A 72,089-nucleotide genomic window follows, 5' to 3' on the forward strand; every position below is an offset into this window, starting at 1 on the left:
CTAAAACATACTAAAAACTACATGAAATTACCCCCAAAAAGCGTATAAAATATCCGCTCATCACAACACCAAACTTAAACTGTTGCTTGTCCCAAAGCAACTAGATAAATAAAATAGGATAAAAAGAAATCAAAAAATAATAATATCTCAGAGTTTTAAGTGAAGCTCAGATTCTAATTAGATGAGCGGGGACTAGTAGCTTTTTGCTTCCGAACAGTTTTGGCATCTCACTTTATCCTTTGAAATTCAGAATGATTGGCATCCATAGGAACTCAGAATTCAGATAATGTTATTGGTTCTTTTATTTCAGTATGTTGATTCTTGAACACAGTTACTTATGAGTCTTGGTTGTGATCCTAAGCATTTTGTTTTCCAGTATTACCACCAGATACATAAATGCCACAGACACATAACTGGGTGAACCTTTTTCAGATTGTGACTTAGTTTTGCTAAAGTCCCCTAGTTAGAGGTGTTCATAGTTCTTAGGCACACTCTTTTGCTTTGGATCACGACTTTAACCACTCAGTCTCAAGTTCTTCACCTGGACCTTCATGACACAAGCACATGGTTAGGGACAGCTTGATTTAGCCTCTTAGGCCAGGATTTTAATCCTTTAGGCCCTCCTTTCCATTGATGCTCAAAGCCTTGGATCCTTTTTGCCCTTGCCTTTTGGTTTAAGGGGCTATTGGCTTTTTCTACTTGCTTTTTCTTTTTCTTTTGTTTTTTTCGCAAGCTTTGTTTTTCACTGCTTTTTCTTGCTTCAAGAATCAATTTCATGATTTTTCAGATCATCAATAACATTTCTCTTGTTCATCATTCCTTCAAGAGCCAACAGATTTAACATTCATAAACTCCACTATCAAAATTATGCACTGTTCAGGCATTCATTCAGAAGACAAAAAGTATTGCCACCACATATAAATAATTTGAATTTTTCTTATTAAAAACTCGAAAAAATATTGCCTCCTTATTCTAAAAATCTGCTATTTTATTCATGTTTGATGATGATGAGAAAAATAAATTATAGCTTAATTGGAGATAAAATCAAAATAAAGATACTAATTACTACTACTCATATATAACTTCTAAGGTAAATTCCTAATAAGAACAATTATCATAAAGTTAAGGCTAAGATTAGGACTCAACAACCTTTATTTGGGAGGTGGATGCTCCTTTAGTCTGTGGGGTGCTTGGCCCTTCAAGAGATAGCTTCTGACGCTTCAGTTCCTTCAGTTCACGCCCTTGCTCTTCTTGTTCCCCAAGCAGTTTGCAAAGCATGCTATTTTGATTTTTCTGTTCTTCCTTTAGTTGGTCCATAGCTTCTTGCAATTTGGTAACAGATGCTTCAAGACGCTCCCAGTATTCAATTTGAAGGATTTCCGGGAGGAACTCCTGTACTTTCCTCTTGATGGCGTCGTCCTGCACTTGTTGTCCTTCCATTGATTTTTTGGTGATTGGTTGCTCAACTGAGATATACTCATTTACTCCCATCTTTACCCCAGCATCTTTACATTGCATAGAGATTAAGCTTGGATAAGCCAATTTGGCATCTTTGGAGTTCTTGTTTGCAATTGTGTAAAGTTCACAAGAAATCAGCTGATGAACTTCCACTTCTTCTCCCAACATAATGCAATGGATCATTACTGCTCTTTTGATGGTGACTTCAGAGCGGTTGCTAGTGGGCAGTATAGAACGCCCAATGAAGTCCAGCCAGCCTCTGGCGACTGGTTTGAGATCTCATCTCTTAAGTTGGTTTGGGACACCCTTTGTGTTGGTTGTCCACTTGGTTCCAGGGAGGCATATGTCCTCTAGAATTTCGTCCAAGCTCTTATTTGTTCTCATCATTCTCCTATTAAAGGAGTCTGGGTCATCTTGCAGTTAAGGCAGCTAGAAGATCTCTCTTATTTTGTCAGGGTGGAGGTGAACAATCTTCCCTCTTACCAGAGTTTGATAGTCATAGAAGGCGGTTTCAGCTATTCTCTGCCTGTCTGTTTGCCACAAATTAGAGTAAAATTCTTGAACCATGTTTTTTCCCACCTTTGTTTCAGGATTAGCTAGGATTTTCCAGCTCCTGTTTCGAATTTGCTCTTGGATCTCCGGATATTCGTCTTCTTTCAGATCGAATTTAACTTTCAGGATCACTGACCTTAGACCCATTATTTTGTAGTAATGGTCTGAATGTTCTTTGATTAAAAACTTCCCTTGATTCTAAAGTGGTTTTGGAATATTTTCTTTCTTGCCTCTTGGGGTGGTTTATTTTCCCTTAGGGTCCATGATCTTAGTGGGTGTTAGCTTAGTGATCACGGATAAACACACCAAACTTAGAGGTTTGCTTGTCCTCAAGCAAAAGAAAGGAAAGGAGAGGGATAGAGGGAGAGCCAAGTTCGAATTGTGGAGGAGAGGAGGGAGGCCGAACACGGATGTAAAGGGAAGGGGGTGGGTTTTCAAAAATTTTTGAAGAAGATAGGATAGAAGATATGATTTGTAAAAGATAAGTATGATAGGAAAAAATGTAATTTAAAATTGAAAAGATATGAAACATATTTGAAAAAGATAAATCTGAATTTTGAAAGGAAGATATGATGAGTCTAAAAAGATTTGAGAAGAATTTAAAAAGATTTGAAAAGAATTCAAAAAGATAAATGAGTTTTGAAAAAGGTTTGAAAAGATATTGAAGAAAAATTAAGAAATATGTTTAGGATTAAAAATTTTTCAAAATTGAAGTTGAAAGATGAGAGTTTGTAACATGTTTATGCAAGAAATCATGAATTGAAACATGAAAAATGGAAAAAATTTGAAGTGAAAACGAAGTTACCTTCTCCCCACAATCCTGGCGTTAAACGCCCAATTGCTGCATGTTTTGGGCGTTTAATGCCCATCTGTAGCTTCTCTTGGGCGTTTAACGCCCAGCTGTAGCTTTTGGCTGGTGTTAAACACCAGAAAATCCTTTATCACTGGGCATTTTTCTGAACGCCCAGGATGCTGCAAATCTGGCGTTAAATGCCCAGAATGGTATCCATTCTGGCATTTAACGCCCAAATGGCTATCCCTACTGGCGTTAAACGCCCAGTAGATGCTTCTTTTGGGCGTTTAATGCCCAAAACAACTTTTACTAGTATTTTCGCACCAGTGAGCTTCATTTTGCTATTTTATCCTCTGAATCCTTCTGTAACTCTGTGAACTCATGCAATTGATACTTTACCTTGAAATTAATTAATATGAACACGTAAATTTATCATTTAATTAACAAATAAGCTTTGTTAATGGCTGGGTTGCCTCCCAGTAAGCATTTCTTTATTGTCTTTAGCTGGACTATTACTGAGCTTTAATCAAGTCTCAATTTTGAACATTCTTGCTCAAAATTGCTTTCAAGATAATGTTTGACTCTCTGTCCATTAACAATGAATTTTTTGTTAGAGTCATTATCCTGAAGCTCTATATATCCATATGGTGACACACCTGTAATCACATATGGTCCTCTCCACCGGGATTTCAACTTTCTGGAAAATAATCTGAGCCTAGAGTTAAACAGTAGAACTTTCTGCCCTGCCTCAAAATCTCTGGATGACAGCTTCTTATCATGCCATCTTTTTGCTTTCTCTTTGTAAATTTTTGCATTTTCAAAAGCATTGAGTCTGAATTCCTCTAGCTCATTTAACTGGAGCAATCGTTTTTCTCCAGCTAACTTGTCATCAAGGTTTAGGAATCTGGTTGCCCAGTAGGCCTTGTGTTCCAGTTCCACTGGCAAGTGACAGGCTTTTCCATACACAAGCTGGTATGGAGAGGTCCCTATAGGAGTCTTGAAAGTTGTTCTGTATGCCCACAGAGCATCATCCAAGCTTCTTGCCCAATCCCTTCTACGGTTAATTACAGTCCGTTCCAAGATTTTTTTAAGTTCTCTATTAGAGACTTCAGCTTGCCCATTTATCTGTGGATGATATGGAGTTGCCACCCTGTGGCTAACTCCATATCGAACCATAGCATAAAGCTGTTTATTGCAGAAATGATCGCCCCCATCACTGATTAGTACTCTAGAGACACCAAATCTGCTGAAGATATTTTTCTGGAGGAATTTCAGCACTGTCTTAGTATCATTAGTGGGTGTTGCAATAGCCTCCACCCATTTGGATACATAATCCACTGCCACCAGAATATAAGTGTTTGAGTATGATGGTAGGAAAGGCCCCATGAAGTCAATACCCCATACATCAAACAACTCAATCTCTAATATCTCTTGTTGAGGCATGGCATAACTGTGAGGCAGAATGCCAGATCTTTGGCAACTGTCACAATTACGTACAAACTCTCGAGAGTCTTTATAGAGAATAGGCCAGTAGAAGTCACATTGGAGGACTCTTGTGGCTGTTCGCTCACTTCCAAAATGTCCTTCATACTGTGATCTATGGCAATGCCAGAGGATCTTCTGTGCTTTTTCTTTAGGCACACATCTATGGATTATTCCGTCTGCACATCTCTTGAAGAGATATGGTTCATCCCACAGATAGTACTTTGCATCCGAGATCAGTTTCCTTGATTGCTGCCTACTATACTCTTTGGGTATGAATCTCACAGCCTTGTAGTTTACAATGTCTGCGACCATGGTACTTCTTGGATGGCAAAGAGTTTCTCATTCAGAAAGGTTTTAGAGATTTCAGTAAGAGGGAGGGACGCCCCTTCTACTGGTTCTATTCGGGACAGGTGATCTCCTACTTGGTTCTCTGTCCCTTTTCTGTATCTTATTTCTATATCAAACTTTTGTAGAAGCAACACCCATCTTATGAGTCTGGGTTTTGAATCCTGCTTTGTGAGTAGTTATTTTAAGAGCAGCATGGTCAGTGTACACAATCACTTTTGATCCTACTAAATAAGATATGAACTTGTCAATGGCGTAAACCACTGCAAGTAACTCTTTTTCTGTGGTCATGTAGTTCTTCTGTGCGTCATTTAAAACATGACTAGCATAATAAATGATGTGCAGAATCTTGTCATGCCTTTGTCCCAACACTGCACTAATGGCATGGTCACTGGCATCACACATTAGTTCAAATGGTAATGTCCAGTCTGGTGCAGATATGACTGGTGCTGTGACCAGCTTAGCTTTTAGAGTCTCAAACGCCTGCAGACACTCCTTGTCAAAGATAAATGGCGTGTCAGCAGCTAGCAGATTACTCAAAGGTTTTACAATTTTTGAAAAATCTTTTATAAACCTCCTATAGAATCCTGCATGCCCCAGAAAGCTTCTGATTGCTTTAATATTGGTAGGTGGTGGTAATTTTTCAATTAACTCCACCTTAGCTTGATCTACTTCTATTCCTTTGTTCAAAATTTTATGCCCAAGGACGATTCCTTCAGTCACCATAAAGTGACATTTTTCCCAGTTTAAAACCAGGTTAGTCTCTTGGCACCTTTTCAGAACAAGTGCTAGATGGTCAAGACAAGAGCTGAATGAGTCTCCAAATATTGAGAAGTCATCCACGAAGACTTCTAGAAACTTTTCCACCATATCAGAGAAAATAAAGAGCATGCACCTCTGAAAGGTTGCAGGTGCATTACACAGACCAAATGGCATCCTTCTGTAAGCAAACACTCCATATGGACATGTGAATGCTATTTTCTCTTGATCTTGGGGATCTACTGCAATCTGGTTATAACCTGAATAGCCATCCAGAAAGCAGTAGTAATTATGACCTGCTAGTCTTTCTAGCATATGGTCTATGAATGGTAAAGGAAAATGATCATTTCTGGTCACTATGTTGAGTCTTCTGTAGTCAATACACATGCGCCAACCTGTAACTGTTCTTGTAGGAACCAGTTCATTCTTTTCATTATGAACCACTGTCATGCCTCCCTTCTTGGGGACAACTTGGACAGGGCTCACCCAGGGGCTATCAGAAATAGGATAAATAATCCCAGCCTCTAGTAATTTAGTGACCTCCTTTTGCACCACCTCCTTCATAGCCGGATTCAGTTGCCTCTGTGGTTGAACCACTGGCTTAGCATCATCCTCCAATAGGATCTTGTGCATGCATCTGGCTGGGCTAATGCCCTTAAGATCACTGATGGACCACCCAAGAGCTGTCTTGTATGTCCTTAGCACTGAATTAGTGCTTCCTCTTCCTGTGGGTCTAAGACAGAGCTTATGATTACAGAAAAAGTGTCACCTTCTCCCAGAAATACATATTTCAGGGATAGTGGCAATGGTTTGAGCTCAGGTTTAGGAGGTTTCTCCTCTTTCTGAGAGGTTTTCAGATGTTCTATTATTCTCTCTGATTCCTCCAAATCAGGCTGAACATCTTTAAAGATATTCTCTAGCTCTGACTCAAGACTCTTAGCCATATTGATCTCCTCTACCAGGGAGTCAATAACATCAATGCTCATGCAGTCATTTGATGTGTCTGGATGCTTCATTGCTTCAACAGCATTCAACCTGAACTCATCCTCATTGACTCTCAGGGTCACTTTCCCTTTTTCGACATCAATGAGGGTTCGTCCAGTTGCTAGGAAAGGTCTTCCTAGGATGAGAGTTGCACTCTTGTGCTCCTCCATCTCCAGCACTACGAAATCAGTGAGGAATGCAAATGGCCCAACTGTGACAATCACATCCTCAATCATGCCTGATGGGTATTTAATGGAGCCATAAGCAAGTTGAAGACAGATCCTGGTTGGTTTGATTTCTTCTGCCAAGCCAAGCTTTCTGATAGTGGATGCAGGTACTAGGTTGATACTTGCCCCAAGATCACTTAGAGCTGTCTTGGTACAAGTCCCCTCTAATGTGCATGGTATCATAAAGCTATCAAGATCCTTAAGCTTCTCTGGTAAGCTTTTCAGAATGACTGCACTGCATTCTTCAGTGAGGTAAACTTTTTCAGTTTCTCTCCAATCCTTCTTATGACTTAAGATATCTTTCATGAACTTAGCGTAAGAGGGTATTTGCTCAAGCGCCTCTGCAAGCGGAATCTTTATTTCAAGAGTCCTGAGATAGTCTGCAAAGCGGGCAAATTGCTTATCCTGTTCCGCTTGGCGGAGTTTCTGAGAATAAGGCATTTTGGCTTTGTATTTCTCAACCTTAGTTGCTGCATTGTTTATTTCCTACAGATGTGGTTGGAGAAGCCTTTTTAGAGGAATTGCTATCAGCACTTGTATGTGTCTGATCCCTCACTGGCGTTTGAATGCCAGGGTTGGAAGCTGGATTGGCGTTGGATGCGAACTTCTTACCTATTTCTGGCATTTGAACACCAGAAATGAGCTTCCCTTGGGCGTTTAACGTCAACTCTTTTTCCTGTTTGTGACGTTTGAACGCCAGAACTGAGCATAGGTTGGGTGTTTAACGCCAGCTCTCCACCCTTTTCTAGCGTTTGAGCGCCAGAATTATTCCTCTCTGGGCTCTTACTATCCTCAGAGGGATTTTGGGTAGAAGTTTGTTCATTTCTTGGCTTCCTGCTACTTTGAAGTGAGGTATTTAATGTTTTTCCACTTCTTAATTGAACTGCTTGGCACTCTTTTGTTATTTGTTTTGATAACTGCTGTTTTGTTTGCTTTAACTGTACTTCCATATTCATATTATCCATTCTTGTGTCTTGTAGTATCTCCTTGAATTCGGCTAGCTGTTTTGTTAGAAAATCTAATTGCTGATTGAATCCAGAAACTTGTTCTGCAGGACTGAGTTCAGCAGTTACTGTTTTAGCCTCTTCTTTCATGGAAGACTCACTACTTAGGTACAGATGCTGATTTCTGGCAACTGTATCAATGAGCTCTTGAGCTTCTTCAATTGTCTTTCTCATGTGTATAGATCCACCAGCTGAGTGGTCCAAAGACATCTGAGCTTTCTCTGTAAGCCCATAATAGAAGATGTCTAACTGCACCCATTCTGGAAACATTTCAGAGGGGTATTTTCTTAGCATCTCTCTGTATCTCTCCCAGGCGTCATAAAGAGATTCATTATCTCCTTGTTTAAAGCCTTGGATGTTCAACCTTAGCTGTGTCATCCGTTTTGGAGGGAAATATTGATTCAGGAATTTTTCTGATAGCTGTTTCTATGTCTTTATGCTAGCCTTAGGTTGGTTATTTAACCACCTCTTAGCTTGGTCTTTTACAGCAAATGGAAACAGTAATAATCTGTAGACATCCTGATCTACTTCCTTATCATGTACTGTGTCAGCAATTTGTAAGAACTGTGCTAGAAACTCAGTAGGTTCTTCCTGTGGAAGACTGGAATACTAGTAATTTTGCTGTACCATGATAATGAGCTGAGGATTCAACTCAAAACTACTGACTCCGATGGAGGGTATACAGATACTACTCCTGTATGAAGCAGTAGTGGGGTTAGCATATGACCCCAAAGTCCTTCTGGACTGTTCATTTCCACTTAGGCCCATGATGGAGTAAGGGAGATGATGTAGATAAAAGTTTTATTTATTTTATTATATTTATAAAAAAATTTTGAAATAATAAAATAAAATAAAAACTAAAATAAAAATAAAAAAACATTTGAAAATATTTTATGAGGATTTTCGAAAAAGTGAGGAGAGAGAAAGTGGTTAGGATATTTTTGAAAAAGATACGATTTTAAAAAACTTAAAAGGATATGGTTTGAAAAATTTTGACCAAGTCAACCCAAGGGATTCGAAAATTATGAGCAATTAAAGGAAAAGATATTTTTTATTTTTGAATTTTATTATGAAAAAGAAAAACACACAAAAGACACAAGACTTAAAATTTTTAGATTCAATGCTCCTTGTTTTCGAAAATTTTGGAGGAAAAACACCAAGGCACACCAAACTTAAAAATTTTAAGATCAAAACACAAAGAAGACTCAAAAATACCTTGAAGACTCACAGGAACAACAAGAACAAAAGAAAGAACACCAAACTTAAAATTTTTAGAAATCCAAAATAAAATTTTCGAAAACTAAAGAAAAATTAACAAGAGAACACCAAACTTAAAATTTGGCACAAGATTTAATCAAAGAAAAATTATTTTTGAAAAAGTTTTAAAAAGAAGATACCCAATTACCAAGAACACAAGCACAGTGCTCTAGCCAACTGAGCTATAAATTTAACGTGTTTTAAAAAGGTATTTTTAAAGGAAAATAAAAACATGCAATTGACACCAAACTTAAGATATGAAACTAAACTCAAACAAAAGACTTCAAGAAAAAAATTAAAAACTAATAAAGAAAAATAATATTTTTGAAAGATTTTTAAAAGAAATAATAAAAGATGCAATCCTAGTGACTCTAAACCAAAAAGACAAATTTTTCCTAATCTAAGTAACAAGATAAACCGTCAGTTGTTCAAACTCGAACAATCCCCGGCAACGGCGCCAAAAACTTGGTGCACAAAATTGTAAATCACACTTTTCACAACTCGTACCACTAACCAGCAAGTGCACTGGGTCGTCCAAGTAATACCTTACGTTGGTAAGGCTCGAATCCCACGGAGATTGTTGGTTTGAAGCAAGCTATGATTATCTTGTAACTCTTAGTCAGGATAATAATAATTCTCAGTTTTGATTGATAGTAAATAAAAAGCATGGATTAAATAATACTTGTTATGTAGTAATGGAGAATATGTTGGAGTTTTGGAGATGCTTTGTCTTCTGAATCTCTGCTTTCCCCCTGTCTTCTTCTTCACGCACACAAGGTTCATCCTATGGCAAGCTATGTGTTGGTGGATCACCGTTGTCAATGGCTACCATCCGTCCTCTCAGTGAAAATGGTCCAGGTGCGCTGTCACCGCACGGCTAATCATCTGTCGGTTCTCACTCATGCTGGAATAGGATCCATTGATCCTTTTGTGTCTGTCACTATGCCCAACTCTTGTGAGTTTGAAGCTCGTCACAGTCATTCAATCCCTGAATCCTACTCGGAATACCACAGACAAGGTTTAGACTTTCTGGATTCTCAAGAATGCTGCCAATGGATTCTAGCTTATACCACGAAGATTCTGATTAAGGAATCCAAGAGATACTCATTCAATCTAATGTAGAACGGAGGTGGTTGTCAGACACGTGTTCCTAGGTTGAGAATAGTGATGAGTGTCACGGATCATCACATTCATCATATTGAAGTGCGAATGAGTATCTTAGATAGAAACAAGCATGTTTGAATGAAAAATAGAAATAATTGCATTAATTCATCGAGACACAGCAGAGCTCCTCACCCCCAACAATAGAGTTTAGAGACTCATGCCGTCAAAGAGTACAAAGTTCATATCTAAAAATGTCATGAGGTACAAAATAAATCTCTAAAAGTTGTTTAAATACTAAATTAGTAACCTAGGTTTACAGAAAATGAGTAAACTGAGATAGATAGTGCAGAAATCCACTTCTAGGGCCCACTTGGTGTGTGTTGGGGCTGAGCTTTGAGCTTTACACGTGCATAGGCTGTTTCTGGAGTTAAACGCCAGGTTGTAACCTGTTTCTGGCGTTTAACGCCAGAATGGAACATGGAATTGGCGTCAAACGCCAGTTTATGTCATTTATCTTTGAGAAAAGTATGAACTATTATATATTGTTGGAAAGCCCTGGATGTCTACTTTCCAATGCAATTAAGAACTCGCCAATTGGACTTCTGTAACTCTAAAAAATCTATTCCAAGTGCAGAGAGGTCAGAATCCAACAACATCAGCAGTCCTTTTTCATCCTGAATCAGATTTTTGCTCAGATCCTTCAATTTCAGCCAGAAAATACCTGAAATCACAGAAAAATACACAAACTCATAGTAAAGTCCAGAAATATGAATTTTGCCTAAAAACTAATAAAAATATACTAAAAACTAACTAAAACATAATAAAAACTACATGAAATTACCCAAAAAAGCGTATAAAATATCTGCTCATCACACTTCTGATTATTATATTTTCGAACTGAGTTTATGTGTCACAATTGTTATATAATTTTGGTTCATTTCTGAGTGAATTAAGGTGCATTTAGACTCGTTGTTCTGCACAATTCAAAACTCTTCCTCCTCACATTTATTGCTTCTTTTTCTTCTTTTTTTCATTTTTTCTTTTTCATCTTCTTATTTTATTTTGTTATAATTCTTCTTGTTTCGCTCTTTTGAGAAGAATAAAACCAAGAAAAAGAGAAGAAAAATAAAATAAAGAAGAAGAAAAAACACATAATACTGCAAAATTATCAAGGGATGAGAAAAAAAATACAATAACAACAACAGTAACAAAAAATGAAGATGAGGAGAAAACACACAAAGAAGGAGGAGGAGAAGGAACGCAAAGATGACAACGGCAATAACATGAAGTCCCGTGCGTGAACGTAAATGATTTGGTTGGAAGAATGACGTGTGCGCGTATAATCACTTTCTTTTTAATGAGAGTGATTTTGATTGGTGTTGGGTCTACTTGGTTGGACTTGGATAATAATAATGCTTTGGATGTATAGCATATCTATTTTTTTTTTTAATGAGAAATATTAGGAGACTATCAAAATTTAGATCCAAGTCTTTTTATGAATCAAGTTCAACTAAGTTAAACAATAAGACTTAGAATAATGACAGCCATAACTAATTTTTATTATATTAGACCAAAATAGTTAGATTTAATTAACAAAAAAAACTTAGATATATAATATTATTTCACAATTTATTATTTTTTGTCATTATTTAATCATCAACTTATTTATTTTACTCTAATTCATTAGTCTATAATTTAATAATATATTTTATTCTATATTTTTAAAAATTAACGATTAATCGATAAACAAAAATAATAAAAATTGAAGTTTGAACGCTTCTAATATTTCTCATTTGTTAATTTTATTAATCTCTTGCCGAATTTGATACATAAAAGTGATAAAACAAAAAGTAGTGTCTTTTAAGTTTTAACTTTTAACTTGGTAGAATGCAAAGAAAAGAAAAGAATTGTTATTTGGTTCCTTCTTAGCAAAGGAAAGTAAAGCCTTTTTCAGTGACAAATCAATTCGGACGCTTCAGCTTAAGTAGCAGCAGCAGCAAGCAGACTCCAAAATGCGATCGTCTCCTTCCTTCATTGCCTTTTCTCTGTTATTCATCGCACTCCTACCCTCTATTCAGGTCACTAACAATTTCCATTTATTATCTTTTTTCTCTTCTCTGTCATCGATCACCAATTTACCATAACCAAATGCTCATCTTTTCCTAAGTAGGCACACGCACCGATTAACGCTCACTTCAGATCTCTTTCGCCGTTTTCCTCCGCTCTCGAAACCCTCCAGAAACAGCTAGGGTTTGTGCTTCTTCTTAATTACTCAGTTAGTTAGTTAGTTACTAGGGAATGCTATTGTGTACTCACATGTATAGCTTCTTTTTTACACCTACTGTCATATGTTTATGAATTTGTGATCTTGGAATTTGTTTGCTATGTTTATGCTATCAGTTACACTTTCAAGAAAATTGGGCTTCTTCGCCGTGCCATGACCCATGCTTCGTTCTCTGAGGAGAACAACAAAGCCTTGGCAGTTTTGGGCGGCAGTGTCATCGAAACCGCCGTGTCCTTCAAGCTTCTGTCCAAGGACATTGATGTTTCGGCTTCTGAGCTGAACAAAATGGTATCACGAGTCTCAAATGTGGAATCTTCTTGTGCCGTCGATGGAACGCGGCTGAGCTTGCACAAGGTGGTCAGAGTTGCTCCCAACACCAACGCTTCTGCGCCTTCTGTGGTTTGCGGCGCGTTTCGAGCTATCTTTGGTGCCATTGCTATTGATACCGGAAATTCAGATGACGCAGGCAGTGTTTTCTGGAACCTTCATGGTGATCTTCTTGGCCATGCACTATCAATGTGAGTTCAAGTTTATGTACAGTTGTTTGTTTCATGCTTGATGCTCGAAGTACTTCTTAAGTTGTTAGTGAGTGATCTGTGCTTTCCGTGTTGTAGTTTTTAATCGACCTGATTACTTTTGCTTTGCATATTCGTGCTGTTTCTTTTCTTTAATTCTGTCAAGTTATGAAGTCATTTAGCAACTGCATTTGCTTTTCTGTGCATGTCAACTATTTAATTGAATGTCTAAAAGATGATCTGGTAAGCATGTTTAAGCAAAAGTCCTGAATCCTAATTGAGATACATTGAGATGAGTTGGGGATGACGCAATGCAATGTGTATGTGTCTATGTGATGAGTCTAATTTCATGTTACCTTAGAATTGGTCACTGGAGCTGAAATATAATTGTTGATAGAGCAGAACCTTAGATTTTGTTGGACTTTGATGTTAGATGATAGTATTTAAGATGTTTTGATGGGGAAAAAGGGTCCTTGTGGCTGAAAGTGGAAGAATAATATGAGTTATTAGATGCCAGTGTATGTTGAGGGCACCGTGAAATTCAAAATTTCAAGGGTGGCTGAATTAGTACTGCTGTTAATGTTTATGGTGGAGTTGAGAATTTGGCATGGATTATTTGGTAAAAATGTGGAAGCTAGGCGGAGGGTCAGATTGTCATAAACTATGAAATGGATAATGATTGTCTCAGCAAATTAGAGGAGTGGGACTATAATCATGTGAACAATATTTAATTATTTATGAATGTGATTCAACCGTAAAGTTTGTGTTTTGTTGTGATTGTGATGTAAAAGAAAATTGGTTATCCAAATGAACGTTGAGCCCCATAATGTTTTAGTTTACAAACATAATTATGGGAGAGCAATCAACTTGGGTTGGTCGAGTAGTTAGCTCACTCGTCTGTTTAAGTAAATGTCGGGGTTCGAATGTGGGAGAGCATTTGCAGTGTGATGATGAATGTAATCAGCTGTGTTTTCTGTTTCATGAGGGAAAAAACTGGGGCATTCAAGCAACGCTGCTTTGGGCAGTATTTTCCACCAAGAGGCTTTTGTTTTTGCCTTCAAGGATAGAGTGGAGAGTTCTGATTAGTGACGATGAGGATGCTAGGTAAACAATGGGAGATGTGAACAATGAATCGCATTTCAGGCCCGATAACCATAAAAAAATCCTAACCCCCATCAAACCGTAACCCCTTTTTTTACAGCAGCCTCCCAAACGCACACTCATCTTCTCCGTCGTGCCGTCGCATCTCCACCGCATCGCTGACTCTTCTCCATTGTGCCGTCATCATTGCCGTTAGAGACGCACGTCAGCGTTGCCTCGTGTCGTCCCCATCGTGCCAACACTGTTGCTGTGCTGGACCTCAGTGCTGCCGCCCTTCATCCAGTCCACACCACCATTTTGCTACGCTGCCACCCTTCCTTCTGAAGCCCTTACCATCCACAGCGCCACCTCCTACATCCCTACCGTCGACGGCGTCGTCACTGGCTCCGCAGAACCGGATTCGTCGCATCGTCGGCACTAAGTTGTTCTAATACCCCTGGTAACGGTAAGCAACCCATCTCACATGAAAAATAAACATCTCATCTGTATGAAAAATAACCATCCGCATCTGCATCAAAAATAAACATCCGGGACTGTCATGGGGTCGTGAACTGCAGCGAAGGCGGGAGCACAGGATTGTGAAACTATGACTGCGGCTGCACGGGTGCAGAAGACAATGGAGCTCTTGGAAGGAAAGGCACCTCGCCACAAAGTTACCTCCGGTGATGACGGCGAATTGTGGATGTGGACAAGAGGGGCACTATATAAGCTGCGCGGCGGACGTCGAAAGCTCTGTTACAATGGAATTAGAAGTAATTGTTTGTAGTGTAAATGTGTTTAAGAGTGCTAATATTAAATTTTTAAATTTTAAATTTTAAATTTTGATAATAATTAATTAAAAATCTGCTAAAATATATAATTAATTTAACCCTTTTTTTGAATTCGTTGTTTGCGTTATTTACTATATAGGATGTACTTTTTCTTTAGCTTAGTAGCCGAGTTTTCTTTAGCTTAGTAGCCGAGTGCGTGTGATGTGTACCACAAGCACGGTAGTTTTTCATCATCTTGTGTGTTTGGTAAATTAAAAAGCCTAAGTGTTTATGTTTACGGTTTTTAAAAGTTAGGTGTTTATGCTTGCGGTTTTTAAAAGTTAGGAGTGCTTTTGAGAGCACTTAAGAAGAAGTTTTTTAAAGTTAGCTTGTACTTATTAAAATTTTTAAAAAAATCTAATATAAATATTCAAAATTACCATTATTAATTATTAATACCAGATTTTATTTATTTCCCACACATATTTTCCGCCATTATATTGTCATTGAAATACTTGTATATTTCTAATTTTTCAATTTAACATTCACAAATTCTAACACAACCTTCATATATTTTTTATTTTTCAACCTAATCTTCACAATTTTAACACAAATACATCTCTATCACATATTAGGTAGAAACTTCTATCTATTTATATTATTTTTTTGTGTGATTCTTTTGTATTTTTTAGTAGATGTTTGTTTTTCTCTGTTCTTTTAAACGTAAAGGAGACCTGATTTATGGAAACCAATCAAAAAATTTTCGTACACCAACTTCATGAACATTAGTCAAAATTATAATAACAATATGTATATATATATATACATATGTTAATATAGATATATAATTTTACTTGAGATATGTGTCCCATTTTTTGTTATTTGTAAAAGTGAGTCAATATATATAGATAGGTAATGAAAGTATCAGTACTAACATTGGATTACATACAAGTTTTATTATTGACTAATGATAACTCTATTTATATTAATATAGAGAGTAAATTAAATAAATATTTAAATTATTGATTTCTAAAATTTGAAAAAAAAAATATTCTTCGTTATAAATATGTTTATTATAATTTTTTTAATTTTTAAAAATTATTTTACCAAACATAATTATAGTATTTGTGTTTATTAAAAATTATTTTTAACGTGATTTTATAAAACGCAAGTGTTGTAGCTTTTAAAAAGTTGTCTTTTAAAAGATAGATTTTATAAACTATTTTCGAAAAGTAAAAACTTGGCCAAATCAAGGCTAAATATACAGAATACGACCCGAGCTTTTTTCCTTAGTAGCTATTTATTTTCTTCTAATTTTCCTGCGGGCACACACACTCCACACACGGTTTACACACAGCCGAATACTACTGAGAAAAACAAAAAATAAAATTTACTAAAGTCTAAAACCTTAAATAAATTATCAATAATCTTTCCCCTGGTTCAAAAAATATCTAGTGTTGTTTTCGCTAAATATTTTAATTTTTCTTTAAAATTCTCAATGTTTCTGTACTACTACCGTAATAGTAAGAGGAAATCATTTAAATATTTCTATGGTAAAAAATCGTAAACTAGCAAGAATAAAAAAAGTTTACTAAAATAAATAAAAATAACAAACAATAATAAAATTTTGTCCTACTAGATAGAGTCAGCTACATGAATCAAACGATGTTATTGTACTCTGTCATGTATCATGTCTACAGAAAGACTGTTTACATGTAGATCTCGTTTGACCACCTTATAGATGGTCTTCTTAGGTCTTCCTCTACTTTTTGTCCCTTGTCCATCTTTCATCTCATCCACCCTCCTGATTGGGTGTTTTATCGGCATTCTTTTCACATGTCCAAAACCACCTGAGACATAATTCAACCATCTTTTTCACAATGGGTGCTACTCCAACTCTCTCTCTTATACCTTTGTTCCTTATTTTATCCAATTGGTATGACCACTCATCCATATCAAAACTTTAATCCCTGCCACACCTAACTTATATTTGTGCTCTTTTTTGACCACCCAACATTCTGTACCATAAAGCATAACCGGTCTTATAGCCGTGTGATAGAATTTACCTTTAAGTTTTCAATGCACTTTTTTGTCGCATATAAAACTATATGCACTCCGCCATTTTAGCCAACCTGCTTGGATCCTATGATTTACATCATGTTCAATCTCTCTGTTATCCTGAATGATGCACCCAAAATAATTAAAACTTTTAACTTTTTGTAAGATATTTTCTCCAATCTTCACCTCTATATTAGGATTTTTCCTTCTCAAACGGAACTTATATTCTATATGTTTCGTCTTGCTACGGCTTATGCGCAGACTATACACTTCTAGAGCTTCTCTCCATAAGTCCAACTTCTTATTTAGGTCTTCCCTTGACTCTCCCATAAGGATGATATCATTGACAAAAAGCATGCATCATGGCACAAGCTCTTGGATGTGCTCTGTGAGTACTTCCAAGACTAATGTGAAAAGGTATGGACTTAAGGATGATCCTTGGTGTAATCCTATACTAATAGGAAATTCCTCTTTCACACCATCTTGAGTCTTCACACTAGTTGTCGTCCTATCATACATGTATTTAATTCCACGAATATATGCGATCCTTACTCTCTTCTTTTCTAAAACCTTTCATAAGACCTCCCTTGGCACCCTATCATACGCTTTTTCCAAATCAATAAACACCATATGTAGATCCATTTTATTACTACGATACATCTCCACCATCCTTCTTAATAGGTATATCGCTTTAGTGGTGGATCTGTCTGGCATAAATCCAAATTGGTTCTCTATTACTTGGGTCTCTTTTCTCAACCTCCGTTCTATCACTCTTTCCCATAACTTCATGGTATGACTCATGAGTTTGATCCTTCTATAATTTCAACTTTATATATCCTCTTATTCTTGTAGATAGGTACCAAGGTGCTCTTTTTCCACTTATCAGGCATCTTCTTTAACCTTAAAATCTCATTAAAAAGCTTGGTTAACTAATTGATGCCTTTTCCTCTAAGACCCTTCCAAACCTCAATCGGGATATTATCAGGTCCTACTACCCTGCCATTTTTCATCTGCTTTAGAGCCTCTTTTATCTCGAATCCTTCGATAGTAGTTAAAGTTTTGATCTTATTTCCTTGTGCATAATCGACCAAGGCTCGAAAGAGTCTTCTGTCCCTCATTAAATAACTCACCTTTCATTAATATTCTCCTCTTAAGCCAGCACCTCTCCATCCTTATCCTTTATGCACTTAACCTGATCCAAATCTCTCGTTCTTCTTTCACGGTTCTTTGCGATTTTATATATACATTTTTCTCCTTTCGTGCCCAAAGACTGGTAGAGACCCTCATATGCTCTTGTTCTTGCTTCACTTACAGCCACTTTTGTCTTTCTTAGCCACTTTATATTTTTTTCAGTTATCTGCATTGCAGCATAAAAACCACTCTTTAAAGAACTCCCTTTTTATTTTTGTCTTTTCTTGTACATTCGCATTTCACCACCAAGACTCCTTGTCTCTTGATCTTATTCCTTTAGATTCATCAAAGTCTTTTTTTTTGCTGTTTTTCTAATAACTTCTGTCATCTCCCTCCACATCTCTTTCGCGCTTCTATTCTTATCCCACTTTGTCTCTTCTCCTACCCGTCTTAGGAAGCTTTTTTTTCCTCACCTTTCATCCGCCACCACATCGTCCTTGGGTTCTTCGTATGATATCTTTTTCTCAATTTTTGCTTAACGCGAAAGTCCATGACGAGCACCCTATGTTGTGTTGTCAAACTCTCTCTCGAGATAATTTTACAATTAATGCAAATTTTCTGGTTGACTCTCTTCAACAAAAAAAAGTCGATTTGAGAGCTTGTCATGCCACTCTTATAGGTTATAAGATGTTCGTCTCTCTTTTTAAAACAAGTATTTGCAATGAGAAGATCAAAGGTTGAGGAAAAGTCTAAAATAGTTTTACCCTCGGCATTGATCACTCTGAAACCATGGCATCTGTGAATACTCCCATACCCAGTCACTTCTCTCTCAACATGGTCATTTAAATCTCCTCCTAAGAAAATCTTATCTCCCAAAGGTATGTCTTGAACCAAACTCTCTAGATCCTCCCAAAACCTTATCTTGTGTTGTTCGTCTGAACTCACTTGCGGTACTTATGCGTTAATCACATGGAAAGCACCTCTCTCCACCACAAAGCACACGGTGAAGGAGCATTTGAAACATTTGGTGGAGGAGCACCGGTTGCTGGTGATGGGATTGAGGCTGGTCTAGATGGTGGAGGTTGTCTTCTTTTTTGTGGGAGCTTTGGTGGTCTTGCCTGGACTTGCAGGTCAGGTGTTGCAACCTGTAAGAATATATTTAGTGATATCAAAATGAATATATAAAGCAACAATAACAGAGAGCAATAGTTGAAGTACCTGGTGGGAGTCTTCCTTTTCGTTTTCTGGCACAATTGGTTGACTCATTCCTACCTCAATCTCAGTAGCATTGTCCTCATCTTGGACTTCAGTTGCAGCAGGGAGAGGTTATTACTGATTTCCTGTATCAGCTTCACCACCACCACCAGCTGCAACAGTTGCAGCCTCGTCGTCATCCTTCTTCTTGGCACAGTTTCTCTTGTCGTGACCCTTGCCACCACAATGACGGCAAGAACGCTTTTTATATACCCTCTTCATCTTGGTGATCTTTTGCTTCTTACCTCCAACCGGGCCTTCATCAGCCTCCTTTCTTCGTTTCTTCTTGGGTGCTCCTGGCATCTTCTTAAACTTGGGTGCTTGTGGTCTGTTGTAGAGTGACTTCTCCCATAGTTTCTGGCCATGAATAGGATTGATATGGAATGCATATGTATCATTGCAGGCTGCTTGCCTGCCCTAGTCATTGTAGCATAAGCATGGACACAGGGCATACCTGTTTCAAATCAATAAAATGCACCCACAATTACAATATCAGAATAAGTATTGGAACAAAGACTAAAGTGTAACAGTAATGACATTTACTATAAGAACAGTAATCACAATTAAATTAATACCACTCAGTTGCCAAAATCTACATGTACATATTCTCTTATGGTCCAAAAAATAACTTATCATCTTCACCCGAATCATCTTCAGGTACTAATCCATCATCAGTTTGTAGTATCTCCTTCCTCAATTTACTGAGTTTAACTTTTGTATCATGCTTCCTATTTACCTCTTTCCTTTTAGCTTTCAGTATTGTACTGGTGACCTCTTCATCACTAGAACTCTCCTCAGCTCCGGGCTTGTAAGCATTATCCTCTACACTTTCATAACTATGCGAAAATTCTGATTTTGATAACACAACCGTATCAACTTCCTTTCCCTTGCCTTTAGTTGTTTACCTTGTCACATGACCTTTGGCTAGACCCCTAGCTATATGTCTCCTATTCAGTGTTGTTCTTGGTTTGCCTTTTTTTGCAGTTTTTTTTTTTGCAGCAGCACTTTTTTTTTCTGTCCCATTCTGGCAATTTGGGTTGGAAAATCTTACCCAGTTTTGGAAATTAGGGTTGATTTGATGGTTGCAGTTGGTACTTGAGTATGATCCTTGTCTTGGTTGGGTGGGGCAGGAATAGCAGTCATAGAAATTAGGTTCGAAATGGTAGATTTGGGAATTGGGGTTGATTTGGTGGTTGCAGCTGGTACTTGAGTATGATCCATGTCTTGGTTGGGTGGGGAGGAGTAGCAGTCATAGAAATTGGGTTCGGAATGGTAGAGGTTGCCTCTTGGGTGGGTTCGGTAGTTTTACGATGGTTGATACATGGGCTTGGAACTGGGTGTGGAGGAATGGCCCTGGAGCTTGGTCCTGTTCTCAGCAAAACTGGTTGGGTAGGGACTTCAACCACTACCTTCTTGCCCTTTTTGAGTGGTGGTTCTTCCAAGTACGTTGGAATAGATACCCCATGTTCATAGTACACATGCACCTCTTTGTGGTTGCTTTTAGCAAGGAAGCACGTCTCTAGGAGCTCAGCATCATAATTAAGTTCTCTTAGGCCAATCTCTAAGGGTCTGTTTAGAAGCAACCCCCAACAGTGTTCCGCCTTATCATACCCAAGCTCTTTGTAGTAATTCCTTATGAAAAAGACATCTAGCCGATTAGGGTCAAGTTTCAGAATCTCTGAAATATGGTCCCTAGTGTATGAGACGACACCATCTTCACTCGTCACAAAGGATCCCCAATGGTGACACACAATAGTTATGAGACCCATCTACAAATAACAAATGATCATCAAAATTTTCATCAACCAAGAAAGCACAATAATCCCAGTCCCTAACCCACCATGAAAACACATAAACTGCATACATAAACAACACAGATACTTCTATTTTCAGCACATTACAACTATAGCTACCATCATTACAACCAAAAACAAACAATAAAATCGCAACAAGAAGATACGAAGAAAGCTCTAACAAAAATTTCTAGAAAAACCACATAAGAAAACGATGAACGAATGAATATATATCGACTTAACAATGTAGAGAAAGCGATGATCAAGAAAAACAGAGGAGTGGATGGTAGCTATTTTGTTTCTCTTTTCTATTTTGGTTACCTCTAACAATCAAGATGCTTTCCGTCAGACCACTACGTGTGCAATAGAGACGAGATAATTAGAATATGCTTGCTTTTCTTGAGAGAGAAGGCCAGCGAAAATCTCTCTCAAAGTGGCGCCATTGAAGAAAATAAGGAGAAGAGGAAGAGACTGTGTTGGATTGAGAGAGTAGTTACTGCATGTTAAATCCCCTCTGTATACACTAATCGACGACGTTTCAATGCAATTTGAGCGCCAAATTAAAAATGACGTCATTTTGGAAGTCCAGCCTAGCTTCCAGCGTGGCATCCGTCAATCCAAGTCATCTTTTTGTCACCGAAAAATGTTTCAGGGACGACCGTGAGTCATCTTTGTTAAATTCGAGGACAGTATTGGGGCCAATGCAAGTTTAGGGACGACTTTGAGGCTCGAGTGCAAGTTCAAGGACCACTCTGAGATTTAACTCTTCTAATCTACTAAAATTCTGCTTAAAGTCCTTGCTAACTTAAGTATCTTGTAGGTACTACCCCCAACCTCCTCACGAGAAACTCGGACAGACGACACCTTAGCACCAAAGATGTCAACGTTTCAGGTAACTCTCGAAACAAATTATATATCATATCTATTCAATTTTACCAAATTTATTTCAAATCAAATTCATATATTTAACATAAAAATGATAAAATATTTAAGTTCAGTTTCATTTGTATGTTAATTATGTTAAGTGTAACAAAAATTGGACATCATATTATAAAATATAAATTAAATAATATATATATTTAATTATTTATACTGATTAATTCAATTATTAATTTTAATATATAATTAATAATTTTTAATCTAATTAAACTCGTGTATAAGCGGGGCCCATGTACCGTGCAAGTGAGTAGCACTTAATAGTAGGTATTTCCGTTACTTAATAGTAGGTATTTCCGTTACTTAATAGTAGGTATTTCCGTTACAAAATTACAATTGGATTGGGGATTAAATTAAGCAAAAACAGGGAGGCACCAGCGAAGCCAACTCAACTGAGCCCACCTCACCATCCATCGACGAATCACTCTCCCATTTATAAATTATAAGTTTATAACCCTCCAAACTCACACTCCACCCTCTCCCTTTCTCCAAATCCCGTTGCAACCACTTTCTACACACAAAAACAAAACCAACAACACACTCATCATATATATTGAATTATTGATTCATAGCCACTGTGATATATATAATACAAGATAAGAAGATTTCGTCCATGGAACTGGAACTTGAATCCTCCTCCACACCCACAGCCCAAGCCACTTCCCGCTCATCCTGCTTCCCCTGCTTCGCGCCGCGCCGACGCTCCGCCTCATGGTGGCAGCGCGTCCGTACAGCCTCCTGGTCCGACAACTCCTCCCCCCGCGCTCCTCCTCCCACCGCCGCCGACCACTGGTGGTCCCGCGGACTCCGGGCATTCAAGAAGCTCCGCGAGTGGTCTGAGCTCCTCGCCGGTCCTAGATGGAAGACCTTCATTCGCAGGACCTTCAATCGCAACAACAACCGCGCATCCAAGCGCGTCGCCGCAAACTACCAGTACGACCCACTCAGCTACGCCCTCAACTTCGACGAGGGGCAAAACGGTGATTTTCACGACGACCCTGACGTACGCAACTTCTCCACGCGCTACGCCTCTGCCAACGTAAAAAGCGTTTCGGGCGCGGAGGAGGAGGTTGGTTGCGGTTCGGGTAAAGATGACGTCGTTTTGGTATGAGGTGAGCTGGCAAGATTCATGTGGTGGATAGTGGAAAGACAATGCCAGCAAAGGGTGAGAGTGAGAGTGACTGCGCGTGGGATTCGGTTGGTGTCTTCTCCACTCTGTGACTCTTGAATGTGACATTGGTGGGTGGTGCCAATGCCATTGTAGCAACCTTTCCCTCTCACTAGTTTTTTTCTTATTTTGGCCCTTTCGTATTTTGCTTTTCTGCATTTTTATTGTTATTCTCCTAAAGTAATTACTAGGTTGGTTTACTTCTTCCTTTCTTTTCGATCCAATGTAATTGTCTATATACCTGTATATTGATTTTGCTTAACAATTAGCGTACTTCATCACAATCAATTCTTTTCCCCTTCTTCTTTAATCTGAATAATAAATTAATAATGGTTGGTACCTGCTTGGGGATTGTGAGAAGGTAGAAGGCGTCGCTTCTAATTCACAATCTTCTCCTTTTCTGCTTTTGTTATTTTTGGGAAATTAATTTATTTTTGGAATTATGCTTTTAAATAGTTAATGATTAATAATTATACAATTATATTAATTATACACTAAAATTAATTACTAATATAAAATATATATTAAAATATAAATATTTATTAAAAATAAATTAAATAATATATATTTTTATACAAATATATTGATAATTAATTTTAATGATTAATTTTAATATATAAATAGCATTTTTGATAATAATAATTATTGTGACTGGGATATGGATGTGATGAATGGTGGTGGCCTGGTGGGGTTTGCTTTCGGATTTGGCAAATTGAAACTTATAATGCTGTCTCCGTGTAGGCTTTTTTTTTTTTTTTTTTTTTGATGACTTGTCTCCGTGTAGTTTAGTAAGGTTTAAGAGAAACCTTCTTTTAAGGAGAAGCAACTTAAAAAAAATTCTGATCCGTATGAATTAGAAAAATGTTATTTAGCCAATAGTTTTTAAGCATTAATCAGTTCTTATAATTTAAAAGTAAATTATAACTGCTTTGTAATTGTATTAATTTTATATATCTATTTTACTAATTTTTAGCTTACCAACATTCAAATTTGTTCCTTTCTCAATGAGTTCTCCGGCTGTCCCCTATTCCTGGTGAAGTCATATCTTCTCATTTTCTCGGTAATAGTCTTCTTCAAATTCCGAGAATTTTTTTCCCTTCTAGTTTATTTTATTAACCAAAGTGATTTTTTTTTTCATTTTTTCTTATCTTTCATTAGTATCACTGCTTTGTTCTCCCATATTCTTTGCATACGCTATTTCTTCTTATTTTGTTAGTATTATTCTTCATTTGTTGTCTCAGTCAGATGTGTTTGAATTCTTTTAATTTATTTTATTAATCAAATTAATTTTCATTTGTGTTCTTTTTATATCATACTGGTGCGAACCCTCCTATGTCATTTTTTTTGAGCGAAGTACCAACTCGACTCTGTCCATTTTTAAGAATGACAACGTGATTCCTTAAAATAAAATCGATCCACTTCGGTCTATGTGGGTATTTTTCCGTCAACTCTAAACGAAAAATGCTGACGTGTCAGGTTCAGAAATAGACAGGGGTCTAATTGTCTCTAAATTTAAATTGGTTAGGGATTTATTTGTCCTTATAATTTTTTAAACAATATTTTTTTAGATTATTTTTTATTTATTATATTAATATTCTTTTTCCAATAAATTATTAAATATATGGTATAATAAGTACAAATTAATTAATAAATTATTCAAATTTAAAAATATCATTTATTATGAAACTAAATAAATCATTCTCAAATATAATTTTTAAATACATAAATAATAAACATTAAAATTCAGTTAAAACATTAATAATAATAATCCTATGATATACTATTAGTATTATGATCTAGATAATTTTTCACAATAAAGTGAAAACTAATAAACACATTACTTGATATGTAGTAAAATATTTTTAGTAATAATAAATTTAATTTTTTAATTCTTTAAACTAAATTAATAATTTTATTTGATATCTTTATACTAAAATACACTATGAGTAAACTATTAATACTAAATGAAATAATTAAAATATAATTAATATATGATGGAGAGCATTTATAAACTCAATAAATTTAAAGTATCAATAATATTATTAATCTATTAATAATACATGTGATCATAAGGTTATAGATTGATAAATATTTATCAATATAAGAATAATATAGATTAATTAAAATTTTAAGTATATTAAAATTCAATTAAAGAGATAAAAAATTGAATTATTTCAATTAGTATTTAATTATTTCATTAAAGGTTATATATTTTAATTATTTTATTTAGTATTAGTAACTTGCTTATAGTATATTTTAGTACAAAGATATCAAATAGAATTATTAATTTAGTTTAAAGAGATAAAAAATTAAATTTGTTATTACTCAAATATTTTACTATATATCAAGTAATGTGTTCATTAGTTTTCATTTTATTGTAAAAAATTATCTAGATCATAATACTAATAGTATATCATAGGGTTATTATTATTAATGTATTAACTGAATTTTAATGTTTATTATTTATGTATTTAAAAATTATATTTGAGAATTATTTATTTAGTTTCATAATAAATGATATTTTTAAATTTGAATAATTTATTAATTAGTTTGTACCTATTATACCATATATTTAATAATTTATTAAAAAAATATTAATATAATAAATAAAAAAATAATCTAAAAAAATATTGTTTAAAAAATTATAAGGACAAAAATCCTTAACCAATTTAAATTTAGAGACAATTATATCCATGTCCATTTCTGAACCTGACACGTCAGCATTTTCTGTTCAGAGTTGACGGAAAAATACCCACAAGGACCGCGTTGTGTGACGGAATCAGGGGATAAGGACCGAAGTGGATCGATTTTATTTTGAGGGGTCGCGTTGTCATTCTTAGAAATGGACAGGGGCCGGGTTGGTACTCCACTCCATTTTCTTTCTATTGGCGCTCCTAATCTCCCTTCACAATTTCTTACTTCATAATGTTTTTCTATGTCATTTCACATCTTATTATTTTTTTTTAAAATGAGTAATGCTTTATGAACCAAAAGGGTATTAGCCAAAAACCAGCTAAATATCTTTAGGTGAATCCAAAATTTCTACGAGTTAATATATATGGATGTTTCTTCTGCTAAGTATTAGAATATTTTTTTTTCATACTAAATGAATGTTCTTTTATGTATTTTTCGAATTTTTTTGTATTACAAATGTGAATGTCTCTATTTTTTAAGAATTTCATAATTTTTTTAAATTTTATAGATATTTAATTATTTTTGTTAAAATATAACTGGATATTTCTTTTGTTAAGTATTAGAATATTTTTTTTATATTAAATGAATGTTTTTTTATATTTATGTAATTGTTCAAAGAATCCTTTTGACTAAGATCAAGTGTGTAGTTTGCAGTCTCTTTAATCATCAAAACAGCACCTAATATCCATAAACACAGAGAGCAACATCGTGATGAACTGCGACTCAAAATACTCAAAATTGAGGATGGGAGTTTTTGAAGAGTGGCGGTGAGTATAAGGCGCACTGAGCTAATGAAAATAATAATCAGGTTCTTACGCAGAGACAAAAAAAATAAAAAAAATATGGAGAACAAATTGGTGCAATGGCTGGAGAGGAATGGCACGAAACAGAGGCATTAGGAAAGCCGTTAGGTAGGAAAAGCGACGAGCAACTCCTTCCACCATGAAGAACTGAAGTGGAGGAAGATTAGGAAGGAGATCCTTGGCGTTCTGAGCTCAAAGACGACACCGCTCGTGGCGAATCCGATGGGCAGACGGAGAGGGCCTGACGGTGAGAAAGAGGGGTCTGTATGTGTGATTGTTGGAGGTGAGTAGGTTAAAATACAAAAAACCCTAAGCCCATAAATATAAGGCCCAATCTAGTAATTAAATAAACGAAATCAAAATACATTAAATTAAATATTCTAAAAATGTAAACTAATATCTTCTAAATAATACTTAAACTCTCCATATCTCAAACATTTGAAGCACGTATCATTCTCCTCCTCTTCAAAAAAGATTCGTCTTTGAATCTTGTAGGTGGAAAAATAGTATATGAAAAGTACAATAATTACAAGGAAGATAATTTCTTTTTTTTCTTTTTTTGTATGTATTTCTTTTTTTTTTTGCACTATATGCTTTTTTTATTTTTTCAAACAATAAAATCAACAATCATGACAAAACAATAATGAAATGCAAACGAAAATAAGAACACAAGAACTTAAAGGAAGACGCGTAAGTACTGGACTTTTTTATGATAAAAGAAGAACAAATATAGATTAATAAGAATTAATCTAATACCTGAGCTCTGATACCAAATGATACGAAATAACAAGATAAACAAGACAAGAATTGAAATTGAAATTAAAATAGAAACAAAAATAATAGATTGAAATTGAATACAAAGAGAATCACTCTACTTTCTACCCAATTTCTTGACGCAACAAGAGATGGACTCTTCAACCTAACTTGTCAATGTCATAATTTGGGAATTGAATCGAAGGGACTCCTCAACCTTCTACCCAATTCCTTGATGCAACAAGAGAGGAATTTCTCAACCTCAATTGTCCACACTATGATTTCATCACGAAATCAAAAAGGGATTTTGAAACCTCTAAATCATTCTATACTATGACTACTCTAGTTTATGAGGTATTTATAACCTCTTATTAGGTTAAAATATAGAAAATCCTAAATCCATAGATATAAAATCCAATCTAGTAATTAAATAAACGAAATCAAAATACATCAAATTAAATATTCTAAAAATGTAAACTAATATCTTCTAAATAATACTTAAACTCTCCATATCTCAAACATTTGAAGCACGTATCAAACACCTTCTAAACGCATCTCATATTGATCCCATATACAACTAAAAATATGAATAAATTTCGGGATGTGCTTCAAAGAGGTAGGAAACGAGAAGAAGGGGAGCAGCGGCACATCAGTTTCTTGCGTTGGGTTATGTTTTTGTTCCTGATTTTGCTTTTGTTAATTTAGTTTTGTTTAAGATTTCATTTTGTTTATCTTTTATAAGATTTTGATTCTAATTTGAAGATATTGATTTTTAAGAATGTTGATTTTGTAATTTAAATGCAAGAGAGAAGATGTAAGATATAAAATCTAAATATGTATCTGTTGACTGAATAATGTTTTATAATTATTGGTTATCTAATTGTATTATATTAATTCACATCACTTTTGATGAAATGCCATTTTATTAATTATTACTGAGTAGTGCTTATTATATCACACATTTCATCCAAGAAAATTCTATCATTTTTTAATATAAAAACTGATGGTTTCAATGGCTAAGAGAAGGGGGGTTGAATCTTAGCCCCCTTTTTTCTTTGCTAACACTTACTGGACTTAGAGGAAACTTTTCTGTTTTTAGCTCGTCCCTAGCCATGAGACTTTTTCATTTTGTCTCGTCACTTGACACGAGACATTTTTGATTTTTCATCTGAACAGTAAAAAATAGAATTGAAGTAGGAAGAGAGAGAGAAGATTACACCCAGATATATCCTGATTCAGCTGCTAAGTGCAGTGCAGCCTACATCCAGTCTCCATCACAACAATGATGGAATTTCACTATAATCATCCAGATTACAAATTGTAAAGTGCTAACCCAACTTACAAGGGGATTTCCACATAATCATGAAACACAACATAGATTAACAAAGGAACTCTAAGACATCTATGGCTTTTTCTTTTAATTTTGCACTCTCTGCCTTTTTCCGCTCTATGGCTTTTTTATACAAACCTCACTGTTTGTCTTTTTCCATGAGACTCAAGACATGACAAAATTAAACAGAAAAATACTAAACAGAATACATTGAAGGAGAAGAGAAAACTGTTAGCTCAGGTAACTCTGAGAACTCTGTGCCTTGCACTCTCAAATTTTCTCCTTGCTCCAAACAGTGGCTGTTCTCTCTTTTTAAAGAAGAGGGAAGCCTCCACACTTGAAGCCAACACCTAAACCAACTTTTTCCTCCTTCAAGAAACAGAACCGGTTCGGCCACATAGAGAGAGAAGAGATAACCATGCAAAACCCAACATGCAATTACCTCTAGTCCTTTCTTGATCATCACTCTTCATCAATCCGAGCTCTCTATCCTTGGCTTGCTCTCCAAGATGGATTTCTGGCCCTTGATGCTTTATGATGATGATGACTTCATCTGCTTCAATATCTGCCTCAACCATCACTTCGCCACTCTAGCTACTTCCTGTGGTGGTTGAGCAGAATCAAAGACAAGCCATGCTTCAAAAATCTCCCTTGCTGGCCGAATCTTCATCTTTCTTTTTGAGTATGGAGGATCCGAGATTACCTCACCAAATCTTACCACATTTGGTGATTATCTCAGCCACAACATACTTTTGGTTTTATTTTTTGCGTCATCATTAACTTGATGGTCTTGATGCATGCAGCTTCTTCTTTTTCCTTTTGGTAGCTTAGTGTAGCTTCCATGGTTGCTGTGACATGACCGAAGAGAAGAAGAAAGAAAGATTAGAGAGAGAAGAAAGAAGATATTCAATTGATTTGATCAAATAATTTAATGTAGCAAAGAGAAGGAATAAAAGTGCACTCAAGTTTCCCACTTCCCTTTACTGATAGGCGTGTAGAATCATTAAAGCCATCAAATCAATTTTTCTCTCTCACTTATGTTTCCAATGCTTAAATTAAATTTGAAATCCATCCCAAAGTGGAAAATGGAATCCGTTGGAAGCTTGTAACATGCTTAAAGGAATGGGTTTTAGTTAAAAAAGTGCATTGTGCCCATTTCCTTATGATTTCGGACCAAGCATGCAAGATGAATTGGGCTTATGATAGTTTGAATTCTGGCCCAATAACAAGAACAATAATTCAGCCAAACAAAATATTTTTGTATCAATGCTGAATGTACTTGGGTTTGCAATTTTCCTTTTATTTTCAGCCCACATTAAAAATCCTGCAAAACAAAATTATTAATTAATTTAACATCAAATTAATAATTTTGTAATTAATTATTTTAATAATGTTTGTTCATCATTAAAATTAAATTAGAGTTTTCCAAACTCATCAAAAACATTATTTCATATTGTTTGATAATTATTTATTAGTTATTTTGTTATATTTTTCCCTCTTCTTTAATTATGTTATAATGTTAAACTAATGTAAAAGAAGAATAATTATTTATGTATAAATATATTATGTACATATTAAACATTAACTATCATCGATTTGTATATATTTATGTTTTGTTTTATATACTATTAACATATATTCATATTTTATAGGGTAAAAAACCTATATGTGCCAAATGGGGTTTAAAATTACCCAAATCACCCAAATGAAATTTTCATTCATGAATCCGCCAAAGAACAATTATATGTAATTCGAATCAACCCGACTTGAATTTGATTTCAACGTATTTCGAATTGACTTAATTCGAATTACTCAAAGCAATTCGCAATACGTAATTCGAATCGATATGTAACGAATTATAAACGTATAATTTGAATCGATATGTATCGAATTATAAACATATAATTCGAATCGAATTATAAACATATAATTTGAATCGAATCAATTCGAATTAGTAGGGATTCGAGCCTTTAAGGTAGTTCGAATCAAGTTGATTCGAATTACTCAATGTTCGAAACTAATAGTAATTCGAAACGATATAATTCGAATTACAAGGGAGTAGCCTATATAAGGAGTTCGAGTCAAGGTCATTCGAACCACTTTTTCATTCTCACACCCCACCAAATCCCAGCTAAAACGACCCAGAATCGGTCCGAGAAAGAGTGGAGCGGCAACGTCAGGCGATGGAGGACGATCCGGGAAGGCTGTATCGACTGGATAGAGTTGCTCATATCGCAGGGGTGATCAACGACGAGGTTAGTGGTTTTTGATAGTGGTTTATGATATTGGTTTATGTCAGTGGTTTTTGATAGCGGTATTGATAGTGGTATATTTGAGCTTATTTGCATGCGGTTTTATTGGCTATTTATGTTAGTGGGTTGGGCTAGTGGTATTGCATGCGGTTTATTCTAGTGGTTTTGTTTCCAGTTTTTTTGGTGGTTTATGTTTGCAGTTTTGGGTGGTTCTTTCTTAGCGGTTTATGTTAGCGGTTTCGGGTGGTGGTATTGGAGATGGTTAATTGAGTGGTTTTGCATGTGGTTTTCTTTAGTAGATTTGCATGTGGATTATGTTAGTGATTTTCTGCATGCGGTGTTAGCATGTGGTTTTGCTAGTGGTTTACCACCATTATTTTTTGCATGTGTTTTACAGAAAAGGTCTATGTTTGCGGTTTTCGTATGAAATTCTGTTAGCGTTTGACTATATATGTTATTGCCAGTGGTATATGTTAATTGTTTACGTCGTGAATTTTATCTGTTAGTGGTATTGTAATTCAAAATATTTATGTGGTCAATGTAATGCCCAGCCTCGGCATTGCATATCGAGCATGCGGCGGCAGCAGGGGATGCGACTAGATGAGAGGTACGTTCCGTACTTGCAGAAGGCCGGATTATACCATCTTGCGAGACTGAACGACAGATGATTCAGATTGGAGGAGCCCCTTGTGAGTGCCTTCGTGGAGCGGTGGCGTCCGGAGACGCACACGTTCCACATGCCGTTCGGAGAGTGCACCATCACGCTTCAGGACGTCACTTATCAGTTGGGGTTGCCAGTAGATGGACGTTACGTCAGTGGTTGCCTGACAGACTTCCACGTATACATAGAGGGTGGCAGGCCAGCGTGGCAGTGGTTCCATGAGTTGCTCAGTGTGTTACCTCCCGCGAACCAGATACAGAAGTTCGCTGTGAACTGCACCTGGTTCCAGGAGACCTTTGGAGAGTGCCCCGAGGGGGCAGATGAGGAGACGGTCAGGCGCTTTGCCCGTGCCTATATCATGATGTTGTTGGGCACCCAGCTGTTTGCCGACAAGTCCGGCAATCGTATTCACATCAGATGGTTACCATTTGTGGCTCGGCTTGAGGAGATGGGTGGCTATAGCTGGGGGTCGGCGGCACTAGCATGGTTGTATAGGTGCATGTGCCGAGTGGCCAAACGACATGTCGTGAAGTTAGCTGGGCCGTTACAGTTACTTCAGTCTTGGATCTTTTGGCGGTTTCCTGGTTTTAGGCCTGCTGGGTATGATGCGTTTAGCTGGCCCCTTTGTTCAAGGTACCACTATCTTATTATACAATTTACCCTTGTTTTATGTATTTACAATTTCACATGCAACTTTATTCCTCTTAGAATCATTCATGAATGCAATACAATGTTTAATTTCCTATGCAGGTGGTCAGGATACAATCCTGGGATTAGCAAGAAGGGACCTCGGGTCCAGATGGCTCAACTGAGGATTGACTTGTTACAGGCTCGGGATGTAAGTACGCTAAGCTCATATGTGTAGTTACTGCTTCTTTCAGTTTATATGGTTTAACGAATTTGTCAAATGGATTTAATTTGCTTTTTTCAGTTCATATGGATGCCCTACAGCACACCCGACGTCCTCCAGGTTGTCCATCCGGAGGTCTTGGAGCCTCGGCATACGATGCTATGGCGGTGTGTGACGTCCCTGATATATTTTGCGGTTGTTGAGTGGCATCAGGTTGATAGAGTGTTACCGCAGTTCGGCGGCATATAGCCTCCCCCACATCCCACCCTGAACATCGACTTCTTGATGTCGAAGGACGGGAGAGGTGGTGACCGTTGGTTCCCGTCCCATTTACAGCATTGGCATCTTCACTGGGAGACACGTGTAGATCACGTGTTACGGTTCGATGTTGTTGCTGACTCAGGACCCTCACATGAGTTCTTGGCCTGGTGGCATCAGCATGGAAAGAGGTTCTTGTCACCTGAGATGTGCTTGGGGGATCCGAGAGGTATTCCTATTTCGGTTGAGGCGACGCAGAGGGGTGCCGGCCGAGTTCTAGATATGGACCGAGTTGATGACGTTCCTGACAGGCGTCGGGTTGAGAAGAGAGCTCGAGTTGGGACACGTCATAGCCAGCGTGAGTGGAGATGGCTTGACCAGGCAATAGAGGAGTGTGATGAGGCTGGTAGGGGCAGTGGTCGATGACGAGGGCGTAGAGGCAGGAGGAAGGGGATGCACATAGGCAGGATAGCCCTGATCATGGTGATCATGCCGCTGGAGGAGGAGCTCCAGTGGGGGATGTTAGGCCCGCTCATGGCGGACATGGGGGAGAGTGGTATGGATCCGATATGGGAGATCCATTGAGCCATGCTGACACTGGGCTTGGAGAGGGGCCGCTCGGAGATTACTTCGTTGGTGTTTCCGCTGATGACCAGACACCTCAGGAGAATACGCCATGGGTGATTCCGGGATCCATGTTTTCAGAGTTTCTTGCAGGTGATGGGATTGATGCAGATTTTGGTGGATTACATTTCCTGGATGAGATCACCACCATCATGCAGGAGGATGAGGCAGCATGTCGACGGGGACAGACGACGGGGACACAGGCTTCTGCGCTAGATGTCGATCTGAATGAGCCTCCCTCAGTGGGCCCTGTTCAGTCTTTCGCCTTGGGTGGGACCCCAGCATCAGCACGTGTTGCTCCATCATATTCAGTCGCCGGACCATCCTCATCCCGACCCCTACATGTCCAGTCTAGGGTGCCTGCACAGCCACCCCCGGAGGACGAGGAGGACGAGATCGAGGATGAGGAGCCCATTATCCGGATAGGTCATAGGACACGGGTCCCACGTCGTTGTGGGACTGGGTCGCACCTATTTAGATGATTTGTGATACGTGGTATATGTTAAATCGTCATCTTTGTTGTATGTTATGTATTTCCATCATCAATGTTATATTTTGTATTGTTATCTTTCTTGTATTTTATATATTATTGTTAACATTGTTGTATTTTATATCGTTAGTTCATCAGAGCATAACATATTTGATATTATGTAACTTATTTCTATTATTAGTAATTTAATTTGACATACATATCTTCTACCAGACGATTTTTAAGCACTGAAAACCGACTAGTTAGCAAACCTAGTACATCGTTTTACAAAAATAAAAGTACCAAAATATCAAACTAATATAGCAGCCGAACATAAGACCAGACATTACTATTTATTTCACCCTGCTTGGCTGGGTCCCCCGGCCTATGGACAACTCCGACGAGTGTGTCCGGGTTGCCTACAAAGGCCACATCTTTTGGGCCGGTTCGGATCTGTCTCATCCATATTGGTCCGTATTCGAGTGGACCGTGGATGACCCTCCCTCGAACGCCTCATACTCGGGTCCGGTATGACGGTCGGCCCGTCATAAGGTGGCCAGAATCCCTCCGGAATGGGAGGAGTGAACCCCATCTGATATACACTGAAAACATAACTAAGTCGATACACCGGGTGGACGTATGGCTGCCAAGTAACACGTGAGTAGGCACAGCATGCCAATGCGTGCGGACATGGGAAATGAAGTGCCTGGAAGTATCCACAATCACATGTATGAGAACCTAGTGAAACCCTGTAGCTTCCCAGTGAGAACGAACCAGCCGGAGTCGTCTCTGCCACGGTGTACTCCGAGTTATCTCTGTCGTATACAGTCACCGTGAAGCACCTCGCCATTTTTAGATTTGCCTCGATACACTTTACCAGGTATTGACTGAATTGTTGTCCAGTACCCAGCTGGGCCTGTGCCTCCCTCCCCTTGCGGACGAATAGTTCAGCCAACCTGCCGTATGTGGCCTTCACCAGCGAGCACACAGGGAGGTTCCTGACACCCTTCAGGATTGTATTCACACACTCAGAGATATTGGTCGTCATGTGCCCGAATCTGCGACCATCGTCACGATACTGCATCCACAACGAATACTCAATCCTGTTCGCCCACTCACACATCGCCGGGTTCTCAGAGTGCAGAATGTCAAACCAGTAATCGAACTCCACTTCGGTCTTGGCATATGCAGCGTTCACAAGAAGCCTACGAGCATCTTTACCCTTGAAGGTGAGGGCGAAATTAGCTGCTACGTGTCAAATGCAGAATGCACGGTATGCAGCCGGAGGTAGCCATCCCCTATCAGGAGACTCAAGCGCGACCTTGATGCCGTTATGCCTGTCAGAAATAACTAACAGACCTGGCTGCGGTGTCACATGCTGACGGAGGTGAGACATAAAGAAGGACCACGACTCAGCATTCTCACCCTCGACAAGTGCGAATGCCACGGGCAGTATGTTGGAGTTCCCATCCTGTGCAATTGCGACAAGCAACGTTCCCCCATACTTGCCGTATAGATGGGTTTCGTCAATACTCACCAACGGCTTACAATGACGGAATGCCTCGATACAAGGTGGGAACGTCCAAAACAGCCTGTGAAAATAAGCTTGAGACTCGTCGAGCTGTCCCCCAACTCGAACAGGGCATGTCCGAAGGACTGCTACTGATCCAGGCATGGTCAACTGGATTCCTAACACCCACCTAGGGAGCTCGTTGTACGACTCATCCCAGTCACCATAGATGATGGCAACAGCCTTCTGCTTCGCCATCCAGACCCTTCTGTACGTCGGCCTGAATCCAAAGTGGGCGGCCGTGGCATTTTGGAGCACATTGACGTTGACAGATGCATCAGCCCTCACCATTGGCATAATGAATGTCGAATGACTAATAATCCAAACTCTTATAGTCGCTGGAGATAGAGGTGGTGAGACACGTATGCGGTCCGTTGTACCGTTTCACTTCCCAGGTGCCCTTGCGCTGCCGGAGACTCAACCGAATCAACCATGTGCACCCATTCCCAAACTCAGAACACTTTCCCACATACCGGCGATAGTCAGACTCAATTACCTTGTACTGTACCCCTCGGCGGATGCTGTAAGTCTTCACACTCAACAGGGCCTCATCTTTATCCTGGTACTGCTGACCAACCTGGAACTCTATCATACCAGCAGACTCGTCTGCATCTCTAGCGCCAAATCCAGTGGCTTGCCCAGGAAGCACTTCTTGCTTCATGGCATCCAGGTCCAATGATGAAAAATGGGGTGGGTACTGTTATGTGCCAGAACTAGATCTACCAGCGGCCCCCTCTCGGGTCACTCGCCCCGAGGTCATCGCCACTGTCATCGACAATCATATCCGGCTCAACATCATCGTCATCTGGATCATCAAACAATCCGTCTCCAACACCAGCCGGTGTAGCACAATGTAATGAGGTCAGAAGATGTTCCCCTGTACCAACCTCGTCGCCGACATTGCCCCTGAGGTCAACAGTGAATGAAGGGGATGCGACAGGCTGGGTCGGTGTCTCGTACGCAGGGACAGACGAAGAAGCAACGGCAGGTCTCGAACTAGAACCGGCCACCATGGCTGCAGTGTGTGTATTCCGGTTCGGACCCCCCGAGTTGGATACCACATCAACCAACTTTGCCAACAGCTCTGGTGTCCTCACCTCGGGAAACTGCCTGTTTCTCTTAATCGATCCTCTGTGGTGAACCAATACTAGAAAACTATCCTCACTAGCCATCTGATCCCTCTATTGAGAGCAACTCACGTTCACATCATATATATAAAGCTCCGCTTCATAGTAATTCGAATCAACTTCATTCGCACTATATATATAATTCGAATCATATCAACTCGAATTAGTTTTAGTTAGCAAACAAAAGTAATTCGAATCAAGTAGATTCGAACTCCTTATTCATGCTGCTGATGCTACTAATTCGAATTGATTCAATTCGAACTATGTTTCATTAAATCGATGCATATTGATTCGAATTACTTAGGCACGTTACTTGGGAGTAATTCGAATTAAGTCAATTCGAACTACGTTGAAATCAAATTCGAGTCGTGTTGATTCAAATTACATATAATTGTTCTTTGGCGGATTCATGAATCAAAATTTCATTTGGCTGATTTGGGTAATTTTGTACCCCACTTGGCACATATATGTTTTTTACCCCAACAATAATTTAGAAATTAAAGAAAAAATATTTTTATCATATATTTACCTAAATCACTAGAATATTACAAACTTTTATAGTACTCATAACATCTTTTAAGCCATTTTTTAAAAATTATTTTCTATAGAATAAAATATATTTTTTAATTATTTTGTATGTAATAAAATATTTTCTTTCATTTCTAATTTATTATTGACTATGTAGAATATTTTATTTAAAATTTGAGTACATGCATGTATTTATCTAAGTCATTAGAACATTACAAATTTTTATAGTACTCCTAACATTTTGTAAGCTATTTTTTTAAATTGTTTTAAATAGAATAAAATATTTTTTGTAGTATAATTTAAATAAATTTATTAAAAAATATTCATGAACTATTAAAAATAGACAAAAGAGTATTATATGGAATTCGAATTGATAGCTTATTAATATTTTAAAAAAGTCTCGTAATTAAATATTTTGTTAGCTTTTTTTAATGTATGAAATAAAAAATATATTTTTAAAATTTTTAAATTATTAATTTTTTAACAACATAATTCAAATTATACCATGAATAATTCGAATCAGTCAAATTCGAATTACTTGGAAACGCGTGCACGGGTGTAGTTCGAATCACCATGATTCGAATTACTATGTGTAATTCGAATTAGGTTGATTCGAATTAATTCGTGTGTGCGTGTGTGTATAATTCGAATCAAGGTGATTCGAATTATATGTAAATGGAGTTCGAATTGAACTGCTTCGAACTATATAAAAACGTGCATTGATTGATTCATGAACCAAATTTTAGTTTGGCAGATTTGCGTAAAATTTTATTCACCATGACCTAATTAAGTGATTTGTCCTATTTTATATATATTTTATATAACAAAAATATTATATACACAATATCAATTATTAAATCAAACATTATATATATATAATTTATTTTTAATGTATGTTTTATTTTTAATATATATTTAATATAGTTGTTTATATAATAATTGATTTGATAGATAATTTTGTATTTACTTATAAAAATATATAAGAATTACACTTCATGTTTAGAGATCAAGACTTTGTTGTTCCAAACAAATTTTGATTGAACCACTTATTGCATAAGGCACCACTATATCGAGGGGCTTTAAAATCAACTTGAGTTGTTTTATCTATTAATTTATTCCTTTCTTGAATAAATATTGGAAAATTTAATTATAGTGTAGGCAGTAAGGTCCTGGCGAGTGAAAAAAAAAAAATCGTACAGTGTTTTGAATTTTTGATCCTAAGGTCTGGATGCGAGTCATATCGTAATGTGCGCAACGCCTACGTTTCTGTACAGTAGTTCTACCTCAATGTCACACGAATATAAGTGTGGATTGCATTATTTATTTGGCATTTCTATGCTTTGATTTTATGACAAGACGTATATGGTTTTTTCACCTAACACATTATTTCCTCTCTTCATAATTATTATTTTTATTTAAATCAAATATTATTTTTCGATTTTAATGAATTATTAGTTAATTTTTCTGTTATATTTTTACAAAAGAAAATTAAAAAATGAAAAATTAACCAACAAATAACTAATTAAAAATATTTTTATCTTTTTCATTTAAATATTTATATGCTTAATAAATTTAATAATTATCTTAACAATTATTTACCACTAAAAAATCTTTTAAATGGAGAACATAGCAGTAATTTTGATGGCAATTAAGAGTGATTATTTAAATCAATTTTTAAGATTTTTAAAATCGAATATTTTAGTCTCTCAAATTTTAAAATACTCCAAATAGTTTCTAATATTTATTTTCGTTAGACAATACAATTCCTTTTGTTAGTATAGCTGACATAGAACATCAAATTACACACATGGTCGTTATGTATTTACATGTGCAATATGGACAAATTAATCTCTACATTGAAGTATAAAACAGATCTGAAAAATTTAAAAAATTTTTAAAACAGTTCCTAAAAGTTTCTAAAAATTCTAAAATAGTATCTTCAAATGATTTATATAATTATTTCTAAATTAATAAATTTTAACTTCCAAAATTGTTTATTTATTTATCTCAAATTTGATTATTTATAAATAAAAAAAATTTTGTATTTTTAAAATAAATTTTGGAAAGACACTATTTTGCAAAAATAAAATTTAAAATAAATAGACCCATATTTATTTTTGACTAGATATTAATTTAATTTAATCTATAAGTACTATATTCTATTATCATTCTTTAGTGACGAAGAAAAGAATGAATTAGTGTTGTTTGAAGAGATATGAGAACTCTAATTTAACAAAATTTTTATTGGAAATATTTGTATAGATGCTTATGAAGGTAAAAATTTGGAACTTGCATGCAGTGTGAACTAAATCATCTGTGAAGTCAAATTTGTAAGTTTTAATTAACCACAAAATCAATGTAGATGATTTACAAAATTCCAATGTGAAACACTAAAACTCCTAATATTTTACAATATTTGAAGAAGAAATGTATTGATAAATCTAAGTGTTTCATTCATTTTTTAAATTTTCTTTTGAATTTACTGATTGTGATATTGCATAAAATAGACTTGTAATTAAATCTGTTTAATTTGTACTACCATAGTTAGAATTTATGCAAAAAAAAAAATCTTTTTACATAGGAATATTTTTCTAAATTTATTCAATATCAATATCTTAAAAATTTAGATATATAAATAATGGCTTTCATAATGCAATGACTTCTAGATTTTATTGTTATTATTATGATTTTTACATCATCTAAATATAGGTATCATAAATTAATATTTAAATAATATTATTTTTTATGATATTTTTATGTTAATAAATAAAATTATTTTTTAGTATATATTTTATTATGTTTTGTATTCTTTATTTATTATATATTTTTAATAATATTTTACTAGTCTGGTTAATAAAAACATTATACGATATTGACTTTTGAAAAAAATTAAAAATATTTGAAAGGACTATTTCAAAATTTAAAAATTTTTCAAAAATTAATTTGAGACCTTTTTAAATTTTCAATCAGTGTATTATAAACTAGACTGACAACTAATTAATCACATTACAATTTAAAATACCATTGAGATAATAGATAATTAAATCAAATATTTTAATGTAATAATATCTATAACTTCTATATTTACAATACCAAAAATAGGATCTTCGGTTGTAGGAGAATGGGCCAACCACCAAGCAAGAATATAATATGCCAAAAGAAAACCTCAGATTAACATTATGATCCTCCTTTTTAAATAAACTTGAGAAGGATAAATTATTATAATTGTAAAAGTTGGAGGGTGGAGATGAGAACATGACCCTCTGGTATTCATTTGGCAAGGAGTGATCCTAATCCTTAGACCAAGCTACTATTTGTTAACTCCACTATATACAGCCTTTATATGCAGTAAAATATCACCAACTATCCATGGAAAACTCAAAAAGTTGGAGTTTTCCTGGTAATATTTTGGGTGATAGGTCACATGATACCATGCAGATGCCATAGGTTGATATTCACGGGGTTCACAGCTTGTTTCAAACCATTCTTTGGCTTCACGCTGAAGATCCTTGACCGAGATCAGGATCCGGTCCTTCATATCTCCATATCTCCTGTTATCACGCTGCAAATATGACGCGCGGTTTATCAAGTTTCCAGTCAGCAGCTCATCTTCAGTCTCTGCACAATAGAATTTCATTAAACTAGTCATCTTCTGAGCATACATTTCTTTGTGACTTGATGCGGTTTCAAGGTAGGCGTCAAAACCATCAACTTCAAGTTCGTGATCATAGTATTGCTCAGCAAGCTTCTCTGACCAGGCAGAGCTTGATGTTACTTGCAATTTCAACTCAGTTATGTCACGGTAGAGTTTTCCTAGTACCCCGTTGGAGATATACATAGGCTTGTCAAACCTCTCCATGAAATCCGGATACTCTCTTGGCTTCAGAACTCTTGGCATTTCAGCAGGTGCTCCAGTCTTTGCAAAGTCAACAGCCATGGAATGAAGTTCTGCCAACTCCCGGCATTTGTGACTCCTGGCCTTTTCTGGTTCACGGTCAGCGTGAACCAGATGAGCGGTTGAGATAGCACCCAAGGTATCATTGATCATGTAATCAACAAAAAACCTATGGATTTCCTACTCTCACAAACATAGGTAAGCAGATAAGGAATGGTTTCATACTTATCAATGTTAATATATATATATATATATATATATATATATATATATATATATATATATATATATATACTTATCTGACTGTTTAAATTACCTCCAGTGTCACATCGTGGTCCATTATACGAGGCCTCCTCCCCGTGTAGTCCATTGGAGAATCAGTGTGAGATGGGATCATATCTTTCTCCCAGCTTAAGAAAAATAAATCTCCATCAAGGTCACCCCCAGAGCATTCATTTGGATGAGGCCTGTATGCCCACGAAACAGTATTTGCATTACAAGACATCAGTGCACCAACTAACCACAAAATAAGTATCTTCTTTTGTTACCAAAAGATTAATGACTCATTAGTTAACAACAATCTACCTGGACTTTCTATCAAGAGAAAAGAAAACCCAACCTGGCTAAATATAAATGTAAGAATACAATAATTTCACCTTTAATAAAATAATGATTGCAATCAAATGTGGTTTGCAAATTTAATGCAGCTTATACATACCTACGACCTTTTTGTGGAAATACAAGGCAATCCCTCAAACCCATTTCCTCTAGTTCTTCATTGTAGACAGCATCAAGGACTCTGATGTCTCCAGGGTGAAGACAAGGATTTTTTGTTACTACCACCTTCCCCACTAGTATACAAGTGCTGTCATCACCATCCACTTTCCTCAAGCTTTCATCTTCAAACTGTTGCTTAGCTTTGGGCACAGTTATGCGGACAAATACTTGACCATAATCCAATTGACCAGTTTCATCCAAGCAACCTAACAAGATACGACCCTTGGGAACAAATATTCGGCATCTAGTTCTCAAATCAGATAACTGGTATGCATAATTTGCTCTGAGCATCATCGCCAGGTAAGGCTCACTGTTCGGCTTATAAAATCCATGCAACATCTTCACTAGAATGCTTTTAGAATCAGCTCCACTTAGGGTTTCCAAAACTTCCAAAGCCGCATCACTGTCAGTCAACATCCTTCCTAGCAAATGCACTTGTTCCTGCTGCATTGCCAAAAACGCCTCATCTTTTACTCCTAAAGTAGACAGCAAAGATATAACCTCTCGGTTGAGAAAGCAAGGCATTGAATCACTCCAATTAGTGACACAAAGCATTTTGTTTTTCGATTCAAATTTAAGCATACTGCCACGCAGCGATAACTTCCTAAAGGAATGGCGATCAACAGCAAGAACACCTTTGTATCCACCATACCGAATTTGAAATGCTGATGGAATCTGATTCTTATCCAACTTTAGCTTTTCAGCAACCTTTTTTGCAAAAGAGAGGGAAATTTTCCCAATACCATCTGAGAAACAGTATTTTATACCATCACTCTCAACTTCAATATCTTGAATTATTTCCACATCTTGAATGGGCACTTCATAAGTTTGCATTGATGAACTGAACAACTGACCCATCCTCGCTGCACATTTAGAAACGCTGCGAATATTGTTGAAGCATCCCATCCATTCTCTAATATCTGCTGCTTTCAACTTGTCACTTGAAGCAAAAACCCAAACTGAATTTGATCGGAGTTGACTCGCAGAGAAGGCCAGAAACTCAAATTTTTTCAAACCAATTACAATCCCATCTCGAAGAATAGTCAATATCCGCTCATATATTTTAGTTCTAAAAGGTTCTGAAAAGATTCCCTTTTGCAAACTAGCTGATACAGCATTAACTGGAAGCTTACCCCAGTTCTCATCAACAAAAGTGATCCTCATGAAATCTGAAGCAAATTGAGAAAAATGCTTTACCACATGATTTGAGGTTTCAAGCTCAGGACCAAGACAATAAATCTTTGTTGGGGTAATCAAGGCTCTATGACAGCTCATTATGTTATTCTCCATCAGCCTTTTCTGCGATGATGGATGAGGACCTCTACCCTTACTACTTAGCACATGTAATTGAGTATTCACAAATTTTTGAGGTTCATAACAAGTGGAATTCAGCTTGTGCAATTTCTGAAAAATCAGGGCTTTGGTTTCTTCATCTAAACTTCCTAGCAAGTCAATGAAATCACTATCTACTGATGCAAGACTGATTTTCTGGGTATGAATGAGGGAATTCAATTGGAAAAGGGTCTCATACGGTATCTTAGTATCTGTAGAAAGACAGTTTACAAGTGGAACTATTTCTGCCGGAGAACAATACTCTTCCCCCTCCTCTAGAGTTAGATCTTTCAGAATTTCTCTGTAGAGCGGGAAACTACAAAAAATATCCTGATTGAATGGTCCTTCCTCAATCTCCCAACAAAACGATGTAGAATGTCCAAGTGCCTTCATAGCTGAGAAGTCTGTCGTACGCACCCAAGTAAAATCATAATCCTCCTTGCAGAAATGGTACCTACCATTAGCAGCATTAAACTTCGACGACACATTTGACCCAAATTTTTTCTGATAAATCTTTGGTGCATATTTCAGCTGAGAATGAAATAGTCAAGCAAAAGTTAGAAGTTCAGAAAAATTACAGATCAAGATGAAAAATTGCAACATTGTCATTGCAGTTTATATAACAAACCAAAAATTACATCAACCGACGACAAAATTAAGTGCATAGCCTAGTCAGAAAAAGATCATTACTTTGTAAGAAAAATACTGTACCAAAGCTTGGCAAAGACCCACATGCATAACAGACCATTAAAAAAAGAAAAAAAGACAATACAACACACAGTTCTGAAGCTCATTGGCAAAAAATCAAACACCTTGTAGGCACTACACATTAATCAAGAAGCACTTGGATGTACCTTCAAGAGGAGGGCATTGAGTTTGTCACCACCACCCAAACAGTACCCATTGGCCTCCAGAATATCCTCGAACCAAATCTCGAGCTTGTAGCACTGTCCATCATGTGGGACCCAGAACTCGATCTTCCTCCTCTCGGGCATGGGCCAGCCCCTGACACGTTCCCAGGTGTGCAGCACACTCATGCGGTCGTCGCGGACCATGAAGCCGGCATAGAGGGTGCCGTTTTCGAGGCGGTGGGAGGGGAGAGAGGGGCGGAAGACGACATCGTCGGGGGCGTGGGAAAGGTGGAGGAAGTGGGATTTGAAGACGAGGGTGTTGTGGTGGGAGAGGGAGAGGGCCTTGGTTTTGGCGTCCGGTGTCTCGAACTGAACGCGGCCGAAGGAGCGGGAGTTCCAGGTGGCGTTGTTCTGATCGGTGAAGATCTCAAGGGCGAAGACGGAGGAGGGTCCCAGTGTGGCTTGGAGGAAGTGGACGAGGTCGGTGGCGGTGGCGGATATGGGGATGTTGGAGACACGCACGGTCGTGCCCGTGTCGGATGTGGCCGTCAGGGTCTCCATTGTAGGTGAGTGAGCGAGTGAGTGACTCGGTGGACTCAGTCAACCCTTGTTTACCCTCACTCTCACAGTCACGGTCACAGTCACAGTCCCAGTCACACTGCCCCCTTTTTGGAGCTTTCAGCTTTGGACTGCTCACTGCTGTTTTCTTATGCTTGATGCTTTCCTTTCCCTCTTTCTTCCCTTTTCCTTTAAAGGGTTTTGTTAAGAGGGAATATTTTTTATATAGAATTTCTCTCGAGAGACAAAAAAAAAAATCTTAACAATGTTTATAATGGATTAATTTATTGGCTCATAGTAAATTAAAAAATAAGAAATATCTCCTAAATTTTAGTAATAAATATTTTTTATTTCTTAATTTTAAATTTTAACTATCTTCTATCCACTATTAAGATATTCTAGCATCGCCTAATTTCAACGGCTCTAATAGCACCATGACATTTTCTCTAGTCGTCACCCACTCCAACAGTCGGTTACATATAAAACTAATCACTCTTAGATTTTTATGCTTCAACCAAATTTAATAAATTAATTATCTAAATACTCATTAAAACAATAATCTGCATATCTACTGTATTGAACATTTAAATTATTTTAATTGAACATTTAGATTATTTTAACCCCTTGAAAATTTTAACCATCATCTCCCTTTTAACTCTAATTACACTCCCTTTTAATCCAAACTCCCTCCCCAGCGTCACCATCTCCCGTCGTCACCAACCTCGAGTGCCGTATTAAAAACAAACATCTCATTTGCAAGAAAAATAAACATCACATTTACATTAAGAACAAACATCTCATTTATATAAAGAACAAAAATCCCATTTACATTAAGAATAAACATCTCATTTACATGAAAAATAAATATCTACATGCATATATAAAACTTTCGCTGCATACTTTCTCCCATCATCGGTCTGTGCGTCCAGCATCGATCTTCCAATGATCCATACGCTTCTCCGGTAACGCTGCTGTCGCCGCTATCATGCCTGTCGTTGTTTCGTGCCGATGATGCGTCCGGCTAAAGGTGCAGAAAATTCTTCTGTCGAACGTTTGTTCAGCCACGTCGGAGCTGGTCCTCCTTCGCCGTCGCTATCCTCGAATTTGGCGTCTCCATCCTCACTAAAATCCTTCCATTCGCTGCGGCGTTCTTCTTCGCTAAGGGATTCATCAAGCCCAGCCTCGGAAACCGCGTTGCGTGCCAGTTCGTCTCACTCTTCAGAAGCTCCTCGCTGGGGTTAGGGTACAGCTTGGTCTTCAGCAAAGCGCTTCTCACGCCGGCGATCCCGTCAGTTTCAGCGCGGCTGGTGGAATTTTCCTGCCACTCATGAAGGCTCTCTGCGTTGTATGCGGGAGAGAAAATAGGGTTTGGGGAGAGAAATTAGGGTTTGAGGGAGAGGGATTAGAATTATCAGTGAGAGTAAATGTTTTTTATATAATGGATGAGATATTTTCCGTGTCCAATCAATTTTAGCATCCAAGTTCACCCAAACAATTTTAGGTCACGCACTTTTTTCGCTTTCTTCTTTCCTCACGCTTCTTCTCTTCTTCTTCTTCTCTTCTCCCCCGCGCTTCTTCTTCTCTTTCTCATGCTCGTTTGTGTACAGAGCGTCTTTTTCTTCTTTGCTTTCCTCCTCCTCCTCATTCTCCTCCTCCTTTTTTGCATTCCTTCTTCTTCACGTGTTTTCTCTTTATCGTCATTCTTTTGTTATTGTTGTTGCTGTATTTTTTTGTCTTTTTCTCCTTCTCTCCTAAGTGAAGAAGCAGTAGAAGGCGAGGAGGAAGAGTTTTGAAGTATGCACAACATAAATGAATCGACCATGTTATTATGGTGAAACAATTGTATAGTACTAAATGAATGAAACATTATCCATTATATAAATTCAAATTCGAACAGCTTTCTGCATAATGAACCGAACACGTACTCAGGGTGAAACAATTGTATAGTACTGAATAAATGAAACATAATCCATTATATAAAATCAAATTCAAACAACTTTCTGCATAATGAATCGAACACGTACTCATGGTGAAACAATTGTATAGTATTGAATGAACGAAAGATAATCTATTATATAAAATCAAATCAAACAGATTTCTGCATAATGAACCGAACACGTACTCATGGTGAAACAATTGTATAGTATTGAATGAACGAAACATAATTCATTAGATAAAATCAAATTCAAACAGCTTTCTGCGTAATGAACCGAACATGTACTCATGGTGAAACAATTTGTATAGTACTAAATGAATAAAACATATTTGAAAGAAGAAGAAGAAGCGCAGGGGAGAAGAAGAAGAAAAAGCGCAGGGGGCAAAAGAAGATAAAGCACGTGTAATGGCGCTCTTTTAATGAAAGTAGTTTTTATTGGTGTTGGACGTACTTGAATAAAATTTGGATGAAAAAATACTTGGATGTGTAGCAAAATTCCAATATAGATGATGGCCTTCTTAAATTTTTTGAAAATCTAATTTTTGAAAAATTAATTTAAAAAATTTGATTTTTAAATTATTGTTCAATTTAATTTCTATTGTACACATTGTACATTAAATATATTGGCTTTCAATATTTTTTTCTTTTTATTAATATATAAATTTTCTAAAATTATTTTGAATAAAAAATATAATATATTATAACAGAATTTTTTTAATATATAATAATTTTATAATATTTTATTAATATGTAATACTTTTATTCATATATAATTTTTTAAAAAGTTACGTGAATTTTTTGTTGCTTTTCAGTTTCACCTCGGATGGTAATATGAATTTAAAAACTAACCACATAACTAATATATATATATTTTTTATTTGGTATTCAAAACGGGGCTAAAACGCCCAAAAGGAAAAAACCAGAAACTAAATACAGATAGAATGGGGTAAGGTAGCCCCTCTCTCATCCTCCTGGAGAATGCTAACTAACTCTGGGAATGGATAGTCCCAGAACAAAAACCCAAAATCAAGATCAATACTCTTCTTGGCCAGGCAATTTGCACACTTGTTGCATTCCCTATAGTTATGTACAAAAAAAATTCTCCAATCAAGTTTTTTCAGCTCACTAATCCTTCTAATCAGAGAATTAGGGTGCCTTTCTAACTTTCTTTCCTCATTCAATAACTTCACCACTCCCTCTGAGTCACATTCTACCATTATCTTCTTTATCCCCAATCTCCTTGCCATGTTCAGCCCTTGCACAACACCCCACAGTTCGGCGATGAGGGCAGAGCAGTTTCCAATCGTGTGAGTGAAGCCCGCAACCCACTTCTCGTTCTCATCCCACAGGAGGCCGCCGCATCCCCTCCCGATGCTCCATCGACATTAAGCTTCAGCCATCCCTTCGGCGGGGGTTTCCACCCCACCCGGCCCAGTCTTCTCACCCGCGCTTTTCCCATCAGGTAAGCTTTTTCAAAAGCTTTGTTAATTTCCTGAATTTCTTTTATGATTTCTGTGTATGGCTGGATTGGTCTTCTGTAGTTGTCCTCATGATTTTCCTTATTTCTCCAAAACCAGATTTTTGAGCATGTAACCATGTATATATCCTTCCAATCTATATTTTGGTTCTGTCCCAATTATTTTGTTAGGTTAGCTTCCACCCAATCTCCCCAATTAAGACTGAAGAATTTCTGCAATTCCATAGGATTAAGAAAATTAACCCAAATTGTTGATGCTTTAGCGCAATCTCTGAATAGGTGTAGAAGATCTTCTTGCACTCCTTGGCAAACCTTGCAGTCTCCACTTCCACCAAACAATCTTGCTATTCTCTGATTTGTAAGAGTTCTCTTATGCATAACAGTCCACATGAAAACCTTGACTCTTTGGGGGCCTTTCCAACTCCATAGGTGACTCCAAATAGTTTTATTGGGTTTGTTCTAATTGTTTAGAGATTTATAGGTCGATGCAATCGAGAAATCTCCCTCCTCATTATACTTCTACCCTTTTCTATCATCATCTGCCTCAGAATGAGGAGGGTATGTTGCTGTAATTTTCTGGACAATCTCTTCTGGCAGATAGGTATTGAGTTTTCTCCGGTTCCATTCTCCATTCTCTTCCACCCATTCTGAGACAAGGCTATTGCTATCTGAAATCTGTGTTTTGGCACTCTCTTGCAGTGCTCCTACCCCTTCAAGCCAGTGATCATGCCAAAATCTAGTACCCCTTCCATTCCCAATAAACTTAATAGTGTTTGATTGAAAAGTTGGCCACATCTTGAGAACTTCTCTCCAGAAGCTTGAATCTGTGTTTCTACTTTGCGTGTCATCATCAATTAGGTTCCCATCACAGTATTTGTGCTTAAGGACTTTCACCCACATCTGCTCTGGATTTTCATCCATTTGCCATAAAATTTTTATAAGGAAAGCATCATTCATGGATGATAGCTTCCTGAACCCCAATCCTCCTTCGTGCCTTGGGAGACACATAGTCTTCCATCCAATCAGGTGCAATCTTTTTTTATTTGGTTCGTCTCCCCATATGAAGTTTCTTTGAAGTCTTTTCACCTCTCTACAAACTCCCTTAGGTACCCTTTCGTGCTGCATCTGGTAGTTCAGAATCGGACTAATAGTTGATTGTGCAAGTGTTAACCTTCCTGCCAAGGAAAGACACTTAGTCTTCCAGTCTTTAAGTTTGCTTTGAACCCTTCTCACTATATCCTTATACCTCTCCTTTCCTTCCCTTTTGTCAGAGATGCTCGCTCCCAAGTATTTTCCTAGCTCTTTCTGTTCTTTAAATTTAGACAAATTTAGAATCTCCTCCTTTGTGCTTCCAGCCGTACCCTTAGAGAACACAATAGCTGTCTTCTGTTTGTTTATTTTCAACCCCGAAGCATTACAAAAAATTTCTAAGACACCTTTTATTCTTGCCATTTGGTCTTGTGTTGCTTCCGCAAAAAGAAGAAGGTCGTCCGCAAACATAAGATAGGAAATTTTTGGTCCATCTCTACCCACCCCAATCGGCTTCCATTCCCCGTCCAGCACATTTTGTTCTATGAGATGCGAGAGCTTGTCCATGCACATAACGAACAAGTAGGGCGAAATGGGATCCCCTTGTCGCAATCCTTTTCTTGGAATAAATTCTTCTATCTTATTCCCATTCCAAATAACATTGAACGATACCGTGCTCACGCATTGCATTATAATCTCGACCATCTTATCCGGCAATCTGAATTCTTCCAATCTAATCTTGAGAAAATCCCAACTCATCCTGTCATAGGCTTTTTTGAAATCTATTTTGATCGCCATGAACTGCTTTCTCCCCTTCATTCTCTTCATAGTGTGAATAAGCTCCTTTGCAATGATGATGTTGTCTTGAATTTTCCTTCTCGGTATGAAACTTGACTGGTGCGCCGCTATTCTGTCATTCAAGTGTGGTTTTAACCTTTCCACTAGCACTTTTGTTATGACCTTATGTGCTATAGGCCTGAACTGGTTAATCAGCTCTGGATTGTTGATCTTAGGCACCAAAGCAATGAGGGTGGAGTTTGCTTGTCTGATAGTTTCTGGATTCCTCCAGCACATATCTATGAATTCCTGTACTTTTCCTTTCATGCTGTCTCAGTTACTCTTATAGATGAGAGCAGGGAATCCATCACTTCCAGGTGCTTTCAGGGAGCCAATGCTGAAAATGGCTTTCCTCATTTCTTCCTCATTTGGGGGTGTTATGAGTCTCCTGCAATCATCATTGGTAAAATCAGGTGGGACATAGTATTTTAATTCAAAAGGAACAGTCATTACCTCATTTTGATAGATATTTTTGAAGTGGTTAATAATGTGGTCTCCTAGCTCCTCCTCTTCTTCGATCCACTCCCCATCTGTTCCTTTGAGCTTCATAATTCTATTCTTCCCCCTCTTGACAATTATTTTAGTATGGTAGTATCGGGTGTTTCTATCTCCATCCACGATCCAATTCTCCCTAGATTTCTGCAACCAAAAAGATTCCTCTTTGTTCAGAATGTCATCTAGCTCTCTATTAAGTTTTTGCTCTAGATCTTCAAGGTAGGGATTCCTTCCGTAGCTATTGCTTCTTTGAATTCCTTCAATAGTTATCAACTACATCTAATAGAATGACTGAGAAGTGAGAACTACGAGAAGTTAAACCCAGATTCAAAATGCTAAAACAAAGAAAAGAAAACAGTGGATATATGATTAGAGAAAAATGTATAATAATGACAAAATATACTAAAATCGAATTTTTTCTCCAACTAATAAAATTGGGGTGTTAATTCCTTATGAATTCATTTTTTCTCTAAAATGAAATCACTATTTTTTTTCTAAATTTATTTTAGAAAAATATATTTATTATAATTATATTACAATTAACATTTAACGAATAATGCATGATTATATTAAGAGAAATATATTTATTATAATTATATAAAATTAATATTTAATACATTATCAACTAATAAAAGTGAGGTGTCAATTCCTCATGAATTCATTTTTCCTCCAAAATGAAAGCATTATTCTCTCTTCTAAATTTATTTTAGAAAAATATCATTATTGATAATTATATTACAATATTACAATTAGTATTTAATGAATAATGCATAATTATAATAATTTAGAAAAATAAAATAAAATTCAGTAATTTATCTTCCAACTGCACACGTGTGTAGAATAACTTTTAAGAAGGAGTCATGTATAGTAAATACGGTCGATGATTGTAAAATTGTTTACTAACATTGATATAATATTATTTCAGGTATATTTTTTGCAGACATAAAAAAAATGTTGAGTTATTTTTTAGTAGATTTAAATTATTTATTATTTATTAGAGAATTTTGTGCATTAGAATTCTCTAATAATTTATTATTTATTTTGATTAATTTTGATATGTTCTTTCTTGACAGTAAAACAACATATAAAAATTTGTTGGTAGGTCTAAGTATTATTAAGGTATGTATAGTCATATTGAGTATATATGTTTGATTTATTGAAAAAAGTAGATTACTAAAACCAATTAATAACTATTTTAGAGTTAATATATTTAACACTAGATTAAGAAAAAACAAATAATACATAACATGTTATATTTTTATTAATCAAATTATTATAATTTAAGTTAATCTTAACAAAATAATTTAAAATCATAATTTTAATTTTATCGCGTGCATGGCACGGGTTAATACACTTGTTAATTAATTATATTAATCTTCTATTGCAATACATTTTTTATCTACTCCACATATTATCTTTTCTATCTTTTTTCACTTTTTTTAATTGCTCTATTTACTTTATTTTTAATTTTTATTTTACTTTTACTTCTCATATATATATTTATTATAATTCATCACAGGTTTTTTTTTTAATTTAAGTGATTTTTTAGGTTACATTTTACGATTGATACTTTTATTTTGTTTAGTCTATTTTTTTAGTCTATGTTTAATATAATAATTTGTAAATATCTATTCTATTATGTAAATATTAAATTTCTGCACTTAATGATAAAACTGTTGTAACATGTTTTTGATGGTGTTTTTTGATTTATTTCTTTTAACTCATTAAATTCATTTTATTATAATAAATTAATTATATCAACTAATTGATTTGCTTAATTATTTAAATATCATACAATTTATTATAATTTCTATCAATCAATTAATTGTAATTCAAATAGAATGATTATTTTGTTACGAAATTATTATTTCTTAATCTATTTATAGGTAATACATATATTAATTATAATCGTAAATTAAGTAATTTTACATTAAATGACTTATATAATGGTCATCTCATTTATTATCTTAAATGTTGAATTAAATAAGTCATTATTACTTTTGATTTAAAATTAAATGACTTCCATATTTTAGTCTCCAACACATCAAAGCCATCTCCGTAACTCTTTTTCCATAAAGAAAATTTCGATTTAACTCTAACAGGAATACAGAAGGTTTTCAAAGAAGAAAGGAATGGTCTGAATTTGCACGAATTCTAAATGTTTGAATTTACGACGTTGTTTCAGTTCATTGTCATTACGAGAATGACTCTAATCTATACGTGTCTATGGACTAGAATAGATTAAATATTATTTAAGTAATTTATTTCTGATATTGGTATTTAATTAAATTAGTTTTAGAGAAATTTAAATTGTTGACTCAATTTATAAATTATGATTATTCTTTTTGAATGTATTATTTTTATATTTTTTAATATAAAATTCTTTTTTTCTGATTTTTATGTTTATTTTCTTTCTTGGATATATATCACTTTTTTTCTCATTTTATCTTTCAGATTAGTAATGTAATTATTAAGAAAAATATATTTACAAAAAAGAATTATTAAAACATCACTATTAAAAAAAAGAAAGATATGTGAAAAAAAAAAGAAAATGAAAAATTAAAACATCACCTGTTAATATGCGTATGAATGGAGTCAGAATTGAGGAATATATATAGATATAAAAAATAAAAAATTATTGCACGATTATAGAATAAAAAAAATCATATATATAAAACGAAATAATTATAACAAAAAAATAATTAATATATGTAATTTAGATGTTTTTAATAACTGGTAACATAGAGTTTAACAAAATATAATTCACATATTTTTTATTTATGTATATATATAAAATTATTTATGTATATGTATATATTAACCCCTCATATTTTTAATCAAAGCATTTTGACGATAGTTTCTATTTATAGATATTAATGGATGATTGTTTCTTTAAAAATAAAATGCATTGTGATTTTAGGTTATTTCATAATTAACAATAATACTTGATTATTTCTTTAAAAATAAAATGCATTATAATTTTAGGTTATTTCACAATAATAATTAATGTTCATAATATTGAATTATTCTAAATTTATTTTCTATCGTTAGTAGTTAATCCCAAATTAAAAAGATAATATATGTTGAATTGTTGAATAGTCCAAGTATAACAGGAGCTAATTTAGTTTATTAATATAATTGATTGAAAGCATAAATGATAAATAAGACAGATAAATAATTAAAAAAATATAATATTAGTAATTACTTAAAATAGATAACAAAAAAAGTTATAGAGTATTACTTTATTTAAATTATTAATAATTAAAAGAATAAAAGGTCAGTAATTATTTTTAAAATAGACATTAAATTTAGTTTTATGGTACTAATTTATTTGAGTTGTTAATAAAATTTTATAATTTTTAGATTTATATCTACTCAATTTATGTATTTTATTTTATTCTACTTTAACAAAAAATTGAGACATGCATTTTTAATTATTTATTTAAAAAGTATGGCGAAATGAGTTATATCAATTATAATTAATTATCGATAATTGATATCAATTAATTGATTGTATTAATTTGTAAGACGAATAACGTATAATAAATATTGTGAAATTAATTATAATAAATTAATAATTAATAAATAAAAAACTAAAAAGAACTTTTTTATTGCTTTTTAATGGCTACACGTTTTTATATTTTCACTTTCTCTTTATCTCTTCCTTTCACTTTTAGTTCTTTTGATTTATTAAACTAAATTAATTATACTAATTATTTGTATTAACTAATTAAGTACTTTTTAATAGGTTATTATAACTATTCCTTAGCTTTAGATCATAGGTTAAAAATATTATAAAAAAATATTTTATAAAAGTTATTGAAAAATAAATATTTTTAAAATGTGTCCTTAAGACACAAATTAACTAAATTATTTTTCAATTTAATGTGTTTAATTCATTCAATTGTATTAATTATAACTAATAAATTATGTAATTTGATTTAATTAGGATAAATATTTCATCAATTAATATTTTATTTGATTCATTAAATTACATTAATCATAACTTCAAATATTTACTTTAATTAGAGTAAATATTAAATTATTTTAAATTTTGTTTGATTCATTAAACCAAATTAATTATAACTAATTTATTATTTAATTTGATCAAGATAAATATTAAATTATTTAATAAATAATATATAAAGCAAAAAAAAATAAATGAAATCAATTAATTCAATTTATTATCTTATTATTTTATATATCCATTTTCTCTCTCTTACTTAAGGTAATTTGTAATTTTTTATTTTTGTAATATTTTTTTATGATTTTTTTATATTAATTATTTTTTTATTTATTTTGATTAATAATTCTTAAGTGTATTATTATTTTATTTAAAGATAATTTATTTTTTTTTTGTAATATTTTTATAAAAGTTGATTAATAGGTTTTTTTAAAATATTTTTTTTGAAATTTTTTTAATAAGATCGTATTTTGATTTTTCTCTTTCATCCTTTGTATTAATTAATTATATTAATATTCTATTGCAATAATTTTTTATCTACTCCACACATTATCTTTTCTATTTTCTTTTACTTTTTTTAATTAATCTTTTTACTTTATTTTTAATTATTTATTTTACTTTTACTTCTCATATATAGATTTATTATAATTCATCACAGGTTCTTTTTTGAATTTAAGTGATTTTTTAGGTTATATTTTACCATTAATGCTTTTATTTTGTTTAGTGTATTTTTTTAGTCTGTGTTTAATATAATAATCTGTAAATATCTATTGTATTATATAAAAATTAAATTTATGCACTTAATGATAAAACTGTCATGGCATCACTGGCATGTTTTTTATGGTATTTTTCGATTTATTTTTTAACTCATTAAATTCAATTTATTATAATAAATTAATTATATCAACTAATTGATTTGGTTAATTATTTAAACATCATACAATTTATTATTATTTTCATCAATCAATTAATTGTAATTCAAATTGAATGATTATTTTGTTACAAAATTATTATTTCCTAATTTATTTATGGGTAATACATATATTAATTATAATCGCAAATTAAACTATTTTACATTAAATAACTTATATAATTGTCATATCATTTATTATCATAAATGCTGAATTAAATAAGTCATTATTACTTTTGATTTAGAATTAAATGAGAATTAAACCAGAGATACTATTTTATTTGGCCTTTAGAGATTAATGGGTGTCACACTCAAATATAAATAGTGACTTCCGGATTTTGGTCTCCAACACATCAAAGTCACTTCTGTAACTCTTTTTTCATAAAAGGAATCGCGATTCAACTCTATCAGGAATATAGAAGATTTTCAAAGAACAAGGGAATGGTTTGAATTTGCACAAATTCTAAATGTTCGAACTTATGATGTTGTTTCAGTTGGTTGTGGTTACGAGAATGACTCTAATTTATACGTGTCTAAGGACTAGAATAGATTAAATATTATTTAAGTAATTTATTTATAATATTGGTATTTGATTAAATTAGTTTTAGAGAAATTTAAATTGTTGACTCAATTTATATATTACGACTATTCTTTTTGAATATATTATTTTTACACTTTTTAATATAAATTTTTTTTAAGTTTATTTTCTTTCTTAGATATATGTATCACCTTTCTTTCTCATTTTATATTTCAAATTAGTAACGTAATTATTAAGAAAAATGTATTTTAAAAAAAGAACAAAAATATTAAAACATCACTATTTAAAAAAAGAAAGATACGTAAAAAAAAGGAAACCGAAAAATTAAAAATCACTATTAGAAAAAAACTATTAATATGCATATAAATGGAGCCGGGATTGAGAAATATATATGGATATAAAAAATAAAAAATTATTATACAATTGTAGAATAAAAAATAATTATATATATAAAACGAAATAATTATAACAAAAAATAATTAATATATGTGATTTAAATGTTTTTAATAATCGGTAACATAGGGTCTAACAAAATATAATTTATATATTTTTTTTATTTATGTATATGTATAGAATTATTTATGTATATGTATATATATTAAGAAAAACTACGATAATAAATATATATATATATATATATATATATATATATATAATTATTTAACAAAACTAATATATAAGGTTATGAAAAGTTCCATCCAAATTTGACAAGAACAAAACGACTTACATAGAAATGGTTCTCATGGATAATAAGGTAAGTTGATTATTTTTCATGATTCTTTCAAGTGATGCTAGGTCCATTTTATAAATATTTTTTGTTCATATTTTAAATTTATTTGATAAGTAAACCCTTGCACGAATAAAAGATGGTGCGATTTTATAGATTTATAAGTGGTAATAGCCTTTATATTTAATTTATTTTATAGTGTGATAACAGCCAACATATTTGTTGGTGGATTTAACTATTACTATATTATTTATGATCACATTTATTATATATGTCTGATTTATTGAAAAAAGTAGATTATTAAAACCGATTAATAACTATTTTAGAATTAATCTAATTAGCACTAGATTAAAAAAACAATGCATAACATGTTACTTTTTTATTAATCAAATTATTATAATTTAAATTAATTTAAAAAATTATTTAAAATTATAATTTCAATCTTATCACGTGCATGGCATGGGTAATTATACTTGTTGCATTATAATTTTAGGTTATTTCACAATAATAATTAATGTTCATAATATTGAATTATTCTAATTTTTTTCTATTGTTAGTAGTTAATCCCAAATTAAAAAGATTATGTTGAATTGTTGAATAGTTTAAGTATAACTGGAGTTAATTTAGTTTATTAATATAATTGATTGAAATCATAAATGATAAATAAGACAAACAAATAATTAGAAAAATATAATATTAGTAATTACTTAAAATAGATAACAAAATAAGTTATAGAGTATTACTTTATTTGAATTATTAATAATTAAAAGAATAAAAGGTCAGTAATTATTTTTAAAATAGACATTAAATTTAGTTTTATGGTACTAATTTATTTGAGTTGTTAATAAAATTTTATAATTTTTAAATTTATATCTACTCAATTTATGTATTTTATTTTATTCTACTTTAACAAAAAATTGAGACATGTATTTTTAATTATTTATTTAAAAAGTATAGCTAAATGAGTTATATCAAGTATAATTAATTATCGATAATTGATATCAATTAATTGATTGTATTCATTTGTAAGATGAATAACGTATAATAAATATTGTGAAATTAACTATAATAAATTAATAATTAATAAATAAAAAACTAAATGGGACTTTTTTATTGCTTTTTAATGGCTACATGTTTTTATAATTTCACTTTCTCTTTATCTCTTCCTTTCACTTTTAGTTCTTTTGATTTATTAAACTAAATCAATTATACTAATTATTTGTATTAATTAATTAAATACTTTTTAATGGGTTATTATAACTGTGCCCTTAGACCATAGGTTAAAAATATTATAAAAAATATTTTATAAAAGTTATTGAAAAATAAATATTTTTAAAATGTGTCCTTAAGACACAAATTAACTAAATTATTTTTCAATTTAATGTGTTTGATTCATTCAATTGTATTAATTATAACTAATAAATTATGTAATTTGATTTAATTAGGATAAATATTTCATCATTTAATATTTTATTTGATTCATTAAATTACATTAATCATAACTTCAAATATTTACTTTAATTAGAGTAAATATCAAATTATTTTAAATTTTGTTTGATTCATTAAACCAAATTAATTATAACTAATTTATTATTTAATTTGATCGAGATAAATATTAAATTATTTAATAATAAATATATAAAGCAAAAAAATAAATGAAATCAATTAATTCAATTTATTATCTTATTATTTTATATATCCCTTTTCTCTTTCTCTATTTTGTACTTAAAGTAATTTGTAATTTTTTATTTTTGTAATATTTTTTTATGATTTTGTTTTATACTAATTTTTTTATTTATTTTGATTAATAATTCTTAAGGGTATTATTATTTTATTTAAAGATAATTTAATTTTTTTTGTAATATTTTTATAAAAGTTGATTAATAGGTTCTTTTTTAAAATATTTCTTTTGAAATTTTTTAATAAGATCGTATTTTGATTTTTTTCTTTCATCCTTTGTATTAATTAATTATATTAATATTCTATTGTAATACATTTTTATCTACTCCACACATTATCTTTTCTATCTTCTTTTACTTTTTTTAAATGCTCTTTTTACTTTATTTTTAATTGTTTATTTTACTTTTACTTCTCATATATAGATTTATTATAATTCATCACATGTTCTTTTTTGAATTTAAGTGATTTTTTAGGTTATATTTTACCATTGATGCTTTTATTTTGTTTAGTATATTTTTTTTAGTCTGTGTTTAATATAATAATCTGTAAATATCTATTATATTATATAAAAGTTAAATTTATGCACTTAATGATAAAACTGTCATGGCATCACTGTCATATTTTTTATGGTGTTTTTTGATTTATTTTTTTAACTCATTAAATTCAATTTATTATAATAAATTAATTATATCAACTAATTGATTTGGTTAATTATTTAAACATCATACAATTTATTATCATTTCCATCAATCAATTAATTGTAATTCAAATTGAATGATTATTTTGTTACAAAATTATTATTTCCTACTTTATTTATGGGTAATACATATATTAATTATAATCGCAAATTAAGCTATTTTACATTAAATAACTTATATAATGGTCATCTCATTTATTATCATAAATGCTGAATTAAATAAGTCATTATTACTTTTGATTTAGAATTAAATGAGAATAAAACCAGAAATACTATTTTATTTAGCCTTTAGGGTTTAATGGGTGTCACACTCAATTATAAATAGTGATGTAACACCCTACTATACAGAGTCTTATGCTTAAGTCATAATTCAGAGATGGCAAGGCATTACGACCTCTAAAATAAAAATTTAGTACACATAATAGTATGAATGATTGAGTATAACTAGGAGCCTTTGAAGAAAATAGGATAAAATCAAAATCGTAACTCGAAAGCACATCGCTCCAATCGATAACGTAACGAACAAAGGATAAATTAACGTGAGATTATATATATATATATATATATATATATATATATATATATATATATATATATATATATATATATACACAAAGGAGTGTCAAAAATAGGATTATCAAAACTCAAAATCTGGTTACGAAGATAACCGGTCCGAGCATAGCAATATATACATGCAAATAAAATAAGAATCCCAAGGAAATCCAAAAGGACACAAATACAGAAAACCTATTCTCCAAAATTCCCTCTAAGAGGAGTCATCACATTTTGTATTATTTAGTGGAGATAAAAGTATCTAAACAAAACATATAAACCAAAATAGAGTTCCAAGAAACAAGGATCTTCGCTAATCCAAAAGTCTCCAGCATGCTTCAACGAGAAGCCTCACGTCCTGCATCTGAAAACTACAAAATCCGCATGGGTGAGTGATGCGGTGTTTTATACAACCACAGACTAACCGACAAGTGCACCGGGTCGTACCAAGTAATACCTCAGGTGAGTGAGGGTCGATCCCACGAGGATTGATGGATCAAGCAACAATAATTGAGTGATTGGCTTAGTTAGGCAAGCAGAAAATAGTTTTAAGATGTTCAAAAGGTTTAAAAAGTGACTTCAAAATATCAGAAGGTAGTAAGTAATTAAGTTGGGAATAAAATATGGGATAAAATAGTTAAGGCTTCAGAGTTATCTATTTTCTGGATTGACTTTTCTTACTAACTGTTTTAATCATGCAAGATTTAATTCATGGCAAACTATTTGTGACTAGACCCTAATTCCTTAGACTTTTCTAGTCTCCTCTAAAATTCATCAACTGCCAATCCATTGGTCAATTAATTCCAATTAGAGGGTGATGATCAAATTCCAGTTTATATGCCACAAGAATCCTAATTATCCAAAAATAAGGAGATTATATGTCACGTATCTCGTTAAATACAAACAATTCGAAATTCAGGATAATATATTTTCAAGCTGTTGTTCAAGTAAAGAGCTTTTCCAAGTTATACAAGAACTCAATTAGAACATGGGTCATACTTCCGTTCCACCTAAATTCATAAAATAAAGAACGAAAATAATTATTGAAATATAAATCAAAACATGAATTAAAATAGAAAAATAATAGTATCAATCCATACAATAGATAGAGCTCCTAACCTTAACAAAGGAGGTTTAGTTTCTCATGACTCAGAATACCGAATGTAAATTGGTATAGAATTCCCTAATGGAATCCCCCTGATGGAACCTCCTCAATAGAAGAGAAGTCTCCCTTTTATAACTAATCCTAATTAATTTAAAAATCTAAAATTAAAATAATATTTTTTCCTATTTTAAAAATCAAATTTGAATTTAAATCAGAATTAATTAACTACTCCGCGTCTTGTAACGTGGGGACCACTTGGCTTCACTGGATCCGCGCCTACTTGGGTGCTAAAATGGGGCCCAAAAATCACCCCCAGCGTTTTCTGCATTTTCTGCACGTGGCGCATGTCACGCGTACGCGTCAGTCACGCATACGCATTGATCGTCTTTTTCGCAAGTCACGCGGATACGTCGGTCATGCGCACGCGTCGGTGTGCAAATCTTCAAATCACGCGTACGCGTCAGTAACGCGCACGCGTCGCCCTGAAAAGCTCCAAATCACGCGCACGCGTCAGTCATGCGTACGCGTCGCTCCTCGTTGCGATCTTTTTTTATTCTTGTGCTGCAGAAACTCCATCAAATCCAGCCGAATGCTACCTAAAATAAATAAAATTGGAAAAGACTCAAAGTAGCATCCATATTGGCTAAAAGATAATTAATTCTTTATTAAACTCAACAAATTAGATGCAGATTCACTAGGAAAAGATAGGAAAGATGGTCACGCATCAGTGAGAACCGGAGGTTCTCAGTATGGTAACAGTATCCACATATCTAACATGTAATGTTCTGGGAAAGCCGAAGGTAATCCTAAAACTTCCACTAGATAAAATTCAAAGCTTATAAACAAGCTAAACCATAAATGGCAACTGACTAAAGATTCTTCAGTCTATCTAATACTTTCCTTTTCAATTCCTTCAGACCTCCTAACCACCAGCAGAAGTATAAATATGGCAGACACAGTTATATCACACAAGAGATATACAAGTAGGAACAGATAAGGCATTTAGACGATTAGCAAGTAATATGCATTCAGATAGGCAATCTCAAATAATTCACATAGTATGCATATGATGAATGCCTATCACTAATGGCTGATGATATCATCTATCGGTTATATAGCCAACCTGACATGTCCTGGTAGCTAACAATTGGACTGTCCCTTTGTCGTGCTTCCCCAACTCGAGTTACCTCGATTATAATCATGATCATAATCATAATCCATATCCAACACCCTCACTGGTGTATATTCACGGGAGCGATCTCATTCGGGACTTTCACAGAGCCCGGCCACACTTACGACATAGGGTCAGCAGAGTCTCGAGTCTCCACCTGGAACACGTGGTGGCTAGCCACTACTTTCACCCAAGGAAACTCGTATCTAAGATAGTAGAAGTACAACATTCACATTTCATTTAATAGCATATATGCATTTATAATCGGCCATAATCAACAATGGCTCTGCCGTAACTCGGTAATAACTCAGCCATCTGGCTCACAATTCAATCTAGAACCAGCCAATTTATCAATAAATACAGCCCTTCGGCTTATGGCATACACAACACTTCCACTGCCATCCTCCGTATCTCATATAATCATCTTTAATCATCATTGATAATAACTTTTCCCTTGCTTCATTCGCAAGTTACCACATCCCCTAGTTCATTGATAAACCCCATTTGTAGGGTTTATCTTGTGCTTGATTTAAGGGATTTTATGACCTTTTACCCGTATTTATTCAATGAAATAGCATTGTTTTATAACTTCTCCCTTAATTGTGCTTAAGAGTAAAAACATGCTTTTTAGGACTTAAAATAGCTAAATCTAATTCTTCTTGATTCCATTAGATGCCTTGATATGTTTGTTAAGTGATTTAAGGTTTAGGAGGCAAAGATTGGATCAAGGGAATGAAGAAAGAAGCATGAAAAGTTGGAGAACTCATGAAGAAATGAAAGAACCGGAAAGCTGTCAAGCCGACCTCTTTGCACTTAAACGACTATAACTTGAGCTACAGAGGTCCAAATGATGCGGTTCCAGTTGGGTTAGAAAGCTAACATCCGAGGCTTCGAAACGATATAAGATTTGCCATAGTTGCTATACGTATGGTGGTGCGCACGCACATAGTACGCGCACGCGCCGTTGCTGCCACCTGGTTCACTTAAAGCAAAACGTGGCCAGCGATTTTAGAAGTCTTGTGGGCCCAATCCAACTCATTTCTGATGCTATTTAAGCCAAGGATTGAAGGGGAAATGAACAGACTCTCATACTTTAGAAGTTAGTTACCATTAGTTTAGTTTAGCTTAGTTTTGGAGGGAAAATTAGTTTTAGAGAGAGAAGCTCTCACTTCTCTCTAGGATTAGGATTAGGATTAGTTCTTAGATCTAGGTTTTAATCTTTGTTTTCTTGTAACTTCTACCTTTCAATTCCTTGTTGCTATATTCATCTTCTTCTATTCTTTTGTTGTAATTTCCTTTATGTTGTTCTTATACTTTGTTGTAGATCTACTATTGTTCCTTCCATTTTCTTTCAATTCAATAAGAGGTAATTCATAATAATTGTTCTTCTTTGCTTTTATATTGTTGATCTCTTGCCTTTGTAGTTAGATCTCTCCTTAATTCTTGCAAATTCATGTGTTTACTTGTATTGCACTTTATGTGTTTGATAAAATGTCTCTTATAGCTGTTAGATAGATTTTGTTCCTCTTGGCCTAGGTAGAGTAATTAGTGACACTTGAGTTATCTAATTCCTTTGTTGATTGGTAATTGGAGAGATTGCTTATTGGTTTGGAGTGCACTAAAGCTAGTCTTTCCTTGGGAGTTGGCTAGGACTTGTGGCTCAAGTCAATTCATCCACTTGACTTTCCTTTATTTAGTAAGGGTTAACTAAGTGGTAGCAATGAACAATTCTCATCACAATTGAGAAGGATAACTAGGATAGGACTTCTAATTTTCATACCTTGCCAAGAGCCTTTTATAGTTGTTAGTTTATTTTCATTGCCATTTATTTTTCATGCTTGTTATCCAAGACCCCAAAACACATGTCTAACCAATAACAAGGCACTTTATTGTAATTCCTAGGGAGAACGACCCGAGGTTTGAATACTTCGGTTATTAATTTTAGGGGTTTGTTACTTGTGACAAACAATCTTTTGTATGAAAGGATTATTGTTTGGTTTAGAAACTATACTTTACAACGAGATTTCATTAGTGAAATTCTAAACCGTCAAAAATCCAATCATCATTCATTTCTCATTGCTAGGCATATGATAATGATTTAAGACATAAGGAGTGAGATTGGAGGCATAGAAGTATGAAATTTGGCTTCTAAAACTCAAAAATCAACTTTGGCATGAAAATAGGACCACGTATATGCATCCTCCACGCGCACGCGTGGACGGAATTAAATGCTCACTGACGCCTACAAGTTAGCCACGAATACGCGTGGGTGTGTTTGTGCCCCAGGCACAACACTGGCACAAAACATGCACAACTCTTGGGAATTTTGGCTGGGCATTGGGTGCAGCGTATCGACGCGCACGCGTGGGCCACGCGCACGCGTGGATAGCGCATTTCTGAAAAAAGACACGTACGTGTCAGGCACGCCTACACGTGGGGTGTATTCCGCTAAAAATTTTTCTAAGTTAAAAGCTGCAGAATTAACAGATTCAACCCCCAATCTTCCGACGGACATAACTTCTTCATTTTAAATCATTTTTCGCTCGTTCTTCGAACGACATGGACATCCCGAATCTAATTTGTAAGACCCGGTTAATTAACGGCTAATTAACCCATAAATGAGAATTTATTCTAGAAAGCCAAAATGTAATTTTTATGGCTTAATATGATAGGGGAGATTGAGACGAGAATTTTGGTACCAATTTTATAGAATTCGGACCAAGATTGGACCGAACGGGCCAAACCGGGCCAACCGGACCCAAAGCGGGCCCTTGGCCCAACTAAACTAAACTAAAACCCTAGTTTTTAGCACTCTCTCTCCTCATTACACACACACACACACGCTGAAATGGAGGCCACGGGGGAAGAATACTCTCTCAAACTTCTATCTCTCATTTGATCTTCAAACCACCATAACTTTTGATCTAGAGCTCCGATTGCTGCACCGTTTGCGGTCACACGTTCACCGCGGAGAGCTCTACAAAACCCATACAATCAATCTTGAGGTAAGACACGTTTTGCTCTTCGAATTTCCAGCCTTGTTTTCGAGTTTCATGAGCAAAAATGTTGAGATTTTGGGCTCTTTGATGTTATAGGACCCAACTCTCTTGAAGGAGAAGGTTAATCTTGTCTCCTTGGACCTTGGGTGTGGTAAGATTCTCAACTCTAGTGTAATTTTTTGTTCTATGATGTTTGGGTGTTGAGATGTTGTGTATGGATATGATGATTGTGGCTTAGGTTGTGTATGTGTGAATATTGGAGCTTGATTGGTGATATTGAAAAGCTTAAAAAGGGATTTGGTGGTGAAAAATCTGTTCTTGGAGGTGTTGAGACCTTGAGAGCTTGTGGATAAGTGGTTTGGAAGTGCTCTGGTTGAGCTTGGAAAATCGGCTAAGGTATGGTTTCGGTTTCCCGTATCTAATATGTAATGTGGTAGGAAATACTTAGGCTAGAGGCCCTAAGATAGGCATTGAATGGTTGATGTTGTTGAATGATTGAGATATATGATGTGGTCATATATGTGATGATGATTATTGATGCCTTGGTGGTATGATGTATGAGAAATATGCATGTTGTGATATATGCTTGATGATTGGTTATGGTTGAATTGTGGGTTGAAACATGTTGATGGTGAGTATGATATTGATTGTGTACAATAATGATTTATTAGAATTGGTGTTGTTGAAAGTTGGCATGAGGAAGAGTATATGATATGTCAATGTGTTTGAGTTTGAACCACTTGGGTGAAGTGGGTTAAAATGATGGGATAGTGATTTTGGTAAATTGAGACAATGTGTCAATGTGTGAGTTGAGGAGGCTTGATGTTGAATTTGATATATTTTGATTGATTTCAAAGAAAAGGGATGAAATTGGCATGTTTTGATTGATTTTGAAAAGAGTTAAAAATGTCTTGTTTTGAAAATGGCACTTTGTGGTTTTGTATGAAAAATATGGTTTTTTGGGCATACTTTGGCGGGACATAACTTGGACTACGGATCTCCGTTTGGTGCCAAATCTGTTTAGAAATGAAATTGGATCCGGGATGTCCATGCCGTTTGAAGAACGGGTGACAAACGATTTAAAATGAGAAAGTTATGTCCGTTGGAAGATTGGGGGTTGAATATGTAAATTCTGCAGCTTTAACTTAGAAAATTTTTAGCTGAATGATCCCCCGCGCGTAGGCGCACTTGGCGTGTACGTGCCGTTCTTCCAGAAAGCGCCATCCACGCGTGCGCGTGATGTGCGCGGGCGCGCCGATGTGCTGCACCCAATGCCCAGCTATTTTTCAGAGAGTTGTGCCAGAACTGTGCCAGTCTTGTGCTTGGGGCATGAGAGCCCCCACGCGTACGTGTGGTTGACGCGTGCGTGCCGTTGACTATTTTTGAATGTGCGCGTCCGCGTGAAGGGCGCCTACGCGTCGATGAGTTTTTGAGGCTATCCACGCGTGCGCGTGGCCCTGTTTTCATTCCAACGTTGATTTTTGAGTTTTGAAAGCCTAATTTCATACTCCTAAGCCTCCGATCTCACCATTTATGTCTTGAATCATGTTGATATGCCTAGCTATTAAGAAAAGGAGCTAGGGGATGTGGTAACTTGCGAGTGAAGCAAGGGAAAAAATGAATGATCAATGAGGATCAAAGATGATTACGTGAGAGGCGGAGGATGGTGGTGGAAGTGCTTGTTATGCCATGGGCCAAAAGGTCGTAATTGTTTATGAATTGGCTGGTTTTGGATTGAACCGTGAGCCGAAATAGCTGTGTATGCTATAAATATTAGCTGGTTATGGATTTAACCATGAGCCGGATGGCTAGATTATTGCCGTGTTACGGCGGAGCCATGATTATGGCTATGTATAAATGCATATATACTGTTGAATGAATTGTGAATGTTGCACTTCTATTATCGGAGATGAGAGTTTCCCTGGGATAAAGCAGTGGCTAGCCACCACGTGCTCCAGGTTGAGATTTGAAGCTCTTTTGACCCTATGTCGTCAGGGTGGCCGGGCACTGTGAAAGCCCCGGATGAGCTCACCCCCATAAATATTCACCAGTGAAGGTGATGGATATGGATCATGACTATGATCAAGTTTATATTGAGTATAACTCGAGTTGGGGAGACACGACAGAGGGATAGTCCAATGGTTAACTGCCAGGACTTGTCGGGTTGGCTCTATAACCGACAGATGATATCATCAGCCACTAGGGGCAGGCATTCATCATATGCATACTATATAAATTGTTTGAGATTGCCTAATTGACTGCATATTATTTGCTAATTGTCTAAATGCCTTAATTGTTCCTATTTATATATTTCTTGTTTGATATAACTGTGTTTGCTACATTATACTCCTGCTGGTGGTTGGGAGGTTTGAAGGAATTGGAAAGGGAAGTATTAGTTAGACTGAAGAATCTTTAGTCAGATGCCCTTATATGGTTTAGCTTGTTTATAAGCTTGGATATTATCTGGAGGAAGTTCTAGGATTGCCTTTGGCTTTCCTCTATTATTATGTATTATATATGTGGAAGCTGTTACCATGCTGGGAACCTCTGGTTCTCACCCATGCAGATTTTGTGGTTTTCAGATGCAGGACGTGAGGTTTCTCGCCGAGGCCTGCTGGAGACTTCTAGATTTGCGAAGATCCTTTGTTCTCGGGACTATGTTTTGGTGTGTATAGGAACCAGATGGCGCCTCGTGGACGCGGTAGAGGCCGTAGTAGAGGTCGTGGTAGAGGTCGTACTAATGCTCGTGCACTGGAGGTTAACCCTAATGACCCGGTGAACCTTATGACTATGTTGGAAAACATGGCTGCTGCGATGCAAGCCACTGCTGAGGCTCTTGGTCAACAGATGAACAACCATGGTAATGATAGAGGTGGAGTTCAGTGCCCGATGACACTGGCAAACTTTTTGAAGGTTAATCCACCTAAGTTCCAGGGAACTGCTAGCCCGACTGAGGCTGATACATGGTTTCAGGCTATAGAGCGAGCACTGCAAGCACAAGTGGTACCTGAAGGACAGCGTGTCGAGTTTGCTACCTATATGCTCACCGGTGAAGTGTCGCATTGGTGGCAAGGTATCCGACGTCTTCTGCAGCAGGGTGATGACTATATCACCTGGAATGTCTTCCGAGAGGAGTTCTATAAGAAGTACTTTCCGACTTCTGCTAGGACGGCCAAGGAGCTTGAATTGTTACAACTGAAGCAGGGTACCATGTCCGTATCAGAGTATACTGACAAGTTTGAAGAGCTGTTCAGGTTCTCTCGTATGTGCCAAGGGACGCCGGTGAAATATGAAGAATGGAAGTGTGTTAAGTATGAAGGAGGACTCCGGAGTGATATTTTCAGTTCAGTGGGACCAATGGAGATTAGGACTTTCTCCGAGTTGGTAAACAAGTGTAGGGTTGCTGAAGAGTGTGTGAAAAGGGCAACCGCTGAGAAAGGGAGTCACAAAGGATCATTCCCACAGAACCGAGGGAAGAGCTTTGGACCTAGAGGTCCGTCTTTCAAGAGGGGAAGCTCTTTCAGGAGGCCCAACAACAACAACAACTCCCAAGGGAAGAAGTTTGGGAAGCAGCCTCAGAATGATCAAGCTTGTACTAGATGTGGGAGTCACCATCCGAGAGCACCATGCAAGGCCAGATGGGGTTTGTGCTACAATTGTGGAAAGGCGGGGCATAAAGCCGCAAGTTGTCTGGAGAAACAGAAACAAGGTGCCGGGAAAGCACAATAGACTGGTCGGGTGTTCACCACCTCAGCTATAGGTGCCGAGGGATCTGAGACACTCATTCGAGGTAACTGTGAAATGGCTGGTCAAACTTTAAATGCTTTATTTGATTCGGGAGCATCACATTCATTCATTGCATTTGAGAAAGCCCATGAGTTAGGATTGAAGATCGTAACCTTAGGTTATGACCTAAAAGTATATAATGCTACCCATGAAGCCATGGTGACTAGGCTAGGATGCTCGGAAGTTTCCTTTAGGTTCAAGCAGCGTGATCTTGTTCATAGTCTAGTTTGCTTGCTGATGATCGGTCTTGATCTTATCTTGGGATTGGACTGGTTATCTAAGAACCATGTTCTGTTTGATTGTTCTACAAAGTCGGTGTACTTTATGCCGAAAGATACAGAAGGGCCGGTCGTGGTGAATAATTATTACTTGAATTCGATGATGGTGAATTGTTTTGGAATCGAGTGTCAGGGTATCCTGTTGTTAACCGCGGGCATTTCTGGTGATGATCAAAGGTTGGAACAGATTCCGGTTGTGTGTGAGTTTCCGGAAGTGTTTCCCGATGATATTGATGAATTTCCACCTAACCGAGAGGTTGAGTTTGCTATTGAGTTGGTGCCCGGGGCGGGACCAATCTCAAGCGCTCCTTATAGGATGTCACCGTTAGAGATGAACGAGCTAAAGTCTCAGTTAGAGGATTTGTTGGGAAAGAATTTTATACGACCAAGTGTCTCTTCGTGGGGTGCACCAGTGCTACTGGTAAAGAAGAAAGATGGGAGTATGCGGCTCTGTGTGGATTACAGGCAGCTGAACAAGGTTACAATAAAGAATAAGTACCCATTGTCGAGAATTGATGATCTCATGGATCAGTTACAAGGAGCTGGAGTTTTCTCCAAGATCGATTTGCGATCCGGTTATCACCAGATAAGGGTGAGGGGTGAGGATATCCCTAAGACCGCTTTCAGGACTCGTTATGGTCATTACGAGTACACTGTAATGTCCTTTGGGTTGACGAACGCTCCTGCGGTATTCATGGATTACATGAACAGAGTTTTCCATCCGTTTCTGGATAAATTTGTTGTTGTCTTCATTGACGACATACTGATTTACTCCAAGACTGAAGAAGAGCATGCGGAACACTTGAGGACCGTGTTGCGGATTCTAAAGGAGAAGAAACTTTATGCAAAACTGTCTAAGTGTGAGTTTTGGAAGAGTGAGGTGAAGTTTTTGGGTCACGTGGTGAGTAAGAAGGGAATAGCTGTAGATCTAACTAAGGTGGAGGCTATGATGGATTGGAAGCAACCAACCACCGTAATGGAGATAATGAGTTTTCTGGGTTTAGCTGGCTATTACCGAAGGTTTATCAAGGGCTTTTCACAGATAGCCTTGCCAATGACAAAGTTAACCCGCAAAGACACTCCGTTTGTTTGAACTCCTGAGTGCGAGGAGAGTTTTCAGACATTGAAGAAAAAGTTGACCACTGCACCTGTGTTAGTGTTACCTGAGCCGAACGAGCCATTTGAGGTGTACTGTGATGCCTCATTAAAGGGTTTAGGGTGCGTGCTGATGCAGCATCATAATGTGGTGGCATATGCCTCACGGCAGTTGAGGCCACATGAAGTTAATTACCCTACGCACGATTTGGAACTCGCTGCAGTTGTGTTTGCCTTGAAGGTGTGGAGGCATTATCTCTATGGGGTTAAGTTCCAAGTTTTCTCTGATCATAAGAGCTTGAAGTACCTCTTTGATCAGAAAGAGCTTAACATGAGGCAGAGGAGATGGATGAAATTATTCAAGGACTACGACTTTGAGTTGAATTACCATCCGGGAAAGGCGAATGTAGTGGCGGATGCATTAAGTCGGAAGTTATTATATGTGGCTTGGATGATGCTTCAAGAGGAGAAGTTGCTCAAGGGATTCGAGAGTCTGAAAATTGGTGCTCGAGAAGTATCCGGAACTTTGTGTTTGAGCCGATTAGAAATCTCAAGTGACTTTAAGTCCGAACTCCTAAAGACTCATCAAAATGATGAAGCTTTATGGAAGGTGTTACCGGCCATTGAGCAAGGAAAATAGTGGAGAGTGTCGGAAGAAAAAGATGGGTTATGGAGGTTCAAGGGTAGGATCATTGTGCCGGATGTTGGCACTTTGAGGCAGGATATCTTAAAGGAGGCACATAAAAGCGGCTTCTCCATTCACCCGGGAAGTACTAAGATGTACCATGATTTAAAGGCGATGTTTTGGTGGCCGGGTATGAAGAATGATGTGGCGGAGTATGTTTCAAAGTGCTTAACTTGCCAAAAGGTAAAGATTGAACATCAAAGACCTTCCGGGATGTTGCAACCTTTAGAGATTCCACAATGGAAGTGGGAAAGTATTGCAATGGACTTTGTGTCGGGATTGCCAAGGACTAGGGCTGGTTTTGATGCTATCTGGGTGATTGTGGACCGACTGACGAAGTCAGCTCACTTTTTACCCATTCGTATGACTTACACCCTCGAGGAGCTAGCACGGTTATACATAAAGGAGATTGTGAGACTTCATGGTGTACCTGCTACTATAATCTCTGATAGAGATCCTCGTTTCACTTCAAGGTTTTGGGGTGCATTTCTGAAAGCTTTTGGAACCCGATTAAGCTTGAGCACGGCTTATCATCCTCAAACAGATGGTCAATCCGAGAGGATGATCCAAACACTAGAGGATATGTTAAGAGCTTGTGTTTTGGACCAACCGGCAAGTTGGGATCGGTATATGCCATTAGTGGAGTTTGCATACAATAATAGTTATCATGCGAGCATTGGAATGGCTCCATGTGAGGCCTTGTATGGGAGGAAATGTCAATCTCCGCTATGTTGGTATGAAGCTGGAGAGAAAGACTTATTGGGGCCAGAATTGATAGCTGAGACTACCGAACAAGTCAAGAAAATCCGAGATAGGATGCTTACGGCGCAGAGTCGTCAAAAGAGTTACGCCGATCAGAGGCGAAAGCCCTTAGAATTTGAGGAAGGAGACCATGTTTTCCTTAAGGTTACTCCGACTATGGGAGTAGGTAGGGCGATTAAAGCAAAGAAGTTGAATCCTCGATACATTGGTCCATTTCAAATCCTGGAGAGGGTTGGACCGGTGGCATATCGAATGGCTCTACCACCTCATCTTTCGAACCTGCACAACGTGTTTCACGTGTCACAGCTTTGGAAGTACACTCCTGATGCTAGCCATGTGTTAGAACCTGAGTCGGTTCAGTTAAGGGAAGATTTGACGCTTCTAGTGGCTCCAGTCAGAATTGATGATACTAGTATCAAACGATTGCGTGGAAAAGAGGTTTCATTAGTCAAAGTGGCATGGAGTCGAGGCGGTGTTGAGGAACACACTTAGGAACTTGTGTCGGAGATGCGAACAGATTATCCGCATTTATTCTCAGGTAATTGCATTTGAATTTTGTGGGCAAAATTCCCAATTAGGTGGGTAGAATGTAAGACCCGGTTAATTAACGGCTAATTAACCCATAAATGAGAATTTATTCTAGAAAGCCAAAAATGTGATTTTTATGGCTTAATATGATAGGGGAGATTGAGACGAGAATTTCGGTACCAATTTTATAGAATTCGGACCAAGATTGGACCGAACGGGTCAAACCGGGCCAACCGGACCCAAAGTGGGCCCTTGGCCCAACTAAACTAAACCAAAACCCTAGTTTTCAGCACTCTCTCTCCTCATTACACACACACACACGCTGAAATGGAGGCCATGGGGGAAGAATACTCTCTCAAATTTCTATCTCATTTTATCTTCAAACCACCATAACTTTTGATCTAGAGCTCCGATTGCTGCACCGTTTGCGGTCACGCATTCACCGCGGAGAACTCTACAAAACCCATACAATAAATCTTGAGGTAAGCCACGTTTTGCTCTTCGAATTTCCAGCCTTGTTTTCGAGTTTCATGAGCAAAAATGTTGAGA

The 72,089-nt window shown here is 35.6% G+C and overlaps 5 protein-coding genes across 10 annotated transcripts; 3 read left to right on the top strand and 2 right to left on the bottom strand.

Annotated features, from left to right (window-relative positions):
- The first annotated feature begins 11,842 nt into the window (after positions 1–11,842).
- Positions 11,843–31,404, top strand: LOC112695617 (protein NUCLEAR FUSION DEFECTIVE 2). 6 transcript variants are annotated; one of them, XM_025748033.3, is made up of 5 exons: positions 11,843–12,046; positions 12,139–12,218; positions 12,369–12,770; positions 13,969–14,313; positions 14,426–14,722. In XM_025748033.3, the coding sequence occupies exons 1-4, from the start codon at positions 11,981–11,983 to the stop codon at positions 14,297–14,299; spliced, it is 879 nt and encodes a 292-aa protein (XP_025603818.1). In that variant the 5' UTR covers positions 11,843–11,980; the 3' UTR covers positions 14,300–14,313; positions 14,426–14,722. The 6 variants fall into 6 exon arrangements, with proteins under 6 accessions (XP_025603818.1, XP_025603812.1, XP_025603823.1 ...); XM_025748053.3 differs by lacking the exons at positions 13,969–14,313; positions 14,426–14,722 and adding exons at positions 21,674–21,745; positions 22,157–23,241 and having other exon boundaries at positions 11,846–12,046; XM_025748027.3 differs by having other exon boundaries at positions 13,969–14,722.
- Positions 22,403–23,241, top strand: LOC112695640 (uncharacterized). Its single transcript, XM_025748065.3, has one exon. It carries the CDS (start codon positions 22,403–22,405, stop codon positions 22,898–22,900), a length of 498 nt encoding a protein of 165 aa, XP_025603850.1. The 3' UTR covers positions 22,901–23,241.
- A 122-nt stretch (positions 31,405–31,526) lies between the features above and the next one.
- LOC112695649 (protein MAIN-LIKE 1-like) lies at positions 31,527–33,715 on the top strand. The gene is made up of 3 exons (XM_025748078.3): positions 31,527–32,083; positions 32,201–32,288; positions 32,382–33,715. The coding sequence occupies exons 1-3, from the start codon at positions 31,527–31,529 to the stop codon at positions 32,547–32,549; spliced, it is 813 nt and encodes a 270-aa protein (XP_025603863.1). The 3' UTR covers positions 32,550–33,715.
- Positions 33,716–34,036: 321 nt separating this feature from the next.
- LOC112743703 (uncharacterized) lies at positions 34,037–35,326 on the bottom strand. Its single transcript, XM_025793039.1, has 2 exons — positions 35,011–35,326; positions 34,037–34,896 (listed from the first exon to the last, which is right to left on the bottom strand). Exons 1-2 carry the CDS (start codon positions 35,324–35,326, stop codon positions 34,037–34,039), a joined length of 1,176 nt encoding a protein of 391 aa, XP_025648824.1.
- Positions 35,327–39,873: 4,547 nt separating this feature from the next.
- LOC112695656 (RNA-dependent RNA polymerase 2) lies at positions 39,874–44,546 on the bottom strand. The gene is made up of 4 exons (XM_025748090.3): positions 43,735–44,546; positions 41,490–43,411; positions 41,088–41,238; positions 39,874–40,951 (listed from the first exon to the last, which is right to left on the bottom strand). Exons 1-4 carry the CDS (start codon positions 44,290–44,292, stop codon positions 40,187–40,189), a joined length of 3,396 nt encoding a protein of 1,131 aa, XP_025603875.1. The 5' UTR covers positions 44,293–44,546; the 3' UTR covers positions 39,874–40,186.
- Between the last annotated feature and the right edge of the window lie 27,543 nt (positions 44,547–72,089).

This window comes from Arachis hypogaea, chromosome 1 (assembly GCF_003086295.3).
Source record: "Arachis hypogaea cultivar Tifrunner chromosome 1, arahy.Tifrunner.gnm2.J5K5, whole genome shotgun sequence".
NCBI lineage: Eukaryota > Viridiplantae > Streptophyta > Magnoliopsida > Fabales > Fabaceae > Arachis > Arachis hypogaea.

Bases quoted from the DNA above. Each gene is read 5' to 3' on its own strand.
- LOC112695656 (XM_025748090.3), bottom strand. From the start codon at position 44,292: ATGGAGACCCTGACGGCCACATCCGACACGGGCACGACCGTGCGTGTC. The intron at 41,239-41,489 runs GTATGTATAAGC...GTGGGCATACAG, and splicing joins TTTCCACAAAAAGGTCGTAG to GCCTCATCCAAATGAATGCT. The intron at 40,952-41,087 runs GTAATTTAAACA...TTGTGAGAGTAG, and splicing joins ACCACGATGTGACACTGGAG to GAAATCCATAGGTTTTTTGT.
- LOC112695640 (XM_025748065.3), top strand. From the start codon at position 22,403: ATGGAACTGGAACTTGAATCCTCCTCCACACCCACAGCCCAAGCCACT.
- LOC112695649 (XM_025748078.3), top strand. From the start codon at position 31,527: ATGCCGTTCGGAGAGTGCACCATCACGCTTCAGGACGTCACTTATCAG. The intron at 32,084-32,200 runs GTACCACTATCT...TTTCCTATGCAG, and splicing joins AGCTGGCCCCTTTGTTCAAG to GTGGTCAGGATACAATCCTG. The intron at 32,289-32,381 runs GTAAGTACGCTA...TGCTTTTTTCAG, and splicing joins ACTTGTTACAGGCTCGGGAT to TTCATATGGATGCCCTACAG.
- LOC112743703 (XM_025793039.1), bottom strand. From the start codon at position 35,326: ATGCCTGGATCAGTAGCAGTCCTTCGGACATGCCCTGTTCGAGTTGGG. The intron at 34,897-35,010 runs GTCTGTTAGTTA...GACACGTAGCAG, and splicing joins GCATGTGACACCGCAGCCAG to CTAATTTCGCCCTCACCTTC.
- LOC112695617 (XM_025748027.3), top strand. From the start codon at position 11,981: ATGCGATCGTCTCCTTCCTTCATTGCCTTTTCTCTGTTATTCATCGCA. The intron at 12,047-12,138 runs GTCACTAACAAT...TTTCCTAAGTAG, and splicing joins CACTCCTACCCTCTATTCAG to GCACACGCACCGATTAACGC. The intron at 12,219-12,368 runs GTTTGTGCTTCT...TTATGCTATCAG, and splicing joins ACCCTCCAGAAACAGCTAGG to TTACACTTTCAAGAAAATTG.